Source organism: Lampetra fluviatilis, unplaced genomic scaffold (genome assembly GCF_964198595.1).
Source record: "Lampetra fluviatilis unplaced genomic scaffold, kcLamFluv1.1 SCAFFOLD_401, whole genome shotgun sequence".
Lineage (NCBI taxonomy): Eukaryota > Metazoa > Chordata > Hyperoartia > Petromyzontiformes > Petromyzontidae > Lampetra > Lampetra fluviatilis.
Genome location: NW_027620631.1, coordinates 99 through 72,187, shown reverse-complemented (window position 1 = coordinate 72,187; position 72,089 = coordinate 99). Strand labels below are relative to the sequence as shown.

The following is a 72,089-nucleotide window of genomic DNA, read 5'->3' as shown; positions in this document are numbered from 1 at the left end:
TGTGTGTGTACGTACCGCAGGGTGAGTGTGGGTGAGTGAGTGGGTGAGTGTGTGGGTGAGTGTGTGAGTGAGAGGGTGAGTGTGTGAGTGAGTGAGAGGGTGAGTGTGTGGGTGAGTGTGAGGGTGAGTGTGAGGGTGAGTGTGAGGGTGAGTGTGAGTGTGTGGGTGAGTGTGAGGATGAGTGTGTGGGTGAGTGTGAGGGTGAGTGTGAGGGTGAGTGTGTGGGTGAGTGTGTGGGTGAGTGTGAGGGTGAGTGTGTGGGTGAGTGTGAGGGTGAGTGAGTCAGTGAGTGTGAGGGTGAGTGTGAGGGTGAGTGTGTGGGTGAGGGTGAGTGTGTGGGTGAGTGAGTGTGTGGATGAGTGTGTGAGTGAGTGGGTGAGTGGGTGAGTGAGTGGGTGAATGTGTGAGTGTGTGGGTGAGTGTGTGAGTGAGAGGGTGAGTGTGTGGGTGAGTGTGAGGGTGAGTGTGAGTGTGAGGGTGAGTGTGAGGATGAGTGTGTGGGTGAGTGTGAGGGTGAGTGTGAGGGTGAGTGTGTGGGTGAGTGTGTGGGTGAGTGTGAGGGTGAGTGAGTGGGTGAGTGTGTGGGTGAGTGAGTGAGAGGGTGAGTGTGTGGGTGAGTGAGTCAGTGAGTGAGTGAGTGTGTGGGTGAGTGAGTGTGTGGGTGAGGGTGAGTGTGTGGGTGAGTGTGTGTGGGTGAGTGTGTGGGTGAGTGAGTGGGTGAGTGTGGGTGAGTGAGTGGGTGAGTGATAGGATGAGGGTGAGTGGGTGAGTGAGAGGGTGAGTGTGTGGGTGAGTGTGTGGGTGAGTGTGTGTGTGAGTGAGTGTGAGGGTGAGTGTGTGGGTGAGTGTGTGTGTGAGTGTGTGGGTGAGTGTGTGGGTGAGTGTGTGGCGGGGAGCGGTGGGTGTAGTGGTTAGCGCGCTCCGCTCCGAACCCGGCGACCCGAGTTCGATTCCCGCTCACGGCCAACACCAGTGACGATTTTATCTGAACCGGCCCTGGGCCTCCCCTAAGTCGACTCAGCCTCAAGTGAGTAGCTGGCATAGCGGTGAGTAGTTAACATCGCTAGCACTGGGGAGACAAAGGCGGCCGGGCGTGGTGCTGGCCACCCACCCCCTCGTGTTCCAGAGGTTTTGCTCGCAAACAGCACTTGCCCCTACAATCTGCTGAGGCTGCACGGGGGAGCTTTGTCTTTGCGGTTAGGATTTTTCTACCCATTCGCTGTAGCAGACAGAGAGATAATTTGGCATCTGTGCAGGACCGCCCAGGCCTGAGACCACAATTGGGGCTCCGCAAGCCTCTCCTCAGCGTGCCTAGCAAGGCGATGTTGAATCATCCTTGCCAGGACCTTTCCCGGCCTCACACTGAGGAGTGAGATGCCCCTGTAGTTGTTACAGTCTGTGCGGTCCCCCTTCTTAAAGAGGGGGACCACCAGGGCATCCTTCCAATCCTGCGGAACCCGTCCAGTGGTCCAGACTGTTGTTATGATGTCATGTAGGGCAGTCTGTGCACAAACGCCACCCTCCCTCAGCATTTCGCTTGGGAGATCATCTCTGCCCGGTGCCTTTCCTGGTCTCAGACTGGATCGCCTTCAGTACTTCCTCAGCTGATGGCACCTCAGCCAGCCACTCACAGGGGGTGACTTCTTCCTCCAATATCTGAGGCACCGCAGCCTCAGCGGGGTCATCGCCACTTCACAGGAATGGTCAGGGAACCTGTAGACCTGTTCCTGGGGGTCGGAGATGGGATCCCCGTTCTTTCCCTCATGCCGGTGATCGGTGTGGCGCTGCAGGTTACTTTTCGATGGAGTTAACCAACGATTTGTGACTGCCGAACTACTGAGGCAGATTCCATCTTTGGGGGTTCACGATGGCCGTGTCAGAGACACTGAGGGTCTGGGTTCAAGCCCTGGGTCTGGGTGTCTCTCTCTCTCAGGGGGTTCACGATGGCCGTGTCAGAGACACTGAGAGTCTGGGTTCGAGCCCTGGGTCTGGGTGTCTCTCTATCTTCTCTGCTGTTTCTGGTTGTGTTTTTCCAATAAAGATTATTTACTGATGTGATGAAGGCTTTGCGTGCCTCTCTCTAACCCATCCACGCACAAACACACAGGTCTGAACTAAACCCCGTTAATTTGATCAGGTAAGGCCCTGCTCAGATACTAATTAGTTATAGCAGAAGACAAAAACTCTGAACGCATAGAGACCCACAGACACCCACACTCATAAAGACCCACACTCATAGAGACCCACAGACACCCACACTCATAAAGACCCACACTCATAGAGACCCACAGAGACCCATACCCAGAGACCCACAGAGACCCACAGAGACCCATACTCATAGAGACCCACAGAGACCCACAGAGACTCACAGAGACCCACAGTGACCCACAGAGACACACAACGCGTGGTGATGGTGGTGGTAGTGATGGTGGTGATGGTGGTGATGGTGGTGGTGGTGATGGTGATGGTGGTGGTAGTGATGGTGATGGTGGTGATGGTGGTGATGGTGATGGTGGTGATGGTGATGGTGGTGATGGTGGTGATGGTGATGGTGGTGGTGGTGATGGTGGTGATGGTGGTGGTGATGGTGATGGTGGTGATGGTGGTGATGGTGGTGATGGTGATGGTGGTGGTGGTGATGGTGGTGGTGGTGGTGATGGTGGTGATGGTGGTGGTGGTGATGGTGGTGATGGTGGTGATGGTGGTGGTGGTGGTGGTGGTGGTGGTGATGGTGGTGATGGTGATGGTGGTGGTGATGGTGATGGTGGTGATGGTGGTGATGGTGATGGTGGTGATGGTGGTGATGGTGGTGATGGTGGTGATGGTGATGGTGGTGATGGTGGTGATGGTGGTGGTGGTAGTGATGGTGATGGTGGTGATGGTGGTGGTGATGGTGGTGATGGTGATGGTGGTGGTAGTGATGGTGATGGTGGTGATGGTGATGATGGTGATGATGGTGATGGTGGTGATGGTGATGGTGGTAATGGTGGTGATGGTGGTGATGGTGATGGTGGTGATGGTGATGGTGGTGATGGTGGTGATGGTGGTGGTGATGGTGACGTTGATTCTAAATGTGGAGGGGAAAACCGGAGGACCCGGAGACATTCACACAGTGACCACCACGGGGAAAGAGACAGAGAGAGACAGAGAGAGACAGAGAGAGACAGAGAGAGACAGAGAGAGACAGAGAGAGACAGAGAGAGACAGACAGAGACAGACAGAGAGAGACAGAGAGAGAGAGACGCAGACTCCACAAAGAGAGCAGCAGCAGCAGCAGCAGGCATCGTCATGGTCACGATGGAACCCACGAGCTCCTGTAGACCAGGCGAGGTAGTCAACATCTCCTAGCCACACACAGACAAAGCTCCCCCAGGTAGCCTCTAGCAGGGCTGTAGGGGCAAGTGCTGTTAGCGAGCGCCTATGAAGGCTACCGGCACTGTGGCACACACAGAGGGGGTGGGTGGCCAGCACCACGCCCGGCCGCCTTTGTCTCCCCACACCGCACTAGGTACTCATTTGAGGCTGAGTCGACCTAGGGGAGGCCCAGGACCGGTTCAGATAACCGTCACTGGTGGTTTTGGCCGTGAGCGGGAACGAACCCGGGTCGCCAGGTTCGTAGCGCAGCGTGGCGCTAATCACTACACACACAGAGACACACACACACACACAGTGACACACACACACAGTGACACACACACACAGTGACACACACACACAGTGACACACACACACAGAGACACACACACACAGAGACACACACACACAGTGACACACACACACAGTGACACACACACACAGAGACACACACACACAGAGACACACACACACAGTGACACACACACACAGTGACACACACACACACACAGAGACACACACACACAGAGACACACACACACAGTGACACACACACACACACAGAGACACACACACACAGTGACACACACACACAGTGACACACACACACACACAGTGACACACACACACAGAGACACACACACACACACAGTGACACACACACACAGTGACACACACACACAGTGACACACACACACAGTGACACACACACACAGAGACACACAGACACACACACATACAGTGACACACACACACAGTGACACACACACACACACAGAGACACACACACACACACAGTGACACACACACACAGTGACACACACACACAGTGACACACACACACAGAGACACACACACACAGAGACACACACACACAGTGACACACACACACAAAGACACACACACACAGAGACACACACACACAGTGACACACACACACAGTGACACACACACACAGTGACACACACACACAGAGACACACACACACAGTGACACACACACACAGTGACACACACACACAGTGACACACACACACAGAGACACACACACACACACAGTGACACACACACACAGAGACACACAGAGACACACACACACAGTGACACACACACACAGTGACACACACACACAGTGACACACACACACAGTGACACACACACACAGAGACACACACACACAGTGACACACACACACAGTGACACACACACACAGTGACACACACACACAGAGACACACACACACAGTGACACACACACACACAGACACACACACACAGTGACACACGCACACACAGTGACACGCACACAGACAACAACAACCGCCATTCGCCACTAAGTGGCGGTGACGTCACCACGACGCTTGTGCCAGGCCATGTGCACCTTGAGGCCACGTGAAGTGTCGAACGCCCGCTGGCAGGAGGTCACGGGGCAGACCCAGGTGCCACGGGTCGACTGACCGAGATGACTGGCTGATGCACCACCTGTGCCCCCTACTGTGCCAACTTGCTGTGCTTTAGCCACCCGGCGCTCCGCTCGTTGTTGTGAGCGTCGCTCCTCCGCCCTCCGTTGTTGTTGGAGGGCGACTGCCTCCAACTGCCCAGTAGCGTCCTTCACGAGCCTCCTCCACTGAGGCCGATCTTGACACCGCTGGTACCAGTCATCGGCAAGTCCACTCAGCTCCACGTCCTCCTGTACCACATCACTCCATCTCTTCTCTAGCCCGTGCCGCGCCCGTTTAGCCCCCTCGATCCGGCCGAACAAAAGCTGTTTAGGCATGCGGTGGCTGGGCATGCGGGCTACATGACCCAGCCAACGCAGCCTTGCCTGCCGGAGGAGCTCACTGATGGGACTTTGCCCAGATCTTTCAAGGACTTGTGAGCTCCTCACACAATCCAGCCTGGTTAAACCCAGGATGGATCGTAGGCAGGCCAGCCTAAATGTTTCCAACCGGCGAAGATGCTCCACTAGGGGGGTCCACGTTTCGCAAGCATAGAGAAGGGAGGGAATGACCGTGGCCGAGAAGACCTGAAGCTTCGTGCGGAGCGACAGACCAGGTAGCTTCCACACAGCGTTACGCAACCGATGAAAAGATATTGCCGCTCGACTGATTCGGAGTGAGACCTCTGCTGATAAACTGGAGCCGGTCATGAGCACACTGCCCAGGTATGGGAAACTCTCTACTCTCTCCACAACTGCCCCATCACCGATTGGGAGTTGTGGGGGCGGAGTGCCCGATGGTACAAAATACCCAGGCAGGTGCTTAGTTTTGGTGGGGCTGATGGTAAGGCCCCACCTCTTAGTGGCACGCTCCAGTCTCAGCAGCAGCGTCTCCAACTCCTCTTCTGAATGAGCAGCTATTACCAAATCATCGGCATACATAACGTGGTTGACCAATAGGGAGCCATCCCTTGATCGCACCCGGGCGTCGATCAGCCTCCCATTGTATCTGTACCAAATGGTAATTCCCCCGGTACAGCTATTGAAGGCTTCACGAACTACGCAGTCGAAATAGATGTTAAATAATGTGGGAGCCAGAGGACATCCCTGTCGCACCCCAAGGTGTACAGGGAAAGGCTCCGACTCCCGGCCACGTAGTTTTACCCGGGCCCGCTCACCATCATGAAGGTCCTTAATGATCGTGAGCAGAGGGTCAGGGACTCCGAAAGCACGAAGAACAACCCAGAGCCCAGTCCTACTGATGGTATCATAGGCCTTGACCAGGTCAATAAAGCAGAGATGTAGGTCTTTTTGGAATTCCCTACACCTCTGCTGTAGCAGACGGACAGAAAATATGGCATCTGTGCAGGACCGCCCTTTCCTGAAACCACATTGGGGCTCCGCAAGCCTCTCCTCAGCATGCCTAGCAAGGCGATGTTGAATAATCCTTGCCAGGACCTTACCCGGCACACTGAGGAGTGAGATGCCCCTGTAGTTGTTACAGTCGGTACGGTCCCCCTTCTTAAAGAGGGGGACCACCAGGGCATCCTTCCAGTCCTGCGGAACCCGTCCAGTGGTCCAGACTGTTGTTATGATGTCATATAGGGCAGTCTGTGCACAAACGCCACCCTCCCTCAGCATTTCGCCTGGGAGATCATCTCTGCCCGGTGCCTTCCCTGGTCTCAGACTCCGGATCGCCCTCAGTACTTCCTCAACAGCCGGTACCTCAGCCAGCCACTCACAGGGGGTGACCTCTTCCAATATTTGAGGCACCGCAGCCTCAGCAGGGTTATCCCCACTTTGTGCCATGATGTTTTCCTGGCTGAGAGATTTTCCCTCCCCCAGGACCTCACAGAAATGCTCAGCAAATCTGCAAACCTGTTCCTGGGGGTCGGAGATTGGATCACCGTTTTTTCCTCTAATGATGGTAATAGGTGTGGCGCTGCAGGTTACTTTTTTGATGGAGTTAAATAGTGATTTGTGATCGCGGGCCACTGAGGCAGACTCCATCTCCTCAGCAACCCGCGACCACCACCCATCCTTACAGCGCCTCACGGCTCTCCGAACCTCCGAGCGAAGACTGCGGTAAACCTCCTCATTCTCTGACGTGGGATGCTGTAGGCGATGAGAGTGGGCCTGTCGCTTTTTCTCAATTAACCTGAACACCTCCTCCGTCAGCCAGGGTTCCCGGGGAGGTCTGGACCGCGTACCCAAAGCAGCCATTGCAGCTGCATGAGTCACAGTCTTAAACCTCGCCCATTTACCCTCGACATCAGGTGGAGTGGGGGACGATGCCAACCCCAGCTGCAAGCGATGATGAAATTCTCGCTTGCAACTTTCATCAGCTAACTTAGACCAGGCCACTTTTGGTTGGAATGGGATCCTGGGTGTACACCCACCACCGGAGTGGAAGAATGGCAGGCGCATCTTACAGATGACTAGTCGATGGTCAGAGGGCAGATCAGCTCCACGGTAGGTCCTGGTGTCAAGGACATGGGCTCGCATCCGCTGGTCCGTCACTACGTAGTCCAGCAGATGTTCTTGCTTGGACCCGGCATGCATCCATGATGTTGTGTGGATGCGCCGATGCCGGAAGAGCGTGTTGGTAATTACAAGCCCATGGGCTGCACAAAAATCTAGCAGCCTCCTACCGTTATTATTGAGCTGATCTGGCCCATGCCTTCCAATCACTCCAGACCAGGTGCCAGTATCATGACCAACTCGGGCATTGAAGTCACCCAACAAGATGACTCTGTCCCGAGTGGCCACTTTAGCCAGCACCTGTGACAGGAGGTCATAGAAAGCGTCCGACTCATCGGCTTTGCCTGCATCCCTCCACAGATGTTCGTCTTCGGTGGGGGCATAAGTAACCACGACCACCACTCCTCGCCTCTGGTTGATGGGAAGGCGAGCCCAAAGTATCCTGGGGCTTACAGCTTCCCACACCTCACCGCCACGCTCCCACGCCCCCTTCATTCTTTTGTTCAGAAGAAGAGCCACACCCTGTTGTTTGGCAGTCTCCTGCCCCGAGTAGAGGACTGTCCACCCCTCATGGTGGCAGGAGCCAGAACCGGTCCACCGGACCTCCTGAATGCCACAGAGATCCAGGCGGTACCGGTCCAGCTCCCGACAGAGGAGTGGCAGCCTCTCCTCCGCAGTGAGCGTTCGAACATTCCACGTGGCCATCCGCAATGGTTTTTCGTTGTTTCTGGAGGAGCCCCGAGGGTTAAAATTCAATCTCCTGGCTCCGCCAAATGGGGTTTGGCCAGGAGACGTCATAAAAGCCTGACCCCCCGGGGCCTCCGGCACAAGCTTATTAATTACAGGTTTATGTTTACTTCGTAGTTTAGTGGTGGTTAATTGAAGGTGGAGGGGTTACCAGCCCCTCGCACCCGTCCAGAGCCCCCGTTTAGCCACTGTGGTGGTCACAGACGCCATGAGGGGAGAGGCCAATGGGCATTGGCCCTCCCCCCACAGCACTGCCCACGACAATGTTGCCCGTCCGGCACCGCGAGGAGGTAGGAGGTTGTTTTGCCGGACACACACAGACACACACAGTGACACATACACACAGTGACACACACACACACAGTGACACACACACACAGTGACACGCACACACAGTGACACACACACACACACAGAGACACACACACACGCAGTGACACACACACACAGAGACACACACACACACACAGTGACACACACACACAGAGACACACAGACACACACACATACAGTGACACACACACACAGTGACACACACACACACAGTCATTACGACATCAGACTTATCTCTGTACCAGGCAGCACTAGGCAATAAAAACATAAATGCCCCGGTTACAGCTCACGCCAAACACCGCACACACCACAAACAGCCCCATTCACAGTCCACATCCGCCAGCGATGAACCCTGCGCCCTGTGGGAGCCTCAGTCTGGCTCTGTGAGCCTCACTGATTAACACTGAACCCTGTGGGAGCCTCAGTGATCAACACTGAACCTTGTGGGAGCCTCAGTCTGGCTCTGTGAGTCTCACTGATTAACACTGAACCTTGTGGGAGCCTCAGTCTGGCTCTGTGAGCCTCACTGATTAACACTGAACCCTGTGGGAGCCTCAGTCTGGCTCTGTGAGCCTCACTGATTAACACTGAACCCTGTGGGAGCCTCAGTGATCAACACTGAACCTTGTGGGAGCCTCAGTCTGGCTCTGTGAGTCTCACTGATTAACACTGAACCTTGTGGGAGCCTTAGTCTGGCTCTGTGAGTCTCACTGATTAACACTGAACCCTGTGGGAGCCTCAGTCTGGCTCTGTGAGCCTCACTGATTAACACTGAACCCTGTGGGAGCCTCAGTCTGGCTCTGTGAGCCTCACTGATTAACACTGAACCCCGTGGGAGCCTCAGTCTGGCTCTGTGAGTCTCACTGATTAACACTGAACCCCGTGGGAGCCTCAGTCTGGCTCTGTGAGCCTCACTGATTAACACTGAACCCTGTGGGAGCCTCAGTCTGGCTCTGTGAGCCTCACTGATTAACACTGAACCCTGTGGGAGCCTCAGTCTGGCTCTGTGAGCCTCACTGATTAACACTGAACCCTGTGGGAGCCTCAGTCTGGCTCTGTGAGCCTCACTGATTAACACTGAACCCTGTGGGAGCCTCGGTCTGGCTCTGTGAGCCTCACTGTTGCCCTCTGCTGGGCAGTATGGATTAAATAGGCCACGGTTCGGGCAATGATCCTCTTTCATGGCCAACTGACACCCCACCCACCCACCCACTCACTCACCCATTCACTCACTCACTCACGCACCCACTCACCCACTCACCCACCCATCCACTCACTCACTCACCCACTCACCCACCCACTCACCCACCCAGTCACCCATTCACTTACTCACCCACTCACCCACCCACCCAATCACCCACCCACCCACTCACTCACTCACCCACTCACTCACTCACCCACTCACTCACTCACTCACCCACTCACCCACCCATCCACTCACCCACCCACTCACTCACCCACCAACTCACTCACCCACTCACTCACTCACCCACTCACTCACCCACTCACTCACCCACTCACCCACTCACCCACCCACCCACTCACTCACCCACTCACTCACCCACTCACTCACTCACCCACTCACCCTCTAACCCACCCTGTCACCCACTCACTCACCCACTCACCCACCCACTCACCCACCCACCCACCCACTCACTCACCCATTCACTCACTCACTCACTCACCCACTCACTCACCCACCCACTCACTCACCCACACAGTCACCCACTCACTCACTCACCCACTCACTCACTCACCCTCTCACCCACTCACCCACCCTCTCACTCACCCACCCACCCACTGCTAGACATCTGTGAACGCAAAGAGCTTCATAGATCATCGGATTTCACCTCGAAATGCTCCAGATTGTGTATCCACGATACGAAAACGCGCGCCTACTTAATATTCATGAGCCTAATTAGCATAATTTACCCGAACCTCTAAACCCCTCCTCCATAGCGCCCCTCCCCCTTTAATAAATTATGTTAATCGGGTCACGTGGGCGGCGTTGCTTTTGGCGGGAAAGAGAAAAAAAATTTCCGCGCCGGGATTTGTGAGGCCGCAATTGGCGGAGTTGAGATACACAATTTCGTTTGTGGAGGTAAAAGTTTCGTTTGCTGAGGTAAAAGTTTCGTTTTCTGAGGTAAAAGTTACGTTTGCTGAGGTAAAAGTTTAGTTTTCTGAGGTAAAAATTTCGTTTGCTGAGGAAAATGTTTCATTTTTTGAGGTAAAATATTTCCTTTTCTGAGGTAAAAGTTTTCTTTTCTGAGGTAATTTTTTCATTTTCTAGGGTAAAATTTTACTTTTCTGAGGTAAAATTTCCTTTCCTGAGGTAAAAGTTGCGTTTGCCGAGGCACATTTTCCTTTTCTGAGGTCAAAGTTTCTTTTTCGGATGTAAAATGTCCTATTCCCGAGGTAACATTTTCCTTTCGTGAGGTAGAAGTCGCGTTCGGCCGAGATAAAAACAAGAAACCAACCCGCTGCCAACACGGGCGAAGAAGACGAAGACGACGACGAGGAGTTTGTGTCGAGATTTAAAGAAGAAGAATTAGAGGAGTTTTGTGTCGAGATTTAAAGACGAGGAGGTGGTGGAGTTTGTGAAGATGAAGAAGGCGCAGAGCACGATGGCGATGTTCTTCGCGCCCGTGCGCACCAAGAGACGTGGCCCTCTCAGCCCTCAACACAACAACCACAACAACCATCACAACAACAACCACAACCAGGTACTGCTGAGTCCACAACCACCACCTCTAGGTCCGCTCAGCCCTCAACACAACAACCACAACAACCACCAACAGGTACTTCTGAGTCCACAACCACTACCTCTAGGTCCACTCAGCCTGAAACACAACAACAACAACCACCACCAACAGGTACTGCTGAGTCCACAACCACTACCTCTAGGTCCACTCAGCCTGAAACAACAACCACCACCTTTAGGTCCACTCAGCCCTCAACACAACAACCACCACAACAACCACAACCAGGTACTGCTGGGTCTACTACCACCTCTAGGTCCACTCAGCCCTCAACACAACAACCACCATAACAACCACAACAACAACCACAACAACCAGGTACTGCTGGGTCTACCTCTAGGTCCACTCAGCCTGAAACACAACAACTACTACTGCAGTACTTGCCTCACGCTGTGGTCAAGGCCGAGACCGGACCTCCCCTAGGTCGACTCCGCCTCAAATGAGTTGCCTGGTGGTGGTAGTGGTCACCCACCCCAGCACTTGCCCCTGCAGCCCTGCTAGAGGCTACCTGGGGGAGCTTTGCCTGTGTGTGGTGTGTGTAGTACATCGACACTGCTGCTGCTAACAGCACTTGCCCCTGCAGCCCTGCTAGAGGCTACCTGGGGGAGCTTTGTCTTTTGTATAAGACCTGGGTTAACGATATACAGTATATGTACTATACGATGTGTGTGTTAATCGGTACTGGGCCTCCCCTAGGTCGACTCAGCCTTGAAAGAGTACAGTACCTGGTGCTGTGTGTGTGAGCATTAACACCGGGGAGACAAAGGCGGCCGGGAGTGGTGTGTGTAATGGTCGTAACACTCACCAACTCACCAACTCACTCACTCACCAACTCACTCACTCACCCACCCACCCACTCACTCACTCACCCACCCACTCACTCACTCACTCACCCACCCACTCACCCACCCACTCACCCACCCACTCACTCACTCACCCACCCACCCACTCACCCACCCACTCACCCACCCACTCACCCACCCACTCACCAACTCACTCACCCACCCACCCACTCACTCACTCACCCACTCACCCACCCACCCACCCACTCACTCACTCACCCACCCACTCACCCACTCACCCACCCACTCACTCACCCACCCACTCACCCACCCACTCACTCACCCACCCACTCACCCACTCACCCACCCACTCACTCACCCACCCACTCACCCACTCACCCACCCACTCACTCACCCACCCACTCACCCACTCACCCACCCACTCACTCACTCACTCACCCACCCACTCACTCACTCACCCACCCACTCACCCACCCACCCACTCACCCACTCACTCACCCACTCACTCACCCACCCACTCACTCACCCACTCACCCACCCACCCACCCACCCACCCACTCACCCACCCACTCACCCACTCACCCACCCACTCACTCACCCACTCACCCACTCACCCACCCACTCACTCACTCACCCACTCACTCACTCACCCACCCACCCACTCACTCACCCACTCACTCACCCACCCACCCACTCACCCACCCACCCACTCACTCACTCACCCACCCACCCACTCACCCACCCACCCACCCACTCACTCACTCACCCACCCACCCACCCACTCACCCACCCACTCACTCACTCACTCACCCACTCACCCACCCACTCACTCACCCACCCACCCACTCACTCACCCACTCACCCACCCACTCACTCACTCACCCACCCACTCACCCACTCACCCACCCACTCACTCACCCACTCACTCACTCACCCACCCACTCACCCACCCACTCACCCACCCACTCACTCACCCACCCACTCACCCACTCACCCACCCACTCACTCACTCACTCACCCACCCACTCACTCACCCACTCACCCACCCACTCACCCACCCACTCACCCACTCACCCACCCACCCACTCACTCACCCACCCACTCACCCACTCACCCACTCACTCACTCACCCACTCACCCACCCACTCACTCACTCACTCACCCACCCACCCACTCACTCACCCACCCACCCACTCACCCACTCACCCACCCACTCACTCACCCACCCACTCACCCACTCACCCACCCACTCACTCACCCACCCACTCACCCACCCACTCACCCACCCACTCACTCACTCACTCACCCACTCACCCACCCACTCACTCACCCACTCACTCACTCACCCACCCACTCACCCACCCCCTCTCCCCCCTCCCGCACTCCCAAGGAGCCCCCCGCAAAATCTCCCCGGATCGACTGCAGCAGCGGCAGCTCCGCCCGGCAGGAGACGGAACGCGGCAGAGAGAATCTCTCCTCACCACCATCACCATCCTCACCACCACCACACTCACCACCACCATCCTCACCACCATCCTCACCACCATCCTCACCACCACCATCACCACCACCACCATCATCATCACCACCACCATCCTCACCACCATCCTCACCACCACCCTCACCACCACACTCACCACCACCCTCACCACCCTCACCACCACCGCTCTCCCCCGAGCAGCGAGCGAGGATGGACGCTTCTCTCCGTGCGGCCAAGCGGCGTCTCCTTCGGAGCAGCAGCAACGTGGGGGTCCGTGGGCCCCCCCCCGTGGGGGTCCTGGGGGCCCAGGGCGTGCAGGGGGTCCCCCCCCCCGTGGGGTCCCCCCCCCCCGTGGGGGTCCCCCCCCACGTGGGGGTCCCCCGGGGGGGGGCTCGGGGGGAGTGGGCGGTGGGACCCGGATGGGACGTGGTGCTGGCAGACGAGATGAGACGCGGATACTTCCAGAAGGTGGTGGTGGTGATGGTGGTGGTGGGGGTGGTGGTGGTGGTGGTGGTGGTGGGGGTGGTGGTGGTGGTGGTGGTGGTGGTGGTGTGGTGGTGGTGGTGGTGGTGGTGGTGGTGTGGTGTGGTGGTGGTGTGGTGGTGGTGATGGTGGTGGTGGTGTGGTGGTGGTGATGGTGATGGTGGTGGTGTGGTGGTGGTGTGGTGGTGGTGATGGTGGTGGTGGTGGTGGTGGTGATGGTGGTGGTGGTGGTGGTGGTGGTGATGGTGGTGGTGGTGGTGTGGTGGTGGTGTGATGGTGGTGGTGGTGGTGGTGGTGGTGATGGTGGTGTGGTGGTGGTGATGGTGGTGGTGTGGTGGTGGTGATGGTGGTGGTGGTGGTGTGGTGGTGGTGATGGTGGTGGTGATGGTGATGGTGGTGGTGGTGGTGATGGTGGTGGTGGTGTTGGTGGTGGTGTGGTGGTGGTGATGGTGGTGGTGGTGGGGGTGGTGGTGGTGGTGGTGTGGTGGTGGTGGTGGTGTGGTGGTGGTGGTGGTGGTGGGGGTGGTGGTGGTGGGGGTGTGGTGGTGGTGGTGGTGGTGGTGGTGGTGGTGATGGTGGTGTGGGGGTGGTGGTGGTGGTGTGGGGGTGGTGATGGTGGTGGTGATGGTGATGGTGGTGGTGGTGGTGATGGTGGTGGTGGTGGTGGTGGTGGTGATGGTGGTGTGGTGGTGGTGTGGTGGTGGTGATGGTGGTGTGGTGGTGGTGTGGTGGTGGTGATGGTGGTGGTGATGGTGATGGTGGTGGTGGTGGTGATGGTGGTGGTGGTGTTGGTGGTGGTGTGGTGGTGGTGATGGTGGTGGTGGTGGGGGTGGTGGTGGTGGTGGTGTGGTGGTGGTGGTGGTGGTGTGGTGGTGGTGGTGGTGGTGGGGGTGGTGGTGGTGGGGGTGGTGGTGGTGGTGGTGTGGTGGTGGTGGTGGTGGTGGTGGTGGTGGTGGTGGTGGGGGTGGTGGTGGTGGTGGTGTGGTGTGGTGGTGGTGGTGGTGGTGGTGATGGTGGTGATGGTGGTGGTGGTGGTGGTGGTGGTGGTGGTGGTGATGGTGGTGTGGGGGTGGTGGTGGTGGTGTGGGGGTGGTGGTGGTGGTGGTGATGGTGGTGGTGGTGTGGTGGTGGTGATGGTGGTGGTGGTGTGGTGGTGGTGATGGTGGTGGTGGTGTGGTGGTGGTGGTGTGGTGGTGATGGTGGTGGTGGTGGTGATGGTGGTGGTGGTGATGGTGGTGGTGGTGTGGGCGTGAGAGAGACACAGAGAGACACAGCGAGACACAGGGAGACAGAGAGACACAGAGAGACACAGGGAGACACTGGGAGACACTGGGAGACACAGACACAGAGACACTGGGAGACACAGGGAGACACAGGGAGACACAGGGAGACAGATTATCACGGTTGACTACGTAATGTGCGAAAGAAGTTCAACACACACGCTTACAACAGCAGCACTTGCCCCTACTGCACTGCGTGGGCTACACGGGGGACCTTTGTCTGTGTCGGCAGCTGAAGGAGTTTGTGGCGGAGGAGAGGAGGAGACACGTGGTGTACCCAGAGCCTGGTCACGTGTTCACCTGGACGCACCTCTGTGAACCTTCACAGGTGAGTGGGTGAGTGGGTGGGTGGGTGAGTGGGTGGGTGAGTGAGTCAGTGGGTGGGTGAGTGAGTGAGTGGGTGGGTGGGTGAGTGGGTGGGTGGGTGGGTGAGTGGGTGAGTGAGTGAGTGAGTGGGTGGGTGAGTGAGTGAGTGGGTGGGTGAGTGAGTGAGTGGGTGAGTGGGTGGGTGAGTGGGTGAGTGGGTGGGTGGGTGAGTGAGTGGGTGGGTGAGTGAGTGAGTGAGTGGGTGGGTGAGTGAGTGAGTGAGTGGGTGGGTGGGTGGGTGAGTGAGTGAGTGGGTGGGTGGGTGAGTGGGTGGGTGGGTGAGTGAGTGGGTGGGTGAGTGAGTGAGTGGGTGGGTGAGTGAGTGAGTGAGTGAGTGGGTGGGTGGGTGGGTGAGTGAGTGAGTGGGTGGGTGGGTGAGTGGGTGGGTGAGTGGGTGGGTGGGTGAGTGGGTGGGTGAGTGGGTGGGTGGGTGAGTGAGTGGGTGGGTGAGTGGGTAAGTGAGTGGGTGGGTGGGTGGGTGAGTGAGTGGGTGGGTGAGTGGGTGGGTGGGTGAGTGGGTGGGTGGGTGGGTGGGTGGGTGGGTGAGTTGGTGGGTGGGTGAGTGGGTGGGTGAGTGGGTGGGTGGGTGAGTGGGTGAGTGGGTGAGTGAGTGAGTGGGTGGGTGAGTGGGTGGGTGGGTGAGTGGGTGAGTGGGTGGGTGAGTGGGTGAGTGGGTGGGTGACTGGGTGAGTGGGTGGGTGGGTGAGTGAGTGAGTGAGTGGGTGGGTGAGTGGGTGGGTGGGTGGGTGAGTGAGTGAGTGAGTGGGTGGGTGGGTGGGTGGGTGAGTGGGTGAGTGGGTGGGTGACTGGGTGGGTGAGTGAGTGAGTGAGTGAGTGGGTGGGTGAGTGGGTGGGTGGGTGGGTGGGTGAGTGAGTGGGTGGGTGGGTGGGTGAGTGGGTGGGTGGGTGGGTGGGTGGGTGAGTGGGTGGGGGGGTGGGTGGGTGGGTGACTGGGTGGGTGACTGGGTGGGTGGGTGGGTGACTGGGTGAGTGGGTGGGTGGGTGAGTGGGTGGGTGAGTGGGTGAGTGGGTGGGTGAGTGGGTGGGTGGGTGAGTGGGTGGGTGGGTGACTGGGTGGGTGACTGGGTGGGTGGGTGACTGGGTGAGTGGGTGGGTGGGTGAGTGGGTGGGTGGGTGAGTGGGTGGGTGGGTGGGTGGGTGGGTGAGTGGGTGGGTGGGTGAGTGGGTGGGTGGGTGAGTGGGTGGGTGGGTGACTGGGTGGGTGGGTGGGTGAGTGGGTGGGTGGGTGAGGGGGTGGGTGGGTGGGTGGGTGGGTGGGTGGGTGAGTGGGTGGATGGGTGGGTGAGTGGGTGGGTGGGTGGGTGACTGGGTGGGTGGGTGACTGGGTGGGTGAGTGGGTGAGTGGGTGGGTGAGTGGGTGGGTGAGTGGGTGGGTGGGTGGGTGAGTGGGTGAGTGGGTGGGTGAGTGAGTGAGTGGGTGGGTGGGTGAGTGAGTGAGTGAGTGGGTGGGTGAGTGGGTGGGTGAGTGGGTGGGTGGGTGAGTGGGTGGGTGAGTGGGTGAGTGGGTGGGTGGGTGGGTGAGTGGGTGGGTGGGTGGATGAGTGAGTGGGTGGGTGGGTGGGTGGGTGGTTGAGTGGGTGGTTGAGTGAGTGAGTGGTTGAGTGGGTGGGTGGTTGAGTGGGTGGTTGAGTGAGTGAGTGGGTGGGTGAGTGAGTGGGTGGTTGAGTGAGTGAGTGGGTGGGTGGTTGAGTGAGTGGGTGGGTGGTTGAGTGAGTGGGTGGTTGAGTGGGTGGTTGAGTGAGTGAGTGGGTGGGTGGTTGAGTGAGGGGGTGGGTGGGTGGGTGGGTGGGTGAGTGGGTGGGTGGGTGAGTGGGTGGGTGGGTGGGTGACTGGGTGGGTGGGTGGGTGACTGGGTGGGTGGGTGACTGGGTGGGTGAGAGGGTGAGTGGGTGGGTGAGTGGGTGGGTGAGTGGGTGGGTGAGTGGGTGGGTGGGTGGGTGAGTGGGTGAGTGGGTGGGTGAGTGAGTGAGTGGGTGGGTGGGTGAGTGAGTGGGTGGGTGAGTGGGTGGGTGAGTGGGTGGGTGAGTGGGTGGGTGGGTGAGTGGGTGGGTGAGTGGGTGAGTGGGTGGGTGGGTGGGTGGGTGGGTGGGTGAGTGAGTGGGTGGGTGGGTGGGTGGTTGAGTGGGTGGTTGAGTGAGTGGGTGGGTGGGTGGGTGGTTGAGTGGGTGGTTGAGTGAGTGAGTGGTTGAGTGGGTGGGTGGTTGAGTGGGTGGTTGAGTGAGTGAGTGGGTGGGTGAGTGAGTGGGTGGTTGAGTGAGTGAGTGGGTGGGTGGTTGAGTGAGTGGGTGGGTGGTTGAGTGAGTGGGTGGTTGAGTGGGTGGTTGAGTGAGTGAGTGGGTGGGTGGTTGAGTGAGTGGGTGGTTGAGTGGCTGGTTGAGTGAGTGGTTGAGTGAGTGAGTGTGTGACCGAGCGAAGCGGAGACTCGCCCGTGACCCCTCACCCCTGACCCTGCCCCGTGACCCCTGCCGACCAGGTGAGGGTGGTGATCGTGGGCCAGGACCCGTACCACGGCCCGGGGCAGGCTCACGGACTCAGCTTCAGCGTCCCCCGCGGGGTGCCCCCCCCCCCGAGTCTCCGCAACATCTACCGCGAGGTGGCGAGGGGGGGGGGGCGGGGGGGGTGAGGGGGGCGGGGCTACACCCCCTTCCCGGCCCCCCCACGGAGACCTCACGGCCTGGGCACAGCAGGGTGAGTGTCACTGTGTGTGTGTGTCACTGTGTGTGTGTGTAACTGTGTGTGTGTGTGTCACTGTGTGTGTGTGTGTGCAACCTGCAGCGCCACACCTATTACCATCATTAGAGGAAAAAACGGTGATCCAATCTCCGACCCCCAGGAACAGGTTTGCAGATTTGCTGAGCATTTCTGTGAGGTCCTGGGGGAGGGAAAATCTCTCAGCCAGGAAAACATCATGGCACAAAGTGGGGATAACCCTGCTGAGGCTGCGGTGCCTCAAATATTGGAAGAGGTCACCCCCTGTGAGTGGCTGGCTGAGGTGCCAGCTGTTGAGGAAGTACTGAGGGCGATCCGGAGTCTGAGACCAGGGAAGGCACCGGGCAGAGATGATCTCCCAAGCGAAATGCTGAGGGAGGGTGGCGTTTGTGCACAGACTGCCCTATATGACATCATAACAACAGTCTGGACCACTGGACGGGTTCCGCAGGACTGGAAGGATGCCCTGGTGGTCCCCCTCTTTAAGAAGGGGGACCGTACCGACTGTAACAACTACAGGGGCATCTCACTCCTCAGTGTGCCGGGTAAGGTCCTGGCAAGGATTATTCAACATCGCCTTGCTAGGCACGCTGAGGAGAGGCTTGCGGAGCCCCAATGCGGTTTCAGGAAAGGGCGGTCCTGCACAGATGCCATATTTTCTGTCCGTCTGCTACAGCAGAGGTGTAGGGAATTCCAAAAAGACCTACATCTCTGCTTTATTGACCTGGTCAAGGCCTATGATACCATCAGTAGGACTGGGCTCTGGGTTGTTCTTCGTGCTTTCGGAGTCCCTGACCCTCTGCTCACGATCATTAAGGACCTTCATGATGGTGAGCAGGCCCGGGTAAAACTACGTGGCCGGGAGTCGGAGCCTTTCCCTGTACACCTTGGGGTGCGACAGGGATGTCCTCTGGCTCCCACATTATTTAACATCTATTTCGACTGCGTAGTTCGTGAAGCCTTCAATAGCTGTACCGGGGGAATTTCCATTTGGTACAGATATAATGGGAGGCTGATCGACGCCCGGGTGCGATCAAGGGATGGCTCCCTATTGGTCAACCACGTTATGTATGCCGATGATTTGGTAATAGCTGCTCATTCAGAAGAGGAGTTGGAGACGCTGCTGCTGAGACTGGAGCGTGCCACTAAGAGGTGGGGCCTTACCATCAGCCCCACCAAAACTAAGCACCTGCCTGGGTATTTTGTACCATCGGACACTCCACCCCCACAACTCCCAATTGGTGATGGGGCAGTTGTGGAGAGAGTGGAGAGTTTCCCATACCTGGGCAGTGTGGTTATGACCGGCTCCAGTTTATCAGCAGAGGTCTCACTCCGAATCAGTCGAGCGGCAATATCTTTTCATCGGTTGCGTAACGCTGTGTGGAAGCTACCTGGTCTGTCGCTCCGGACGAAGCTTCAGGTCTTTTCGGCCACGGTCATTCCCTCCCTTCTCTACGCTTGCGAAACGTGGACCCCCCTAGTGGAGCATCTTCGCCGGTTGGAAACATTCAGGCTGGCCTGCCTACGATCCATCCTGGGTTTAACCAGGCTGGATTGTGTGAGGAGCTCACAAGTCCTTGAAAGATCTGGGCAAAGTCCCATCAGTGAGCTCCTCTGGCAGGCAAGGCTGCGTTGGCTGGGTCATGTAGCCCACATGCCCAGCCACCGCATGCCTAAGCAGCTTTTGTTCGGCCGGATCGAGGGGGCTAAACGGGCGCGCACGGGCTAGAGAAGAGATGGAGTGATGTGGTACAGGAGGACGTGGAGCTGAGTGGACTTGCGGATGACTGGTACCAGCGGTGTCAAGATCGGCCTCAGTGGAGGAGGCTCGTGAAGGACGCTACTGGGCAGTTGGAGGCAGTCGCCCTCCAACAACAACGGAGGGCGGAGGAGCGACGCTCACAACAACGAGCGGAGCGCCGGGTGGCTAAAGCACAGCAAGTTGGCACAGTAGGGGGCACAGGTGGTGCATCAGTCAGTCATCTCGGTCATCTCGGTCAGTCGACCCGTGGCACCTGCTGGGTCTGTGTGTGTCACTGTGTGTGTGTCACTGTGTGTGTGTGTGTGTCACTGTGTGTGTGTGTGTCACTGTGTGTGTGTGTGTCACTGTGTGTGTGTGTGTCACTGTGTGTGTGTGTGTGTCACTGTGTGTGTGTGTGTCACTATGTGTGTGTGTCACTGTGTGTGTCACTGTGTGTCACTGTGTGTGTGTGTGTGTCACTGTGTGTGTGTGTGTCTGTGTGTGTGTCACTGTGTGTGTGTGTCACTGTGTGTGTCTGTGTGTGTGTGTCACTGTGTGTGTGTGTCACTGTGTGTGTCACTGTGTGTGTCACTGTGTGTGTGTGTCACTGTGTGTGTGTGTGTCTGTGTGTGTGTCACTGTGTGTCTGTGTGTGTGTCACTGTGTGTGTCTGTGTGTGTCACTGTGTGTGTGTGTCACTGTGTGTGTGTGTCACTGTGTGTGTGTGTGTGTCACTGTGTGTGTGTGTGTCACTGTGTGTGTCTCACTGTGTGTGTCACTGTGTGTGTGTGTCACTGTGTGTGTCTGTGTCACTGTGTGTGTGTCACTGTGTGTGTGTGTCACTGTGTATGTCACTGTGTGTGTGTGTGTCACTGTGTGTGTCACTGTGTGTGTGTGTCACTGTGTGTGTGTGTGTGTGTCACTGTGTGTGTGTGTGTGTGTCACTGTGTGTGTGTGTGTCACTGTGTGTGTGTGTCACTGTGTGTGTCACTGTGTGTGTGTGTGTCACTGTGTCTGTGTGTGTCACTGTGTCTGTGTGTGTCACTGTGTGTCACTGTGTGTAACTGTGTGTGTGTGTGTCACTGTGTGTGTGTGTGTCACTGTCTGTGTGTGTCACTGTGTGTGTGTGTCACTGTCTGTGTGTGTCACTGTGTGTGTGTGTCACTGTCTGTGTGTGTCACTGTGTGTGTGTGTGTCACTGTGTGTGTGTGTGTCACTGTGTGTGTGTGTCACTGTCTGTGTGTGTCACTGTGTGTGTGTGTCACTGTCTGTGTGTGTCACTGTGTGTGTGTGTGTCACTGTCTGTGTGTGTGTCACTGTCTGTGTGTGTCACTGTGTGTGTGTGTCACTGTCTGTGTGTGTCACTGTGTGTGTGTGTCACTGTCTGTGTGTGTCACTGTGTGTGTGTCACTGTGTGTGTGTGTGTCACTGTCTGTGTGTGTCAGTGTGTGTGTGTCACTGTGTGTGTGTGTGTCACTGTCTGTGTGTGTCACTGTGTGTGTGTCACTGTGTGTGTGTGTCACTGTGTGTGTGTGTCACTGTGTCTTGTGTGTGTGTGTCTGTGTGTGTATGTCACTGTGTGTGTGTGTGTCACTGTGTGTGTCACTGTGTGTGTGTGTCACTGTGTGTGTGTGTGTGTGTCACTGTGTGTGTGTGTGTGTGTCACTGTGTGTGTGTGTGTCACTGTGTGTGTGTGTCACTGTGTGTGTCACTGTGTGTGTGTGTGTCACTGTGTCTGTGTGTGTCACTGTGTCTGTGTGTGTCACTGTGTCTGTGTGTGTCACTGTGTGTCACTGTGTGTAACTGTGTGTGTGTCACTGTGTGGGTGTGTGTGTCACTGTGTCTGTGTGTGTCACTGTCTGTGTGTGTCACTGTGTGTGTGTGTCACTGTCTGTGTGTGTCACTGTGTGTGTGTGTGTCACTGTGTGTGTGTGTGTGTGTCACTGTGTGTGTGTGTGTCACTGTGTGTGTGTGTCACTGTGTGTGTCACTGTGTGTGTGTGTGTCACTGTGTCTGTGTGTGTCACTGTGTCTGTGTGTGTCACTGTGTGTCACTGTGTGTAACTGTGTGTGTGTGTGTCACTGTGTGTGTGTGTGTCACTGTCTGTGTGTGTCACTGTGTGTGTGTGTCACTGTCTGTGTGTGTCACTGTGTGTGTGTGTCACTGTCTGTGTGTGTCACTGTGTGTGTGTGTGTCACTGTCTGTGTGTGTGTCACTGTCTGTGTGTGTCACTGTGTGTGTGTGTCACTGTCTGTGTGTGTCACTGTGTGTGTGTGTCACTGTCTGTGTGTGTCACTGTGTGTGTGTCACTGTCTGTGTGTGTCACTGTGTGTGTGTGTGTCACTGTCTGTGTGTGTCAGTGTGTGTGTGTCACTGTGTGTGTGTGTGTGTGTCACTGTCTGTGTGTGTCACTGTGTGTGTGTCACTGTGTGTGTGTGTCACTGTGTGTGTGTGTCACTGTGTCTTGTGTGTGTGTGTCTGTGTGTGTATGTCACTGTGTGTGTGTGTGTCACTGTGTGTGTCACTGTGTGTGTGTGTCACTGTGTGTGTGTGTGTGTGTCACTGTGTGTGTGTGTGTGTGTCACTGTGTGTGTGTGTGTCACTGTGTGTGTGTGTCACTGTGTGTGTCACTGTGTGTGTGTGTGTCACTGTGTCTGTGTGTGTCACTGTGTCTGTGTGTGTCACTGTGTCTGTGTGTGTCACTGTGTGTCACTGTGTGTAACTGTGTGTGTGTCACTGTGTGGGTGTGTGTGTCACTGTGTCTGTGTGTGTCACTGTCTGTGTGTGTCACTGTGTGTGTGTGTCACTGTCTGTGTGTGTCACTGTGTGTGTGTGTGTCACTGTGTGTGTGTGTGTCACTGTGTGTGTGTGTCACTGTCTGTGTGTGTCACTGTGTGTGTGTGTCACTGTCTGTGTGTGTCACTGTGTGTGTGTGTCACTGTCTGTGTGTGTCACTGTGTGTGTGTGTGTCACTGTCTGTGTGTGTCACTGTGTGTGTGTGTGTCACTGTCTGTGTGTGTCACTGTCTGTGTGTGTCACTGTCTGTGTGTGTCACTGTGTGTGTGTGTCACTGTCTGTGTGTGTCACTGTGTGTGTGTGTCACTGTCTGTGTGTGTCACTGTGTGTGTGTGTGTCACTGTCTGTGTGTGTCACTGTGTGTGTGTGTCACTGTGTGTGTGTGTGTGTCACTGTCTGTGTGTGTCACTGTGTGTGTGTGTGTGTCACTGTCTGTGTGTGTCACTGTGTGTGTGTGTCACTGTGTGTGTGTGTCACTGTGTGTGTGTGTCACTGTGTGTGTGTGTGTGTGTCACTGTGTGTGTGTGTCACTGTGTGTGTGTGTCACTGTGTGTGTGTGTCACTGTCTGTGTGTGTCACTGTCTGTGTGTGTCACTGTGTGTGTGTGTGTGTCACTGTGTGTGTGTGTCACTGTGTGTGTGTGTGTGTCTGTGTGTGTGTCACTGTGTGTGTGTGTGTGTCACTGTGTGTGTGTGTGTCACTGTCTGTGTGTGTGTCACTGTGTGTGTGTGTCACTGTGTGTGTGTGTGTGTCACTGTGTGTCTGTGTGTGTCACTGTGTGTGTGTGTGTCACTGTCTGTGTGTGTCACTGTGTGTGTGTGTCACTGTGTGTGTGTGTGTCTGTGTGTGTCACTGTGTGTGTGTGTCACTGTGTGTGTGTGTGTCTGTGTGTGTGTGTCACTGTGTGTGTGTGTGTCACTGTGTGTGTGTGTGTCACTGTGTGTGTGTGTGTCTGTGTGTGTGTGTCACTGTCTGTGTGTGTCACTGTGTGTGTGTGTGTGTCACTGTGTGTGTGTGTCACTGTGTGTGTGTGTGTGTCACTGTGTGTGTGTGTGTGTCACTGTGTGTGTGTGTGTGTCACTGTCTGTGTGTGTCACTGTGTGTGTGTGTCACTGTGTGTGTGTGTCACTGTGTGTGTGTGTGTCACTGTCTGTGTGTGTCACTGTGTGTGTGTGTCACTGTGTGTGTGTGTGTCTGTGTGTGTCACTGTGTGTGTGTGTCACTGTGTGTGTGTGTCACTGTGTGTGTGTGTGTCTGTGTGTGTGTGTCACTGTGTGTGTGTGTGTCTGTGTGTGTGTGTCACTGTCTGTGTGTGTCACTGTGTGTGTGTGTGTGTCACTGTGTGTGTGTGTCACTGTGTGTGTGTGTGTCACTGTGTGTGTCACTGTGTGTGTGTGTGTGTCACTGTGTGTCTGTGTGTGTCACTGTGTGTGTGTGTCACTGTGTGTGTGTGTGTCTGTGTGTGTGTGTCTGTGTGTGTGTGTCACTGTGTGTGTGTGTGTCTGTGTGTGTGTGTCACTGTGTGTGTGTGTGTCTGTGTGTGTGTGTGTGTCTGTGTGTGTGTGTCACTGTGTGTGTGTGTGTCTGTGTGTGTGTGTCACTGTGTGTGTGTGTGTCTGTGTGTGTGTGTCACTGTGTGTGTGTGTGTCTGTGTGTGTGTGTCACTGTGTGTGTGTGTGTCTGTGTGTGTGTGTCACTGTGTGTGTGTGTGTCTGTGTGTGTGTGTCACTGTGTGTGTGTGTGTCTGTGTGTGTGTGTCACTGTGTGTGTGTGTGTCTGTGTGTGTGTGTCACTGTGTGTGTGTGTGTCTGTGTGTGTGTGTGTGGGGAGCGGTGGGTGTAGTGGTTAGCGCGCTGCACTACGAACTTGGCGACCTGGGTTCGATTCCCGCTCACGGCAAACACCAGTGACGATTATCTGAACCGGTCCTGGGCCTCCCCTAGGTCGACTCAGCCTCAAATGAGTACCTGGTGTAGCGGTGTGTAAACATCGCCGCTAGGGAGACAAAGGCGGTCGGGCGTGGTGCTGGCCACCCACCCCCTCGTGTGCCGTTCCGGCCTTCATAGGTGCTCGCTAACAGCACTTGCCCCTACAGTCTGTTAAGGCTATACGGGGGATCTTTGTCTTTGTCACTGTGTGTGTGTGTGTCACTGTGTGTGTGTGTGTCACTGTGTGTGTCACTGTGTGTGTGTGTGTGTGTGTCACTGTGTGTGTGTCACTGTGTGTCCGTGTGTGTGTCTGTGTGTGTCACTGTGTGTGTGTCACTGTGTCTGTGTGTGTCACTGTGTGTGTGTCTGTGTGTGTGTGTCACTGTGTGTGTGTGTGTCACTGTGTGTGTGTGTCACTGTGTGTGTGTCTGTGTGTCTATGTGTGTGTGTGTGTGTCACTGTGTGTGTGTCTGTGTGTCTATGTGTGTATCACTGTGTGTGTGTGTCACTGTGTGTGTCTGTGTGTGTCACTGTGTGTGTCACTGTGTGTCACTGTGTGTCACTGTGTGTGACTGTGTCACTGACTGTGTGTGTGTGACTGTGTGTCACTGACTGTGTGTGTGACTGTGTGTGTGTCACTGTGTGTCACTGTGTGTCACTGTGTGTCACTGTGTGTGTGTGACTGTGTGTGTATGACTGTGTGTAGGGGTGCTGCTACTCAACACCGTGCTCACGGTGCGAGCCGGCCTGGCAAACTCTCTGTGTGTGTGTCACTGTGTGTGACTGTGTGACTGTGTGTGTGTCACTGTGTGTGTGTGACTGTGTGTGTATGACTGTGTGTAGGGGTGCTGCTACTCAACACCGTGCTCACGGTGCGAGCCGGCCTGGCAAACTCTGTGTGTGTGTCACTGTGTGTGTGACTGTGTGTCACTGTGTGTGTGTGTGACTGTGTGTGTGTCACTGTGTGTGTGTGTCACTGTGTGTGACTGCGTGACTGTGTGTGTGTCACTGTGTGTGTGTGACTGTGTGTGTGTGACTGTGTGTAGGGGTGCTGCTACTCAACACCGTGCTCACGGTGCGAGCCGGCCTGGCAAACTCTCTGTGTGTGTGTCACTGTGTGTGACTGTGTGACTGTGTGTGTGTCACTGTGTGTGTGTGACTGTGTGTGTATGACTGTGTGTAGGGGTGCTGCTACTCAACACCGTGCTCACGGTGCGAGCCGGCCTGGCAAACTCTGTGTGTGTGTCACTGTGTGTGTGACTGTGTGTCACTGTGTGTGTGTGTGACTGTGTGTGTGTCACTGTGTGTGTGTGTCACTGTGTGTGACTGCGTGACTGTGTGTGTGTCACTGTGTGTGTGTGACTGTGTGTGTGTGACTGTGTGTAGGGGTGCTGCTACTCAACACCGTGCTCACGGTGCGAGCCGGCCTGGCAAACTCTCACCGCGGCCGCGGCTGGGAGCTCCTCACCGGGGCGGTGATCTCCTGGCTCAACCACCAGGCCAGCGGACTGGTGTTCCTGCTGTGGGGAGCTGAGGCTCAGAGGTGTGGGGCCTCCATCAGCCGCGTGAGGACCACTCACCACCACTCACCACTACTACACTCACTACACTCACCACTAGTACACTCACCACTAGTACACTCACCACACTCACCACTAGTACACTCACCACACTCACCACTAGTACACTCACCACACTCACCACTAGTACACTCACCACTAGTACACTCACCACACTCACCACTAGTACACTCACTACACTCACCACTAGTACACTCACCACACTCACCACTAGTACACGCACCACACTCACCACTAGTACACTCACCACTAGTACACTCACTACACTCACCACTAGTACACTCACTACACTCACCACTAGTACACTCACCACACTCACCACTAGTACACTCACCACCAGTACACTCACTACACTCACCACTAGTACACTCACCACACTCACCACTAGTACACTCACCACACTCACCACTAGTACACTCACCACACTCACCACTAGTACACTCACCACACTCACCACTAGCACACTCACTACACTCACCACTAGTACACTCACTACACTCACCACTAGCACACTCACCACACTCACCACTAGTACACTCACTACACTCACCACTAGTACACTCACTACACTCACCACTAGTACACTCACCACACTCACCACTAGCACACTCACCACACTCACCACTAGTACACTCACCACTAGTACACTCACCACACTCACCACTAGTACACTCACCACTAGTACACTCACCACACTCACCACTAGTACACTCACCACTAGTACACTCACCACACTCACCACTAGTACACTCACCACTAGTACACTCACCACACTCACCACTAGTACACTCACCACACTCACCACTAGTACACTCACTACACTCACCACTAGTACACTCACTACACTCACCACTAGTACACTCACCACACTCACCACTAGTACACTCACTACACTCACCACTAGTACACTCACCACACTCACCACTAGTACACTCACCACACTCACCACTAGTACACTCACCACACTCACCACTAGTACACTCATCACACTCACCACTAGTACACTCACTACACTCACCACTAGTACACTCACCACACTCACCACTAGTACACTCACTACACTCACCACTAGTACACTCACTACACTCACCACTAGTACACTCACCACACTCACCACTAGCACACTCACCACACTCACCACTAGTACACTCACCACACTCACCACTAGTACACTCACCACACTCACCACTAGTACACTCACCACACTCACCACTAGTACACTCACTACACTCACCACTAGCACACTCACCACACTCACCACTAGTACACTCACTACACTCACCACTAGTACACTCACTACACTCACCACTAGCACACTCACTACACTCACCACTAGTACACTCACCACACTCACCACACTCACCACTAGTACACTCACCACACTCACCACTAGTACACTCACTACACTCACCACTAGCACACTCACTACACTCACCACTAGTACACTCACCACACTCACCACTAGTACACTCACTACACTCACCACTAGTACACTCACCACACTCACCACTAGTACACTCACCACACTCACCACTAGTACACTCACTACACTCACCACTAGTACACTCACCACACTCACCACTAGTACACTCACCACTAGTACACTCACCACTAGTACACTCACCACACTCACCACTAGTACACTCACTACACTCACCACTAGCACACTCACCACACTCACCACTAGTACACTCACTACACTCACCACTAGTACACTCACCACACTCACCACTAGTACACTCACTACACTCACCACTAGTACACTCACCACACTCACCACTAGTACACTCACTACACTCACCACACTCACCACACTCACCACACTCACCACTAGTACACTCACTACACTCACCACTAGTACACTCACTACACTCACCACTAGTACACTCACCACACTCACCACTAGTACACTCACTACACTCACCACTAGTACACTCACCACACTCACCACTAGTACACTCACCACACTCACCACTAGTACACTCACTACACTCACCACTAGTACACTCACCACACTCACCACTAGTACACTCACCACACTCACCACTAGTACACTCACTACACTCACCACTAGTACACTCACCACACTCACCACTAGTACACTCACCACACTCACCACTAGTACACTCACCACACTCACCACTAGTACACTCACCACACTCACCACTAGTACACTCACTACACTCACCACTAGTACACTCACTACACTCACCACTACTCACCACCACTCACCACTAGTACACTCACTACACTCACCACTACTCACCACCACTCACCACACTCACCACTAGTACACTCACCACACTCACCACTAGTACACTCACCACACTCACCACTAGTACACTCACCACACTCACCACTAGTACACTCACCACACTCACCACTAGTACACTCACTACACTCACCACTAGTACACTCACCACACTCACCACTAGTACACTCACTACACTCACCACTACTCACCACCACTCACCACACTCACCACTAGTACACTCACCACACTCACCACTAGTACACTCACCACACTCACCACTAGTACACTCACCACACTCACCACTAGTACACTCACCACACTCACCACTAGTACACTCACCACACTCACCACTAGTACACTCACCACACTCACCACTAGTACACTCACCACTACACTCACCACTACACTGACCACTACACTCGCTACTCTCTGTCATGTCTGTGTGTGTCTCTGTGTGTGTCTGTGTGTGTCTCACTGTGTCTCTGTGTGTGTCTCTGTGTGTGTCACTGTGTCTCACTGTGTCTCTGTGTGTGTCTCTGTGTCTCTGTGTGTGTCTCTGTGTGTGTCTCTGTGTGTGTCTCACTGTGTCTCACTGTGTCTCTGTGTGTGTCTCTGTGTCTCTGTGTGTGTCTCTGTGTGTGTCTCACTGTGTCTCACTGTGTCTCTGTGTGTGTCTCTGTGTCTCTGTGTCTCTGTGTGTGTCTCTGTGTGTGTCTCACTGTGTCTCACTGTGTGTGTCTCACTGTGTGTGTCTCTGTGTGTGTGTATCTGTGTGTGTGTCTCTGTGTGTGTCTCTGTGTCTCTGTGTGTGTCTCTGTGTGTGTCTCACTGTGTCTCACTGTGTCTCTGTGTGTCTCACTGTGTGTGTCTCTGTGTGTCTCACTGTGTCTCACTGTGTCTCTGTGTGTGTCTCTGTGTGTGTGTCTCTGTGTGTGTCTCTGTGTGTGTGTCTCTGTGTGTGTGTCTCTGTGTGTGTGTCTCTGTGTGTGTCTCACTGTGTCTCTGTGTGTGTCTCTGTGTGTCTCACTGTGTCTCACTGTGTCTCTGTGTGTGTCTCTGTGTGTGTGTCTCTGTGTGTGTCTCTGTGTGTGTGTCTCTGTGTGTGTGTCTCTGTGTGTGTGTCTCTGTGTGTGTCTCACTGTGTCTCTGTGTGTGTCTCTGTGTGTCTCTGTGTGTGTCTCTGTGTGTCTCTGTGTGTGTCTCTGTGTGTGTCTCTGTGTGTCTCTGTGTGTGTCTCTGTGTCTCTGTGTGTCTCACTGTGTCTCTGTGTGTCTCTGTGTATCTCTGTGTGTGTCTCTGTGTGTCTCTGTGTGTGTCTCTGTGTCTCTGTGTGTCTCACTGTGTCTCTGTGTGTCTCTGTGTGTCTCTGTGTGTGTCTCTGTGTCTCTGTGTGTCTCACTGTGTCTCTGTGTGTCTCACTGTGTGTCTCACTGTGTGTGTCTCACTGTGTGTATCTCTGTGTGTGTCTCACTGTGTCTCACTGTGTCTCTGTGTGTGTCTGTGTGTGTCTCACTGTGTCTCTGTGTGTGTCTCTGTGTGTGTCACTGTGTCTCACTGTGTCTCACTGTGTCTGAGTGTGTCTCACTGTGTCTCTGTGTGTGTCTCTGTGTCTCTGTGTGTGTCTCTGTGTGTGTCTCACTGTGTCTCACTGTGTCTCTGTGTGTCTCACTGTGTGTGTCTCTGTGTGTCTCACTGTGTCTCACTGTGTCTCTGTGTGTCTCACTGTGTGTGTCTCTGTGTGTGTCTCTGTGTGTCTCTGTGTGTGTCTCTGTGTCTCTGTGTGTGTCTCACTGTGTCTCACTGTGTGTGTCTCACTGTGTGTGTCTCTGTGTGTGTCTCACTGTGTCTCACTGTGTGTGTCTCACTGTGTGTATCTCTGTGTGTCTCACTGTGTCTCACTGTGTCTCTGTGTGTCTCACTGTGTGTGTCTCACTGTGTGTGTCTCACTGTGTCTCACTGTGTGTGTCTCTGTGTGTGTCTCACTGTGTGTGTCTCACTGTGTCTCACTGTGTGTGTCTCTGTGTGTCTCACTGTGTGTGTATCTGTGTGTGTGTCTGTGTGTGTGTCTCACTGTGTCTCACTGTGTGTGTCTCTGTGTGTGTCTCACTGTGTGTGTCTCTGTGTGTGTCTCACTGTGTCTCACTGTGTGTGTCTCTGTGTGTGTCTCACTGTGTGTGTCTCTGTGTGTGTCTCACTGTGTGTGTCTCTGTGTGTGTCTCACTGTGTCTCACTGTGTGTGTGTCTGTGTGTGTGTCTGTGTGTGTGTCTGTGTGTGTGTCTGTGTCTCTGTGTGTCTGTGTGTGTGTCTGTGTGTGTCTGTGTGTGTCTGTGTGTGTGTCTCTGTGTGTGTCTCTGTGTCTCACTGTGTCTCTGTGTGTGTCTCTGTGTGTGTGTCTGTGTGTGTCTCTGTGTGTGTCTGTGTGTGTCTCACTGTGTCTCACTGTGTGTGTCTCTGTGTGTGTCTCACTGTGTCTCACTGTGTGTGTCTCTGTGTGTGTCTCTGTGTGTGCAGAGTAAGCACCACGTGCTCACAGCCCCGCACCCATCTCCTCTGTCTGCCCACCGCGGATTCCTGGGCTGTGGTCACTTCTCACGGACAAACTCCATCCTGCAGGCACAGGGGCTCGCTCCCATCGACTGGCTCCTTCACGCGTAGAGACCCTGACTCATTCATTCATAGACTCACTCACTCATTCATTCACTCATTCATAGAGACCCCAACTCATTCACTCCTAGACTCACTCACTCATAGAGACCCCAACTCATTCATTCACTCACTCATAGAGACCCCAACTCATTCACTCACTCATAGAGACCCCAACTCATTCACTCACTCATAGAGACCCTGACTCACTCACTCACTCATAGACTCACTCACTCACTCATAGAGACCCTGACTCACTCACTCAATCATTCATAGAGACCCACAGGGACCCCCACAGAGACCCCCACAGAGACCCCCACAGAGACCCCCACAGCGACCCCCACAGAGACCCCCACAGAGACCCCCACAGAGACCCCCACAGAGACCCCCACAGAGACCCCCACAGCAACCCCCACAGAGACCCCCACAGAGACCCCCACAGAGACCCCCACAGAGACCCCCACAGAGACCCCCACAGAGACACCCACAGAGACCCCCACAGAGACCCCCACAGAGACCCCCACAGAGACCCACACAGAGACCCCCACAGAGACCCCCACAGAGACCCCCACAGAAACCCCCACAGAGACCCCCACAGAGACCCCCAGAGAGACCCCCACAGAGACCCCCACAGAGACCCACACAGAGACCCACACAGAGACCCCCACAGAGACCCCCACAGAGACCCCCACAGAGACCCCCACAGAGACCCCCACAGAGACACAGAGACCCCCACAGAGACCCCCACAGAGACCCCCACAGAGACCCACAGAGACCCACAGAGACCCCCACAGAGACCCCCACAGAGACCCCCACAGGGACCCCCACAGAGACCCCCACAGAGACCCCCACAGAGACCCCCACAGAGACCCCCACAGAGACCCCCACAGAGACCCCCACAGAGACCCCAACAGAGACCCCCACAGAGACCCCCAGAGACCCCCAGAGACCCCCACAGAGACCCCCACAGAGACCCCCACAGAGACCCCCACAGAGACCCCCACAGAGACCCCCACAGAGACCCACAGAGACCCCCAGAGACCCCCACAGAGACCCCCACAGAGACCCACAGAGACCCCCACAGAGACCCCCACAGAGACCCCTACAGAGACCCCCACAGAGACCCCTACAGAGACCCACAGAGACCCCCACAGAGACCCCCACAGAGACCCCCACAGAGACCCCCACAGAGACCCCCACAGAGACCCCCACAGAGACCCCAACAGAGACCCCCAGAGACCCCCAGAGACCCCCACAGAGACCCCCACAGAGACCCCCACAGAGACCCCCACAGAGACCCCCACAGAGACCCCCAGAGACCCCCACAGAGACCCCCACAGAGACCCCACAGAGACCCCCACAGAGACCCCCACAGAGACCCACAGAGACCCCCACAGGGACCCCCACAGGGACCCACAGAGAGACCCCCACCCACTCATAGTGATGTTTAGGTGATGGTGATGATGGTGTTTGTAAGGATTGTGATGGTGATGATGGTGATGGTGTTTGGGTCATGGTGATGATGGTGATGGTGTTTGTAAGGATTGTGATGGTGATGATGGTGGTGATGTTTGTAAGGATTGTGATGGTGATGATGGTGATGGTGTTTGGGTCATGGTGATGATGGTGATGGTGTTTGTAAGGATTGTGATGGTGATGATGGTGGTGATGTTTGTAAGGATTGTGATGGTGATGATGGTGGTGATGTTTGTAAGGATTGTGATGGTGATGATGGTGGTGATGTTTGTAAGGATTGTGATGGTGATGATGGTGGTGATGTTTGTAAGGATTGTGATGGTGATGATGGTGATGGTGTTTGTAAGGATTGTGATGGTGATGATGGTGGTGATGTTTGTAAGGATTGTGATGGTGATGATGGTGGTGATGTTTGTTAGGATTGTGATGGTGATGATGGTGGTGATGTTTGTAAGGATTGTGATGGTGATGATGGTGGTGATGTTTGTAAGGATTGTGATGGTGATGATGGTGGTGATGTTTGTTAGAATTTTAAACTTCACATGACGCTGATGATGGTGGTGGTGTAGGTTGTGGTGACGGTGTAGATGGTGGTGGTGGTGACGGTGTAGATGGTGGTGGTGTAGATGGTGGTGGTTGTGTAGGTGGTGGTTGTGTAGGTGGTGTAGGTGGTGGTGGTGTAGATGGTGGTTGTTGTGTAGGTGGTGGTGGTGTAGGTTGTGGTGGTGGTGTAGGTGGTGGTGTAGGTGGTGGTGGTGTAGGTGGTGTAGGTGGTGGTGGTGTAGATGGTGGTGGTTGTGTAGGTGGTGGTTGTGTAGGTGGTGGTTGTGTAGATGGTGGTGGTGTAGGTGGTGGCGGTGTAGGTGGTGGTGGTGTAGGTGGTGGTGGTGGTGTAGGTGGTGGTTGTGTAGGTGGTGGTTGTGTAGATGGTGGTGGTGTAGGTGGTGTAGGTGGTGGCGGTGTAGGTGGTGGTGGTGTAGGTGGTGGTGGTGGTGTAGGTGGTGGTGGTGTAGGTTGTGGTGGTGTAGGTGGTGTTGTAAGTGGTGGTGGTTGTTGTTATTGTTACTCTGCATTAAAGTTTAAGAGTTTGATAATGGGAGCTTCTGCCTCACCTCACCACCACCTCACCACACCACCACCCCCACCTCACCCACCTCACCACCTCGCCCATCTCACCACCACCACCTCACCACCACCTCACCACACCACCACCCCACCACCACCTCACCACACCACCACCCCCACCTCACCACCACCACCTCACCACCACCACCTCACCACCACCACCTCACCACCACCTCACCACCACCTCACCACCACCTCACCTCACCACCACCTCACCACCTCACCTCACCACCACCTCACCCACCTCACCACCACCTCACCCACCTCACCACCTCGCCCATCTCACCACCACCACCTCACCACCACCTCACCCCCTCCTCACACAATCCAGCCTGCAGGTTAAACCCAGGATGGATCGTAGGCAGGCCAGCCTGAATGTTTCCAACCGGCGAAGATGCTCCACTAGGGGGGTCCACGTTTCGCAAGCGTAGAGAAGGGAGGGAATGACCGTGGCCGAGAAGACCTGAAGCTTCGTGCGGAGCGACAGACCAGGTAGCTTCCACACAGCGTTACGCAACCGATGAAAAGATATTGCCGCTCGACTGATTCGGAGTGAGACCTCTGCTGATAAACTGGAGCCGGTCACAAGCACACTGCCCAGGTATGGGAAACTCTCCACTCTCTCCACAACTGCCCCATCACCGATTGGGAGTTGTGGGGGTGGAGTGTACACACGCACATGTAGACATGTACACACAGGTACACGTACACAGACAGGTACATGTACACAGGCACACGGGTACACACACAGGTACACGGACATACAGGTACACGGACATGTACACACGCACAGGTACACGGACACACAGGTACACACGGGTACACGTACACACAGGCACACACGGGTACACACACAGGTACACGGACATGTACACACACAGGTACACACATGTACACACACAGGTACATGTACAAACATACACATGTACACACACACGGGTACACACGGCTATGGCGCCGGTGGTGTGGGCAAGGCTGAATGACAGATGGACGCTGAATCTCAACTCGCCACTTTTATTGAGGCATCAGCAGCTGTAGCAACAGCAGCTGCAGCAGCTGTAGCAACAGCTGTAGCAGCAACAGCAGCAGCTGTAGCAGCAACAGCTGTAGCAGCAGCAGCAACAGCTGTAGCAGCAGCAGCTGTAGCAGCAGCAGCAGCAACAGCAGCAGCAGCAGCAGCAACAGCAGCAGCTGTAGCAACAGCAGCAGCTGTAGCAGCAGCAACAGCAGTCAGGCAGCAGATAGAGAATGGGGGGCGGGGGTTGTTGGATGACGGAGCGATGGGGACGCTGGAGGTATCCGCTCTCCGAGAGGCCGGGCCGCACAGCTTCCCTCCCATTGGCTGGCTAGTTTGTCTTCGCTCCGATTGGATGTCCATCCGCTCGCCCCCGATTGGTGGAAGAACGTGGGGGGCGCCCTTGGCTCCGATTGGCCGGCCCGCAGGGAAGCTGGACTTGTGATTGGCCGATTCCGAGGCCTCGTTCTTTTCCCCCCGGCCTGCGATTGGCTGGCTCTCATCTCTCTTCCCATTGGTCAATCCGGTGGGCCCTGAAAGCTGACTGGCTGGATTCTGATTGGCTGCTTGGCTGTGGGTCCTCTTCTATCGGGGGGCTCCTGATTGGTCCGCTGGCGCGATGCCTGTGTCCTGGCTTCCGATTGGCTGAGGTCAAGCCCAGAGCAAGCTGCAGCACACAGGCAGAGATTAGAGCCACAGCGGAGATGTTGACCACCTCGCCTGGTCTGCAGGCCCCACGACCTCCTGTAGACCAGGCGAGGTAGTCAACATCTCCTAGTCACAGTGGTGACCTGTAGACCAGGCGAGGTAGTCAACATCTCCTAGTCACTGTGGTGACCTGTAGACCAGGCGAGGTAGTCAACATCTAGCCACAGTGGTGACCTCCTGTAGACCAGGCGAGGTAGTCAACATCTCCTAGCCACTGTGGTGACCTCCTGTAGACCAGGCGAGGTAGTGAACATCTCCTAGCCACTGTGGTGACCTCCTGTAGACCAGGCGAGGTAGTCAACATCTCCTAGTCACTGTGGTGACCTGTAGACCAGGCGAGGTAGTCAACATCTAGCCACAGTGGTGACCTCCTGTAGACCAGGCGAGGTAGTCAACATATCCTAGCCACAGTGGTGACCTCCTGTAGACCAGGCGAGGTAGTCAACATCTCCTAGCCACAGTGGTGACCTCCTGTAGACCAGGCGATGTAGTCAACATCTCCTAGCCACAGTGGTGACCTCCTGTAGACCAGGCGAGGTAGTCAACATCTCCTAGCCACTGTGGTGACCTCCTGTAGACCAGGCGAGGTAGTGAACATCTCCTAGCCACTGTGGTGACCTCCTGTAGACCAGGCGAGGTAGTCAACATCTCCTAGCCACAGTGGTGACCTCCTGTAGACCAGGCGAGGTAGTCAACATCTTCTAGCCACTGTGGTGACCTCCTGTAGACCAGGCGAGGTAGTCAACATCTCCTAGCCACAGTGGTGACCTCCTGTAGACCAGGCGAGGTAGTCAACATCTCCTAGCCACTGTGGTGACCTCCTGTATACCAGGCGAGGTAGTCAACATCTCCTAGCCACTGTGGTGACCTCCTGTAGACCAGGCGGGGTAGTGAACATCTAGCCACTGTGGTGACCTCCTGTAGACCAGGCGAGGTAGTCAACATCTCCTAGCCACTGTGGTGACCTCCTGTAGACCAGGCGAGGTAGTCAACATCTCCTATCCACAGTGGTGACCTCCTGTAGACCAGGCGAGGTAGTCAACATCTCCTAGCCACTGTGGTCACCTCCTGTAGACCAGGCGAGGTAGTCAACATCTCCTAGCCACAGTGGTGACCTGTAGACCAGGCGAGGTAGTCAACATCTCCTAGCCACAGTGGTGACCTGTAGACCAGGCGAGGTAGTCAACATCTCCTAGCCACTGTGGTGACCTCCTGTAGACCAGGCGAGGTAGTCAACATCTCCTAGCCACAGTGGTGACCTGTAGACCAGGCGAGGTAGTCAACATCTCCTAGCCACTGTGGTGACCTGTAGACCAGGTGAGGTAGTCAACATCTCCTAGCCACAGTGGTGACCTGTAGACCAGGCGAGGTAGTCAACATCTCCTAGCCACTGTGGTGACCTCCTGTAGACCAGGCGAGGTAGTCAACATCTCCTAGCCACTGTGGTGACCTCCTGTAGACCAGGCGAGGTAGTCAACATCTCCTAGCCACAGTGGTGACCTGTAGACCAGGCGAGGTAGTCAACATCTCCTAGCCACTGTGGTGACCTCCTGTAGACCAGGCGAGGTAGTCAACATCTCCTAGCCACTGTGGTGACCTCCTGTAGACCAGGCGAGGTAGTGAACATCTCCTAGCCACAGTGGTGACCTCCTGTAGACCAGGCGAGGTAGTGAACATCTCCTAGCCACTGTGGTGACCTCCTGTAGACCAGGCGAGGTAGTGAACATCTCCTAGCCACAGTGGTGACCTCCTGTAGACCAGGCGAGGTAGTGAACATCTCCTAGCCACAGTGGTGACCTCCTGTAGACCAGGCGAGGTAGTGAACATCTCCTAGCCACTGTGGGTGTCAGGGTCTAACCCACGACCTGTAGACCAGGCGAGGTAGTCAACATCTCCTAGCCACTGTGGTGACCTCCTGTAGACCAGGCGAGGTAGTCAACATCTCCTAGCCACTGTGGTGACCTCCTGTAGACCAGGCGAGGTAGTCAACATCTCCTAGCCACAGTGGTGACCTCCTGTAGACCAGGCGAGGTAGTCAACATCTCCTAGCCACTGTGGTGACCTCCTGTAGACCAGGCGAGGTAGTCAACATCTCCTAGCCACAGTGGTGACCTCCTGTAGACCAGGCGAGGTAGTCAACATCTCCTAGCCACTGTGGTGACCTCCTGTAGACCAGGCGAGGTAGTCAACATCTCCTAGCCACAGTGGTGACCTCCTGTAGACCAGGCGAGGTAGTCAACATCTCCTAGCCACTGTGGTGACCTCCTGTAGACCAGGCGAGGTAGTCAACATCTCCTAGCCACAGTGGTGACCTCCTGTAGACCAGGCGAGGTAGTCAACATCTCCTAGCCACTGTGTGTTGTGAGTAATGTGTTCAATCCACGCCTGAACGATTTCGGTAACCCAAAACTGGTAACCCAAAACCGGTAACCCAAAACCGAAAACCGTCTCACCTCATGAGGGTTGGTTCCGGCATTCCTGGGTCAGCCCCCTTCTTGAAGCCTGGAAACCACACGGGGAGACGCACACGGTGAGACACACACAGTGAGACACAGAGACACACAGTGAGACACACACAGTGAGACACACACAGTGAGACACAGAGACACACAGTGAGACACACACAGTGAGACACACAGTGAGACACAGAGACACACAGTGAGACACACAGTGAGACACACACAGTGAGACACAGAGACATACAGTGAGACACAGACACACAGTGAGACACACACAGTGACACACAGAGACACAGTGAGACACAGATACACACAGTGAGACACACACAGTGACACACAGAGACACACAGTGAGACACAGAGACACACAGTGAGACACACACAGTGACACACAGAGACACACAGTGAGACACAGAGACACACAGTGAGACACAGAGACACACACAGTGAGACACAGAGACACACAGTGAGACACACAGTGAGACACAGAGACACACAGTGAGACACAGACACACAGTGAGACACACACAGTGACACACAGAGACACAGTGAGACACAGATACACACAGTGAGACACACACAGTGACACACAGAGACACACAGTGAGACACAGAGACACACAGTGAGACACACACAGTGACACACAGAGACACACAGTGAGACACAGAGACACACAGTGAGACACAGAGACACACACAGTGAGACACAGAGACACACAGTGAGACACACAGTGAGACACAGAGACACACAGTGAGACACAGACACACAGTGAGACACACAGTGAGACACAGTGAGACACACAGACACACACAGTGAGACACAGAGACACACACAGTGAGACACACACAGTGAGACACAGACACGGGGAGACACAGTGAGACACACAGTGAGACACAGAGACACACACAGTGAGAGACAGACACAGTGAGACACACAGTGACACAGACACGGGGAGACACACAGTGAGACACAGACACGGGGAGACACACAGTGAGACAGACACGGTGAGACACACAGTGAGACACACGGTTAGATACACAGTGAGACAGACACGGTGAGACACAGACAGTGAGACAATCAGAGACAGAGAGACACACACGGTGAGACACAGACAGTGAGACACACACAGTGAGACACAGACAGTGAGACCCAGAGAGAGTGAGACACAGTGAGACAGACACGGTGAGACACACAGTGAGACACACACAGTGACACAGACACGGGGAGACACAGTGAGAGACAGACACAGTGAGACACACACAGTGACACAGACACGGGGAGACACACAGTGAGACACACACAGTGACACAGACACAGTGAGACACAGAGACACGGGGAGACACACACAGTGAGACAGTGAGACACACACAGTGAGACACACACAGTGAGACACAGTGAGACACCGACACAGTGAGACACAGACACAGTGAGACACAGACACAGTGAGACACAGACAGTGAGACCCAGAGAGAGTGAGACAGACAGAGACACAGACAGAGACACAGTGAGACACAGTGAGAGAGACAGACACAGGGTGTGTGTGTGTAGGGTGTGTGTATGTATGTGTGTGTATGTAGGTGTGTGTGGTGTGTATGTTTGTAGGTGTATGTAGGGTGTGTGTGTATGTATGTAGGGTTTGTGTGTATGTAGGGTGTGTGTGTGTAGGGTGTATGTATGTGTGTAGGGTGTGTGTATGTAGGGTGTGTGTATGTGTGTGTATGTAGGGTGTGTGTATGTGTGTGTATGTAGGGTGTGTGTGTATGTATGTAGGGTTTGTGTGTATGTAGTGGGGTGTATGTGTAGGGTGTGTGTATGTGTGTAGGGTGTGTGTATGTAGGGTGTGTGTATGTGTGTGTATGTAGGGTGTGTGTGTGTAGGGTGTATGTATGTGTGTGTATGTAGGTGTGTGTGTAGGTGGTGTATGTATGTAGGTGTAGGTATATGTATGTAGGGTGTGTGTAGGTGGTGTGTGTATGTATGTAGGTGTGTATGTAGTGGTGTGTGTGTATGTAGGTGTATGTATGTGTGTGTGTAGGTGTGTATGTATGTAGGTGTGGTGGTGTGTGTGTATGTATGTGTGTGTGTAGGGTGTGTGTGTAGGTGTGTGTGTATGTAGGCGTGGTGGTGTGTGTGTATGTAGGTGGTGTGTGTGTATGTAGGTGTGTGTGTAGGGTGTGTGTGTAGGTGTGTGTGTAGGTGTGTGTGTATGTAGGTGGTGTGTGTGTATGTAGGTGTGTGTGTAGGGTGTGTGTGTAGGTGTGTGTGTAGGTGTGGTGGTGTGTGTAGGGTGTGTGTGTAGGTGTGTGTGTATGTAGGTGTGGTGGTGTGTGTATGTGTGTGTGTAGGGTGTGTGTGTAGGTGGTGTGTATGTAGGTGTGGTGGTGTGTGTATGTGTGTGTGTAGGTGTGTGTGTAGGTGTGGTGGTGTGTGTATGTGTGTGTGTAGGGTGTGTGTGTAGGTGGTGTGTATGTAGGTGTGGTGGTGTGTGTATGTGTGTGTGTAGGGTGTGTGTGTAGGTGTGTGTGTAGGTGTGTGTGTGTAGGTGTGTGTGTGTGTAGGTGTGGTGGTGTGTGTAGGGTGTGTGTGTAGGTGTGTGTGTGTGTGTAGGTGTGGTGGTGTGTGTAGGTGTGTGTGTAGGTGTGTGTGTGTGTAGGTGTGGTGGTGTGTGTAGGGTGTGTGTGTAGGTGTGTGTGTGTGTAGGTGTGGTGGTGTGTGTAGGTGTGTGTGTAGGTGTGGTGGTGTGTGTAGGGTGTGTGTGTAGGTGTGTGTGTGTGTAGGTGTGGTGGTGTGTGTAGGTGTGGTGGTGTGTGTAGGTGTGTGTGTGTGTAGGTGTGGTGGTGTGTGTAGGGTGTGTGTGTAGGTGTGTGTGTGTGTAGGTGTGGTGGTGTGTGTAGGTGTGTGTGTGTGTAGGGTGTGTGTGTAGGGTGTGTGTGTGTAGGGTGTGTGTGTAGGGTGTGGTGGTGTGTGTAGGGTGTGTGTGTAGGTGTGTGTGTGTGTAGGTGTGGTGGTGTGTGTAGGTGTGTGTGTAGGTGTGTGTGTGTGTAGGTGTGGTGGTGTGTGTAGGTGTGGTGGTGTGTGTAGGTGTGTGTGTGTGTAGGTGTGGTGGTGTGTGTAGGTGTGTGTGTAGGTGTGTGTGTGTGTAGTGGTGTGTGTAGGGTGTGTGTGTAGGTGTGTGTGTGTGTAGGTGTGGTGGTGTGTGTAGGTGTGTGTGTGTGTAGGGTGTGTGTGTAGGGTGTGTGTGTAGGGTGTGGTGGTGTGTGTAGGGTGTGTGTGTAGGTGTGTGTGTGTGTAGGTGTGGTGGTGTGTGTAGGTGTGTGTGTAGGTGTGTGTGTGTGTAGGTGTGGTGGTGTGTGTAGGGTGTGTGTGTAGGTGTGTGTGTGTAGGTGTGGTGGTGTGTGTAGGGTGTGTGTGTAGGTGTGTGTGTAGGTGTGTGTGTGTAGGTGTGGTGGTGTGTGTAGGTGTGTGTGTGTGTAGGGTGTGTGTGTAGGTGTGTGTATGTGTGTGTGTAGGGTGTGTGTGTAGGGTGTGTGTGTAGGTGGTGTGTGTGTAGGTGTGGTGGTGTGTGTAGGGTGTGGGCACTGACCCAGGTAGAGGACCGTGGGGATGAATCCCCACCTGATGGCGAGCTGCGTCACGCGGAACACGCGAGACAACCTGCGCCTCGACTCCTTGCTCAGAGACATCGCGCTCGGTGGGTGTCTCTGTGTCTCCGTGTCTCTGTGTCTATCTCTGTGTCTCTATCTGTGTGTGTGTCTGTGTGTGTCTCTCTGTGTGTATCTGTGTCTGTGTGTGTCTCTCGGTGCGTCTCTGTGTGTGTGTGTCTCTCTCTGTGTGTCTCTGTGTGTGTCTCTGTGTGTCCTTCTCTCTCCGTGTCTCTGTCTCTCTCTGTGTGTCTCTGTCTCTCTGTCTGTGTCGGTCTGTCTGTGTGTGTGTCTCTGTGTGTCCTTCTCTCTGTGGGTGCAGATGGCGGCCTTGAGACGGAGGAACACGTGGTGGATGAGGAAGTGACGTCACGGGGAGGGAAGTAGACGTCATCTTGGTAAGGGCAGGCAGTGTCGCTAGACGCCATCTTGCCGAGGGTAGGCAATGTCACTGTGGACGCCATCTTGGTAAGTGCAGGCAGTGTCACTAGACGCCATCTTGGTAAGTGCAGGCAGTGTCACAAGACGCCATCTTGGTAAGTGCAGGCAGTGTCACTAGACGCCATCTTGGTAAGTGCAGGCAGTGTCACTAGACGCCATCTTGGTAAGTGCAGGCAGTGTCACTGTGGACGCCATCTTGGTAAGTGCAGGCAGTGTCACTAGACGCCATCTTGGTAAGTGCAGGCAGTGTCAATAGACGCCATCTTGGTAAGTGCAGGCAATGTCACTCTGCACGCCATCTTGGTAAGTGCAGGCAGTGTCACTAGACGCCATCTTGGTAAGTGCAGGAAGTGTCACTAGACGCCATCTTGGTAAGTGCAGGCAGTGTCACTGTGGACGCCATCTTGGTAAGTGCAGGCAGTGTCACTAGACGCCATCTTGGTAAGTGCAGGCAGTGTTACTAGACGCCATCTTGGTAAGTGCAGGCAGTGTCACTGTGGACGCCATCTTGGTAAGTGCAGGCAGTGTCACTGTGGACGCCATCTTGGTAAGTGCAGGCAGTGTCACTAGACGCCATCTTGGTAAGTGCAGGCAGTGTCACAAGACGCCATCTTGGTAAGTGCAGGAAGTGTCACTAGACGCCATCTTGGTAAGTGCAGGCAGTGTCACTAGACGCCATCTTGGTAAGTGGAGGCAGTGTCACTAGACGCCATCTTGGTAAGTGCAAGGCAGTGTCACTAGACGCCATCTTGGTAAGTGCAGGCAGTGTTACTAGACGCCATCTTGGTAAGTGCAGGCAGTGTCACTGTGGACGCCATCTTGGTAAGTGCAGGCAGTGTCACTGTGGACGCCATCTTGGTAAGTGCAGGCAGTGTCACTAGACGCCATCTTGGTAAGTGCAGGCAGTGTCACAAGACGCCATCTTGGTAAGTGCAGGCAGTGTCACTAGACGCCATCTTGGTAAGTGCAGGCAGTGTCACTAGACGCCATCTTGGTAAGTGCAGGCAGTGTCACTGTGGACGCCATCTTGGTAAGTGCAGGCAGTGTCACTAGACGCCATCTTGGTAAGTGGAGGCAGTGTCACTAGACGCCATCTTGGTAAGTGCAAGGCAGTGTCACTAGACGCCATCTTGGTAAGTGCAGGCAGTGTTACTAGACGCCATCTTGGTAAGTGCAGGCAGTGTCACTGTGGACGCCATCTTGGTAAGTGCAGGCAGTGTCACTGTGGACGCCATCTTGGTAAGTGCAGGCAGTGTCACTAGACGCCATCTTGGTAAGTGCAGGCAGTGTCACAAGACGCCATCTTGGTAAGTGCAGGCAGTGTCACTAGACGCCATCTTGGTAAGTGCAGGCAGTGTCACTAGACGCCATCTTGGTAAGTGCAGGCAGTGTCACTGTGGACGCCATCTTGGTAAGTGCAGGCAGTGTCACTAGACGCCATCTTGGTAAGTGCAGGCAGTGTCAATAGACGCCATCTTGGTAAGTGCAGGCAATGTCACTCTGCACGCCATCTTGGTAAGTGCAGGCAGTGTCACTAGACGCCATCTTGGTAAGTGCAGGAAGTGTCACTAGACGCCATCTTGGTAAGTGCAGGCAGTGTCACTGTGGACGCCATCTTGGTAAGTGCAGGCAGTGTCACTAGACGCCATCTTGGTAAGTGCAGGCAGTGTCACTAGACGCCATCTTGGTAAGTGGAGGCAGTGTCACTAGACGCCATCTTGGTAAGTGCAAGGCAGTGTCACTAGACGCCATCTTGGTAAGTGCAGGCAGTGTTACTAGACGCCATCTTGGTAAGTGCAGGCAGTGTCACTGTGGACGCCATCTTGGTAAGTGCAGGCAGTGTCACTGTGGACGCCATCTTGGTAAGTGCAGGCAGTGTCACTAGACGCCATCTTGGTAAGTGCAGGCAGTGTCACTAGACGCCATCTTGGTAAGTGCAGGCAGTGTCACTAGACGCCATCTTGGTAAGTGCAGGCAGTGTCACTAGACGCCATCTTGGTAAGTGCAGGCAGTGTCACTAGACGCCATTTTGGTAAGTACAGGCAGTGTCATTAGACGCCATCTTGGTAAGTACAGGCAGTGTCACTAGACGCCATCTTGGTAAGTGCAGGCAGTGTCACTGTGGACGCCATCTTGGTAAGTGCAGGCAGTGTCACTAGACGCCATCTTGGTAAGTGCAGGCAGTGTCACTAGACGCCATCTTGGTAAGTGCAGGCAGTGTCACTAGACGCCATCTTGGTAAGTGCAGGAAGTGTCACTAGACGCCATCTTGGTAAGTGCAGGCAGTGTCACTGTGGACGCCATCTTGGTAAGTGCAGGCAGTGTCACTAGACGCCATCTTGGTAAGTGCAGGCAGTGTCACTAGACGCCATCTTGGTAAGTGGAGGCAGTGTCACTAGACGCCATCTTGGTAAGTGCAAGGCAGTGTCACTAGACGCCATCTTGGTAAGTGCAGGCAGTGTTACTAGACGCCATCTTGGTAAGTGCAGGCAGTGTCACTGTGGACGCCATCTTGGTAAGTGCAGGCAGTGTCACTGTGGACGCCATCTTGGTAAGTGCAGGCAGTGTCACTAGACGCCATCTTGGTAAGTGCAGGCAGTGTCACAAGACGCCATCTTGGTAAGTGCAGGCAGTGTCACTAGACGCCATCTTGGTAAGTGCAGGCAGTGTCACTAGACGCCATCTTGGTAAGTGCAGGCAGTGTCACTGTGGACGCCATCTTGGTAAGTGCAGGCAGTGTCACTAGACGCCATCTTGGTAAGTGCAGGCAGTGTCAATAGACGCCATCTTGGTAAGTGCAGGCAATGTCACTCTGCACGCCATCTTGGTAAGTGCAGGCAGTGTCACTAGACGCCATCTTGGTAAGTGCAGGAAGTGTCACTAGACGCCATCTTGGTAAGTGCAGGCAGTGTCACTGTGGACGCCATCTTGGTAAGTGCAGGCAGTGTCACTAGACGCCATCTTGGTAAGTGCAGGCAGTGTCACAAGACGCCATCTTGGTAAGTGCAGGCAGTGTCACTAGACGCCATCTTGGTAAGTGCAGGCAGTGTCACTAGACGCCATCTTGGTAAGTGCAGGCAGTGTCACTGTGGACGCCATCTTGGTAAGTGCAGGCAGTGTCACTAGACGCCATCTTGGTAAGTGCAGGCAGTGTCAATAGACGCCATCTTGGTAAGTGCAGGCAATGTCACTCTGCACGCCATCTTGGTAAGTGCAGGCAGTGTCACTAGACGCCATCTTGGTAAGTGCAGGAAGTGTCACTAGACGCCATCTTGGTAAGTGCAGGCAGTGTCACTGTGGACGCCATCTTGGTAAGTGCAGGCAGTGTCACTAGACGCCATCTTGGTAAGTGCAGGCAGTGTCACTAGACGCCATCTTGGTAAGTGGAGGCAGTGTCACTAGACGCCATCTTGGTAAGTGCAAGGCAGTGTCACTAGACGCCATCTTGGTAAGTGCAGGCAGTGTTACTAGACGCCATCTTGGTAAGTGCAGGCAGTGTCACTGTGGACGCCATCTTGGTAAGTGCAGGCAGTGTCACTGTGGACGCCATCTTGGTAAGTGCAGGCAGTGTCACTAGACGCCATCTTGGTAAGTGCAGGCAGTGTCACTAGACGCCATCTTGGTAAGTGCAGGCAGTGTCACTAGACGCCATCTTGGTAAGTGCAGGCAGTGTCACTAGACGCCATCTTGGTAAGTGCAGGCAGTGTCACTAGACGCCATTTTGGTAAGTACAGGCAGCGTCACTAGGCGCCATCTTGGTAAGTGCAGGCGTGTCACTAGGCGCCATCTTGGTAAGTGCATGCGTGTCACTAGACGCCATCTTGGTAAGTGCAGGCAGTGTCATTAGACGCCATCTTGGTAAGTACAGGCAGTGTCACTAGACGCCATCTTGGTAAGTGCAGGCAGTGTCACTGTGGACGCCATCTTGGTAAGTGCAGGCAGTGTCACTGTGGACGCCATCTTGGTAAGTGCAGGCAGTGTCACTAGACGCCATCTTGGTAAGTGCAGGCAGTGTCACTAGACGCCATCTTGGTAAGTGCAGGCAGTGTCACTAGACGCCATCTTGGTAAGTGCAGGCAGTGTCACTAGACGCCATCTTGGTAAGTGCAGGCAGTGTCACTAGACGCCATTTTGGTAAGTACAGGCAGCGTCACTAGGCGCCATCTTGGTAAGTGCAGGCGTGTCACTAGGCGCCATCTTGGTAAGTGCATGCGTGTCACTAGACGCCATCTTGGTAAGTGCAGGCAGTGTCATTAGACGCCATCTTGGTAAGTACAGGCAGTGTCACTAGACGCCATCTTGGTAAGTGCAGGCAGTGTCACTGTGGACGCCATCTTGGTAAGTGCAGGCAGTGTCACTGTGGACGCCATCTTGGTAAGTGCAGGCAGTGTCACTAGACGCCATCTTGGTAAGTGCAGGCAGTGTCACTAGACGCCATCTTGGTAAGTGCAGGCAGTGTCACTAGACGCCATCTTGGTAAGTGCATGCGTGTCACTAGACGCCATCTTGGTAAGTGCAGGCAGTGTCATTAGACGCCATCTTGGTAAGTACAGGCAGTGTCACTAGACGCCATCTTGGTAAGTGCAGGCAGTGTCACTGTGGACGCCATCTTGGTAAGTGCAGGCAGTGTCACTGTGGACGCCATCTTGGTAAGTGCAGGCAGTGTCACTAGACGCCATCTTGGTAAGTGCAGGCAGTGTCACTAGACGCCATCTTGGTAAGTGCAGGCAGTGTCACTAGACGCCATCTTGGTAAGTGCAGGAAGTGTCACTAGACGCCATCTTGGTAAGTGCAGGCAGTGTCACTAGACGCCATCTTGGTAAGTGCAGGCAGTGTCACTAGACGCCATCTTGGTAAGTGGAGGCAGTGTCACTAGACGCCATCTTGGTAAGTGCAAGGCAGTGTCACTAGACGCCATCTTGGTAAGTGCAGGCAGTGTTACTAGACGCCATCTTGGTAAGTGCAGGCAGTGTCACTGTGGACGCCATCTTGGTAAGTGCAGGCAGTGTCACTGTGGACGCCATCTTGGTAAGTGCAGGCAGTGTCACTAGACGCCATCTTGGTAAGTGCAGGCAGTGTCACAAGACGCCATCTTGGTAAGTGCAGGCAGTGTCACTAGACGCCATCTTGGTAAGTGCAGGCAGTGTCACTAGACGCCATCTTGGTAAGTGCAGGCAGTGTCACTGTGGACGCCATCTTGGTAAGTGCAGGCAGTGTCACTAGACGCCATCTTGGTAAGTGCAGGCAGTGTCAATAGACGCCATCTTGGTAAGTGCAGGCAATGTCACTCTGCACGCCATCTTGGTAAGTGCAGGCAGTGTCACTAGACGCCATCTTGGTAAGTGCAGGAAGTGTCACTAGACGCCATCTTGGTAAGTGCAGGCAGTGTCACTGTGGACGCCATCTTGGTAAGTGCAGGCAGTGTCACTAGACGCCATCTTGGTAAGTGCAGGCAGTGTCACAAGACGCCATCTTGGTAAGTGCAGGCAGTGTCACTAGACGCCATCTTGGTAAGTGCAGGCAGTGTCACTAGACGCCATCTTGGTAAGTGCAGGCAGTGTCACTGTGGACGCCATCTTGGTAAGTGCAGGCAGTGTCACTAGACGCCATCTTGGTAAGTGCAGGCAGTGTCAATAGACGCCATCTTGGTAAGTGCAGGCAATGTCACTCTGCACGCCATCTTGGTAAGTGCAGGCAGTGTCACTAGACGCCATCTTGGTAAGTGCAGGAAGTGTCACTAGACGCCATCTTGGTAAGTGCAGGCAGTGTCACTGTGGACGCCATCTTGGTAAGTGCAGGCAGTGTCACTAGACGCCATCTTGGTAAGTGCAGGCAGTGTCACTAGACGCCATCTTGGTAAGTGGAGGCAGTGTCACTAGACGCCATCTTGGTAAGTGCAAGGCAGTGTCACTAGACGCCATCTTGGTAAGTGCAGGCAGTGTTACTAGACGCCATCTTGGTAAGTGCAGGCAGTGTCACTGTGGACGCCATCTTGGTAAGTGCAGGCAGTGTCACTGTGGACGCCATCTTGGTAAGTGCAGGCAGTGTCACTAGACGCCATCTTGGTAAGTGCAGGCAGTGTCACTAGACGCCATCTTGGTAAGTGCAGGCAGTGTCACTAGACGCCATCTTGGTAAGTGCAGGCAGTGTCACTAGACGCCATCTTGGTAAGTGCAGGCAGTGTCACTAGACGCCATTTTGGTAAGTACAGGCAGCGTCACTAGGCGCCATCTTGGTAAGTGCAGGCGTGTCACTAGACGCCATCTTGGTAAGTGCAGGCGTGTCACTAGACGCCATCTTGGTAAGTGCAGGCAGTGTCATTAGACGCCATCTTGGTAAGTGCAGGCAGTGTCACTAGACGCCATCTTGGTAAGTGCAGGCAGTGTCACTGTGGACGCCATCTTGGTAAGTGCAGGCAGTGTCACTGTGGACGCCATCTTGGTAAGTGCAGGCAGTGTCTCTGGACGCCATCTTGGTAAGTACAGGCAGTGTCACTAGACGCCATCTTGGTAAGTGCAGGCAGTGTCACTGGACGCCATCTTGGTAAGTGCAGGCAGTGTCACTAGACGCCATCTTGGTAAGTGCAGGCAGTGTCACTAGACGCCATCTTGGTAAGTGCAGGCAGTGTCACTAGACGCCATCTTGGTAAGTGCAGGCAGTGTCACTAGACGCCATCATGGTAAGTGCAGGCAGTGTCACTAGACGCCATCTTGGTAAGTGCAGGCAGTGTCACTAGACGCCATCATGGTAAGTGCAGGCAGTGTCACTAGACGCCATCTTGGTAAGTGCAGGCAGTGTCACTAGACGCCATCTTGGTAAGTGCAGGCAGTGTCACTAGACGCCATCTTGGTAAGTGCAGGCAGTGTCACTAGACGCCATCTTGGTAAGTGCAGGCAGTGTCACTAGACGCCATCATGGTAAGTGCAGGCAGTGTCACTGTGGACGCCATCTTGGTAATTGCAGGCAGTGTCACTAGACGCCATCTTGGTAAGTGCAGGCAGTGTCACTGTGGACGCCATCTTGGTAAGTGCAGGCAGTGTCACTAGACGCCATCTTGGTAAGTGCAGGCAGTGTCACTAGACGCCATCTTGGTAAGTGCAGGCAGTGTCACTAGACGCCATCTTGGTAAGTGCAGGCAGTGTCACTAGACGCCATCATGGTAAGTGCAGGCAGTGTCACTAGACGCCATCTTGGTAAGTGCAGGCAGTGTCACTAGACGCCATCATGGTAAGTGCAGGCAGTGTCACTAGACGCCATCTTGGTAAGTGCAGGCAGTGTCACTAGACGCCATCTTGGTAAGTGCAGGCAGTGTCACTAGACGCCATCTTGGTAAGTGCAGGCAGTGTCACTAGACGCCATCATGGTAAGTGCAGGCAGTGTCACTGTGGACGCCATCTTGGTAATTGCAGGCAGTGTCACTAGACGCCATCTTGGTAAGTGCAGGCAGTGTCACTGTGGACGCCATCTTGGTAAGTGCAGGCAGTGTCACTAGACGCCATCTTGTGAGGGCAGCCAGTGTTACTGTGGACGCCATCTTGTTGAGGGCAGTGTCACTGATGCAGGGTAAACGGCATTTGGTAAGGCTAGGTAATGTAACTGTAGACGCCATCTTGGCAAGGGTAGACAATGTAACTGTGGACGCCATTTTGGTAAGGGTAAGCAGTGGCGATGTAGACGTCATCTTGGTAAGGGGAGGTAATGCAACTGTGGGTGCCATCTTGGTAAAGGAAAGTAATGTCAATGTGCGCGCCATCTTGGTAAGTAATGTTAGTGTGGACGTCATCTTGACAAGGGAAATGTTAGTGTGGACGCCATCTTGGTAAGGGTATGTAATGTCGCTGTGCACACGATGTTGTTAGGAGGCAGTGTCGCTGTGATGCAGGCGTGACGCCATCTTGGTAGGGGCATGGTTCCGATTCCATCGTTAAAAGGCACGAGACGGGGCAAGGTGAATGCGAATTCTTTACAAGTTTTATTTGTCACCGCCCGTGCAGCACCAAAACCATCACCAAAACATCACCAAAGCCATCACCAAACCATCACCAAACCCTGATGAACGTCCACCTGCCAGTAGTAGTAGCAGTGGGGTGAGTGACTGCTGCTGCTGCCGCTGCTTTTGCTGCTGCTACTGCTGCTGTTGCTGCGTTCTGGCCTAGGGGCACCCCCAGCGGCAGCTGGCAGTTCGTAGTCGGGGAGATGAGAGACGGATTTTGATGTCCAAAGTGGAATCTCGGAATGTGGGACTCCGTCTCTCGCTGCTGCTGCTGCATTGGCAGTCGTGACACAGGCACAGATAGCACTCACTCAGTCAGTCACTCAGTCAGTCACTCGCTCAGTCAGTCACTCGCTCACTCAGTCAGCCACTCGCTCACTCAGTCACTCACTCACTCAGTCACTCAGCCAGTCACTCACTCAGTCACTCAGTCAGTCACTCGCTCACTCAGTCAGTCACTCACTCAGTCACTCAGTCAGTCACTCACTCAGTCACTCAGTCAGTCACTCACTCAGTCACTCACTCAGTCACTCACTCAGTCACTCAGTCACTCGCTCACTCACTCAGTCACTCGCTCACTCACTCAGTCAGTCACTCGCTCACTCACTCAGTCAGTCACTCAGTCACTCGCTCACTCACTCAGTCACTCAGTAACTCAGTCACTCACTCAGTCACTCAGTCACTCAGTAACTCAGTCACTCACTCAGTCACTCAGTAACTCAGTCACTCACTCACTCAGTCAGTCACTCAGTCACTCACTCAGTCACTTGCTCAGACAGCCGCTCTCTCGCTCGCTCACCGACTCGCTCACTCACTCTCTCGCTCGCTCACTAACTCGCTAGCTGGATCGCTCGCTAACTGACTCGCTAGCTGGCTAGCTCGCTCACTCGTTCACCAACTCACTTGCTCGCTCACCAACTCACTCACTCACTCGCTCACTAACTCACTCACTCACCAACTCACTCGCTCACCAACTGACTCGCTTGCTCACTAACTCACCAACTCACTCGCTCACCAACTCGCTCGCTCACCCACTCACTCACTCAGTCACTCACTCACTCACCCACCCACCCCACCCACCCCCCTCATGTCCAACTGGGGTCGTATCCCGTCCACCCGTGTGGCGGCGGCGCCAGGTAGACCCTGCGGCCCTCGTGCATCACGGACACGACGCCCCGGTAGGCCCCACGCGGCACGCCGGCCTTCAGGTCGTCCATGAGGCCCAGCGCCCTGGCCGCCGCCTTGAACTCCTCGGCGGAGCGGTAGGTCACGCGGCCCGGCCTCGGCGGGCCTCCTCCACCTCCTCCAGCGGCCCCCACGGAGGAGGCCAGCCGTCCCGTCTCCAGCACTCGTGCCAGCGTCTCGTCGCGCGAGCCGTTGTAGACGTCGCCCAGGAAGCTCCGCGCGTAGCTCTCGGCGGGCACCAGCGCACGCACCGCCCGGGCGCCGGCCCCGCCGGGCGCCGAAAAATCCACGGCGGCCGCGTCGGCGTTGAGCCGCATGTGCCGCAGGTGGCGCTCGAAGAACTGGCCCCGGCTGACGCCGCTGCGTCCGAACGTGACGGCGCGCGGCACCTCGGGCCGCACGCACTGCCGCCCCCGCCGGCGCTCCCCGTCCCTCATCCAGTCGTCCCAGAATGCCGCGGGCCAGCGGGGCGGCGCCAGCTCCCGCCACAGCTCGGCCAGCAGCAGCCAGCCGAGGCCCGGGAAGAAGTCGGTGCGGTGCAGGAGGTGCGGGCGGGCTGCGTCCACCAGCGGGGGCTTGCCGTTGTCGTTCCACGCCGAGGCGCACCACAGCGTGGGGTCGGCACGCAGGAGCGGCAGCGCCGCCGCGAAGTACGAGAAGAAGTCGGAGGCGACGTCCAGGTCGTCCTCCACCACCACGGCCGCCCCGTGGCCGCGCACGTCAAACACCTGGCCTAGCGCCCACGCGTAGTGCCGTGCGATGCGGTAGTAGCCCTGGAACTTGCGGTGGGCCGGAGGGCAGGGGACGTCGCTCAGGTCGGGCTGGCGGAGGTGGGTCACCTGGGTGGGGGGGGTTGGGGGGTGGGTGGGTGGGTGGGTGAGTGACTGACTGAGTGACTGAGTGAGTGATTGGGTGACTGAGTGAGTGAGTGAGTGACTGACTGAGCGACTGAGTGAGTGACTGAGTGAGTGAGTGAGTGACTGAGTGAATGACTGACTGAGTGACTGAGTGAGTGACTGAGTGAGTGAGTGACTGACTGAGTGACTGAGTGACTGACTGACTGAGTGGGTGACTGAGTGAGTGAGTGACTGAGTGAGTGACTGACTGAGTGAGTGACTGAGTGAGTGACTGAGTGAGTGACTGAGTGACTGACTGACTGAGTGACTGAGTGACTGACTGAGTGACTGAGTGACTGACTGAGTGACTGACTGACTGAGTGGGCGACTGAGTGAGTGACTGAGTGGGTGAGTGACTGACTGAGTGACTGAGTGACTGAGTGAGTGACTGACTGAGTGACTGACTGAGTGGGTGACTCACCTGGTCTCCGTAGTGGATGACTCGCGCTGTCTCTGCGTGGCCACAGTCTTGGCTCACCACGATGAGTGACTGAGTGACTGAGTGAGTGACTGACTGAGTGACTGAGTGACTGAGTGAGTGACGGAGTGAGTGACTGAGTGACTGAGTGAGTGACGGAGTGAGTGACTGAGTGAGTGAGTGACTGAGCGAGTGAGTGACTGAGTGACTGACTGACTGACTCACCTGGTCTCCGTAGCTCTGGATGACTCGTGCGGTCTCTGCGTGGCCACAGTCCTGGCTCACCACGATGGGGAAGCGGGCGGCTGAGGGACGGAATCGGAGCAGCCGGTCCAAACATCGACTCACCGTGGGCCTGGTGAGAGGGGGCCAGAGACACGGAGAGTCTGGGTTCAAGCCCTGGGTCAGGGTTCAAGCCCTGGGTCAGGGTTCAAGCCCTGGGTCAGGGTTCAATCCCTGGGTCTGGGTTCAAGCCCTGGGTCAGGGTTCAACCCCTGGGTCAGGGTTCAATCCCTGGGTCTGGGTTCAAGCCCTGGGTCAGGGTTCAAGCCCTGGGTCAGGGTTCAAGCCCTGGGTCAGGGTTCAAGCCCTGGGTCTGGGTTCAATCCCTGGGTCTGGGTTCAATCCTTGAGTCTGGGTTCAACCCCTGAGTCTGGGTTCAACCCCTGGGTCAGGGTTCAATTCCTGGGTCTGGGTTCAATCCCTGAGTCTGGGTTCAACCCCTGAGTCTGGGTTCAACCCCTGGGTCAGGGTTCAATCCCTGGGTCTGGGTTCAATCCCTGGGTCAGGGTTCAACCCCTGGGTCAGGGTTCAACCCCTGGGTCAGGGTTCAACCCCTGGGTCTGGGTTCAATCCCTGGGTCTGGGTTCAACCCCTGGGTCAGGGTTCAATCCCTGGGTCTGGGTTCAAGCCCTGGGTCTGGGTGTCTCTCTCTCTCTCAGGGGGTCACAGGGTCAGGGTTCACTCCCTGTGTGTGTCTCTCCCCCCCCGTCACCTGTCACAGGCTCTGTGTGTGTCTGTGTGTGTGTGTCTGTGTGTCTCTCCCCCCCCGTCACCTGTCACAGGCTCTGTGTGTGTCTGTGTGTGTCTGTGTGTGTCTGTGTGTCTCTCTCCCCCCGTCACCTGTCACAGGCTCTGTGTGTGTCTGTGTCTGTGTGTGTCTGTGTGTGTCTCTCCCCCCGTCACCTGTCACAGGCGATCACCAGGATGGGGATGACCGAGTCGTTGTTGTGAGTTTCTTCCCGAGCGAGGCCGGGGCCCAGCGGGGCCCTGCGGAGCCTCTGGATCTCCTGGAGCAGCGACTTCTGCTCCTCAAGCTGCACCTCCACCTCGCGCACCAGGCCACTCACCTGCACACAGGCACAGGCAAAGGTGGCCCGTGTAGCCGTGACGGCAGGTAGGGGCAAGTGCAGTGAGTAGCGAGTGGCTACACACACACACAGGCAAAGGTGTCCCGTGTAGCCTTAACATAGAGTAGGGGCAAGTGCAGTGAGTAGCAGTGGCTATGTACACACAGACACACACACAGACACACACACACACAGTGACACACACACACACGGTGACACACAGACACACACACAGACACACACACAGACACACACACACACACAGACACACACACACAGACACACACAGTGACACACACACAGACACACACACAGTGACACACACAGACACACACACACACAGACACACACACACACAGACACACACACACACAGACACACACACACACACACACAGACACACACAGACACACAGACACACACACAGAGACACACACACAGACACACACACACACAGACAGACACACACACACACACACGCAGACACACACAGACACACAGACACACACACAGACACACACACACAGAAACACACACAGAAACACACACAGACACACACACACACAGACACACACACAAAGACAAAGGCGCCCCGTGTAGGCTCCCCGCCCCTTGCCGACCTGCGCCGTGAGCTGTGCTGGCGGGGAGTTACACACACAGACACACACACAGACACAGACACACACACACAGACACACACACAGACACACACACAGACACACACAGACACACAGACACACACACAAAGACAAAGGCGCCCCGTGTAGGCCCCCTGCCGACCTGCGCCGTGAGCTGTGCTGGCGGGGAGCTCTTGCCCAGCAGGAAGAGCAGAAGCAGCAGGTTCCAGAGCAGGAACAGCGCCACCCCCCACAGGGTCAACCTCGCCGCCCCCATCACCCCCACCCACCCACACACACCCCCTGGTGGTGGTGGTGGTGGTGGGGGTGGTGGTGGTGGTGGTGGTGGAGGTGGTGGTGGTGGCGGTGGTGGTGGCGGTGGTGGAGGTGGTGGTGGAGGTGGTGGTTGTGGTGGGGGTGGTGGAGGTGGTGGAGGTGGTGGAGGTGGTGGTGGTGGTGGTGGTGGTGGTGGCGGTGGTGGTGGTGCTGTGCGGTGAGGACGGTGAGCTGCTCAGAGGCAGCGGTGGACGCAGGGAGACAGCCTCTGTGGGGAAGGGGGGGAGAGAGTGTGAGAAAACTACCCTGTACACCACCCCTCACACACACACAGACATACACACAGAGACACACACACAGACACACACACAGACAAACACACAGAGACACAGACACACACACAGACATACAACAACCGCCATTCGCCACTAAGTAGCGGTGACGTCACCACGACGCTTGTGCCAGGCCATGTGCACCTTGAGGCTACCACGTGAAGTGTCGAACGCCCGCTGGCAGGAGGTCACGGGGCAGACCCAGCAGGTGCCACGGGTCGACTGACCGAGATGACCGAGATGACTGGCTGATGCACCACCTGTGCCCCCTACTGTGCCAACTTGCTGTGCTTTAGCCACCCGGCACTCCGCTCGTTGTTGTGAGCGTCGCTCCTCCGCCCTCCGTTGTTGTTGGAGGGCGACTGCCTCCAACTGCCCAGTAGCGTCCTTCACGAGCCTCCTCCACAGAGGCCGATCTTGACACCGCTGGTACCAGTCATCGGCAAGTCCACTCAGCTCCACGTCCTCCTGTACCAAGTCACTCCATCTCTTCTCTAGCCCGTGCCGCGCCCGTTTAGCCCCCTCGATCCGGCCGAACAAAAGCTGTTTAGGCATGCGGTGGCTGGGCATGCGGGCTACGTGACCCAGCCAACGATGGGACATTTCGAGGATTCGTGAGCTCCTCACACAATCCAGCCTGGTTAAACCCAGGATGGATCGTAGGCAGGCCAGCCTAAATGTTTCCAACCGGCGAAGATGCTCCATTAGGGGGGTCCACGTTTCGCAAGCGTAGAGAAGGGAGGGAATGACCGTGGCCGAGAAGACCTGAAGCTTCGTGCGGAGCGACAGACCAGGTAGCTTCCACACAGCGTTACGCAACCGATGAAAAGATATTGCCGCTCGACTGATTCGGAGCGAGACCTCTGCTGTTAAACTGGAGCCGGTCATTAGCACACTGCCCAGGTATGGGAAACTCTCCACTCTCTCCACTACTGCCCCATCACTGATTGGGAGTTGTGGGGGTGGAGTGTCCGATGGTACAATATACCCAGGCAGGTGCTTAGTTTTGGTAGAAATTCCTCTGGTACAGCCATCAAAGGCTTCACGAACTACGTGGTCAAAGATGATGTTAAATAATGTGGGAGCCAGAGGACATCCCTGTCGCACCCCAAGGTGTATAGGGAATGGCTCTGACTCCCGGCCACGTAGTTTTACCCGGGCCCGCTCGCCAATCTGCAAACCTGTTCCTGGGGGTCGGAGATTGGATCACCGTTTTTTCCTCTAATGATGGTAATAGGTGTGGCACTGCAGGTTACTTTTTTGATGGAGTTAAATCGTGATTTGTGATCGCGGGCCACTGAGGCAGACTCCATCACCTCAGCAACCCGCGACCACCACCCATCCTTGCGGCGCCTCACGGCTCTCCGAACCTCCGAGCGAAGGCTGCGGTAAGCCTCCTCATTCTCCAACGTGGGATGCTGTAGCCGATGAGAGTGGGCCTGTCGCTTTTTCTCAACCATCCTGAACACCTCCTCTGTCAGCCAGGGTCTCTGGGGAGGTCTGGACCAAGTGCCCAAAGCAGCCATTGCAGCTGCATGAGCCACAGTCCTGAAACTCGCCCATTTTACCGTCGACATCAGGAGGAGTGGGGGACGATGCCAACCCCAGCCGCAAGCGATGATGACATTCTCGCTTGCAACTTTCATCAGCCGGCCAAGACCAGGTCACTGTTTGTTTGAACTCGCACACAAAGACAAAGATCCCCCGTGTAGCCTGTAACAGGCTGTAGGGGCAAGTGCTGTTAGCGAGTAGCACCTATGAAGGCCGGCACTGTGGCACACGAGGGGGTGGGTGGCCAGCATCGCGCCCGGCCGCCTTTGTCTCCCCAGTGGCGATGTTTACTACACACCGCTACACCAGGTACTCATTTGACACTCACTCACACAAACTCACTCACTCACCCACTCACTCACCCACCAACCCACTCACCCACTCACCCACTCACCCACCCACTCACCCACTCACTCACCCACCCACCCACCCACTCACTCACCCACCCACCCACTCACCCACTCACCCACCCACTCACCCCACCCATCCACTCACCCACCCACCCACCCACTCACCCACTCACTCACCCACTCACTCACCCACACACTCACCCACTCACCAACTCACCCACCCACCCACTCACTCACCCACCCACCCTCCCACTCACCCACTCACCCACACACTCACCCACTCACCAACTCACCCACCCACCCACTCACCCACTCACCAACTCACCCACCCACCCACTCACTCACCCACCCACCCACCCACTCACCCACTCACCCACACACACCCACACACTCACCCACTCACTCACCCACTCACTCACCCACACACTCACCCACTCACCAACTCACCCACCCACCCACTCACTCACCCACCCACCCTCCCACTCACCCACTCACCCCACACACTCACCCACTCACCAACTCACCCACCCACCCACTCACCCACTCACCAACTCACCCACCCACCCACTCACCCACACACACCCACACACTCACCCACTCACTCACCAACTCACTCACCCACACACTCACCCACTCACCAACTCACCCACCCACCCACTCACTCACCCACCCACCCACCCACTCACCCACTCACCCACACACACCCACACACTCACCCACTCACTCACCCACTCACCCACTCACACACTCACCCACTCACTCACTCACTCACCCACTCACTCACCCACTCACCCACCCACCAACTCACTCACTCACCCACCTACTCACCAACTCACCCACTCACCCACTCACTCACCCACTCACCAACTCACCCACCCACCCACTCACTCACCCACCCACCATCCCACTCACCCACTCACCCACTCACCAACTCACCCACTCACTCACCCACTCACCAACTCACCCACCCACCCACTCACTCACCCACTCACCCACCTACTCACCAACTCACTCACTCACTCACCCACCCACCCACTCACTCACCCACCCACTCACCAACCTACTCACCAACTCACTCACTCACTCACCCACCCACCCACTCACTCACCCACCCACTCACCAACCTACTCACCAACTCACTCACCCACTCACCCACCCACTCACTCACTCACCCACTCACCCCACCCACCCACCCACCCACCCACTCACTCACTCACCCACTCACTCACTCACCCACCCACTCACTCACCCACTCACCCACTCACCCACCCACCCACTCACCCACCTACTCACCAACTCACTCACTCACTCACCCACCCACTCACTCACCCACCCACTCACCCACCTACTGACCAACTCACTCACCCACTCACTCACTCACTCACCCACTCACTCACTCACCCACTCACTCACTCACCCACTCACTCACCCACTCACTCACTCACCCACTCACTCACTCACCCACTCACCCACTCACTCACCCACTCACTCACCCACTCACTCACCCACTCACCCACCCATCCACTCACTCACTCACTCACCCACCCACTCACCCACCTACTCACCAACTCACTCACCCACTCACCCACTCACTCACTCACCCACCCACTCACTCACTCACCCACCCACCCACTCACCCACACACACTCACCCACACACCCACACTTACTCACCCACACACACTCACCCACACACTCACCCACCCACCCACTCACTCACCCACCCACCCACTCACCCACCCACTCACCCACCCACCCACCCACTCACCCACCCACTCACCCACCCACTCACTCACTCACCCACCCACTCACTCACTCACCCACCCACTCACTCACCCACCCACTCACCCACCCACCCACTCACCCACCCACTCACCCACCCACTCACTCACTCACCCACCCACTCACTCACTCACCCACCCACTCACTCACCCACCCACTCACCCACCCACCCACTCACCCACCCACTCACCCACCCACTCACGGTTTTCACCAAACACGTCACGTGACAAACAGGAAGTGCCACCTCATCAACTCCACCCCCTCCCTCCCACACAGACAAAGCTCCCCCAGGTAGCCTCTAGCAGGGCTGTAGGGGCAAGTGCTGTGACACAGACAAAGCTCCCCCAGGTAGCCTCTAGCAGGGCTGTAGGGGCAAGTGCTGTGACACAGACAAAGCTCCCCCAGGTAGCCTCTAGCAGGGCTGTAGTGGCAAGTGCTGTGACACAGACAAAGCTCCCCCAGGTAGCCTCTAGCAGGGCTGTAGGGGCAAGTGCTGTGACACGGACAAAGCTCCCCCAGGTAGCCTCTAGCAGGGCTGTAGGGGCAAGTGCTGTGACACAGACAAAGCTCCCCCAGGTAGCCTCTAGCAGGGCTGTAGTGGCAAGTGCTGTGACACAGACAAAGCTCCCCCAGGTAGCCTCTAGCAGGGCTGTAGGGGCAAGTGCTGTGACACACACAAAGCTCCCCCAGGTAGCCTCTAGCAGGGCTGTAGTGGCAAGTGCTGTGACACAGACAAAGCTCTCCCAGGTAGCCTCTAGCAGGGCTATAGTGGCAAGTGCTGTGACACAGACAAAGCTCTCCCAGGTAGCCTCTAGCAGGGCTGTAGGGGCAAGTGCTGTGACACAGACAAAGCTCCCCCAGGTAGCCTCTAGCAGGGCTGCAGGGGCAAGTGCTGAAACACAAAGCTCCCCCAGGTAGCCTCTAGCAGGGCTGTAGGGGCAAGTGCTGTGACGCAGACAAAGCTGCCCCAGGTAGCCTCTAGCAGGGCTGCAGGGGCAAGTGCTGAAACACAAAGCTCCCCCAGGTAGCCTCTAGCAAGGCTGTAGGGGCAAGTGCTGTTAGTAGCGAGCACCTATGAAGGCTACCGGCACTGTGGCACACACACAGAGGGGGGGTGGGTGGCCAGCACCACGCCCGGCCGCCTTTGTCTCCCCAGTGGCGATGTTTACACACCGCACCAGGTACTCATTTAAGGCTGAGTCGACCTAGGGGAGGCCCAGGACCGGTCCACTCTCAGTGAAATAGGGAGACTGGTACAGTGCACACTGTACGTCGCACTGTACCGCGCTGGCCTGGACAGTGCGGTACAGTGGAGTACGTGGCATACAGTGGAGCGGTACACCGCACTGTACATCACACTGTGTGTGTGTGTCTGTGTGTGTGTGTGAGTGTGTGTGTCTGTGAGTGTGTGTGTGTGTCTGTGTGTGTGTCTGTGTGTCTATGTGTGTGTCTGTGTGAGTGTGTCTGAGTGTGTGTGTGTGAGTGTGTGTGTCTGTGTGTACACTGTGTGTGTGTGTCTGTGTGTACACTGTGTGACTGTGTGTCTGTGTGTGTGTACACTGTGTGTGTGACTGTGAGTGTGTACACTGAGTGTGTGTGTGTATGTGTGTCTGTGTGAGTGTGTGTACACTGTGTGTATGGTGAGTGTGTGTACACTGAGTGGTGTGTGAGTGTGTGTGAGTGTGTGTACACTGTGTGTACAATGTGTGTATGGTGAGTGTGTGTACACTGAGTGTATGGTGAGTGTGTGTACACTGAGTGGTGTGTGAGTGTGTGTACACTGTGTGTGTGTGGACACTGTGTGTATGGTGAGTGTGTGTACACTGTGTGTGTGACTTTGAGTGTGTACACTGAGTGTGTGTGTGTCTGTGAGAGTGTATGTGACTGTGTGTGTACACTGTGTGTGTGTGTACACTGTGTGTATGGTGAGTGTGTGTACACTGTGTGTGTGTACACTGAGTGGTTTGTGTGTGTGTGTACACTGTGTGTGTGACTGTGAGTGTGTACACTGAGTGTGTGTGTGTCTGTGTATGTGTGTCTGTGTGAGTGTGTGTACACTGTGTGTATGGTGTGTGTGTGTACACTGTGTGTATGGTGTGAGTGTGTGTACACTGTGTGTGTGTGTACACTGAGTGTGTGAGTGTGTGTACACTGTGTGAGTGTGTACACACGGAGTGGTGTGTGAGTGTGTGTGTACACTGAGTGTGTGTGTACACTGTGTGAGTGAGTGTACACTGTGTGAGTGTGTACACACGGAGTGGTGTGAGTGTGTGTGTACACTGTGTGAGTGTGTGTACACTGTGTGAGTGTGTGTACACTGAGTGGTGTGTGAGTGAGTGTACACTGTGTGAGTGAGTGTACACTGTGTGAGTGTGTACACTGTGTGTGTGTGTACACTGTGTGAGTGTGTACACACGGAGTGGTGTGAGTGTGTGTGTACACTGTGTGAGTGTGTGTACACTGTGTGAGTGTGTGTACACTGAGTGGTGTGAGTGTGTGTGTACACTGTGTGAGTGTGTACACACTGAGTGGTGTGTGAGTGTGTACACTGTGTGAGTGTGTACACTGTGTGAGTGTGTACACACGGAGTGGTGTGTGAGTGTGTGTACACACGGAGTGGTGTGTGAGTGTGTGTACACACGGAGTGGTGTGTGAGTGTGTGTACACACGGAGTGGTGTGTGAGTGTGTGTACACACGGAGTGGTGTGTGAGTGTGTACACACGGAGTGGTGTGTGAGTGTGTGTGTACACTGTGTGAGTGTGTACACACGGAGTGGTGTGTGTGTGTGTGTACACACGGAGTGGTGTGTGAGTGTGTACACACGGAGTGGTGTGTGAGTGTGTGTGTACACTGTGTGAGTGTGTACACACGGAGTGGTGTGTGAGTGTGTGTACACTGTGTGAGTGAGTGTACACTGTGTGAGTGTGTGTACACTGTGTGAGTGTGTACACACGGAGTGGTGTGTGAGTGTGTACACACGGAGTGGTGTGTGAGTGTGTACACACAGAGTGGTGTGTGAGAGTCACCTGACTGACGGCTTCTCTCCCCCAAACTCCCTTCCGCTCCTCGTCTCCTGGCTGGAGCACCGCGTTTTATTCCCCTGTACACAGCGTACGACGGTAGACGTCTTCCTAATCCGGTAGACGTCTTCCTAATCCGGTAGACATCTTCCAAGTCCGGTAGACAGCTTCCGAGTGAGGTGTACATCTTCTGAATCCGGTAGACATCTTCTGAATCCGGTAGACATCTTCTGAATCCGGTAGACATCTTCAGAGTGAGGTGGCCATCTTCCGAGTGAGGTGCACGTCTTCTGAATCCGGTAGACATCTTCTGAATCCGGAAGACATCTTCTGAATCCGGAAGACATCTTCCAAGTCCGGTAGCCATCTTCCGAGTGAGGTAGCCATCTTCCGAGTGATGTGCACGTCTTCTGAATCCGGTAGACTTCTTCTGAATCCGGTAGACTTCTTCTGAATCCGGAAGACATCTTCTGAATCCGGAAGACATCTTCCGAGTGAGGTAGCCATCTTCCGAGTGATGTGCACGTCTTCTGAATCCGGTAGACTTCTTCTGAATCCGGAAGACATCTTCTGAATCCGGAAGACATCTTCCGAGTGAGGTGTACATCTTCTGAATCCGGTAGACATCTTCTGAATCCGGTAGACGTCTTCTGAATCCGGTAGGGACATTCTGGATGCAGGTAATTCATTTGAGGCTGAGTCGACCTAGGGGAGGCCAAGGACCGGTTCCGATAATCGCTGTCACTGACGATGTTGGCCGTGAACTCGGGAATCGAACTCGGGTTGCCACGGGGTCGACTGACCGAGATGACCGAGATGAGTGGCTGATGCACCACCTGTGCCCCCTACTGCGCCAACTCGCTGCGCTTTAGCCACCCGTGTACACACACACGTGTACACACACACACACGTGTACACTCACACGTGTACACACACACGTGTACACACACACACACACGTGTACACACACACGTGTACACACTCACACACGTGTACACACACACACACACACGTGTACACACACACGTGTACACACACACGTGTACACACACACACACACGTGTACACACACACGTGTACACACACACGTGTACACACACACACACACGTGTACACACACACGTGTACACACGTGTACACACGTGTACACACGTGTACACACACACGTGTACACACACACGTGTACACACACACACACGTGTACACACACACACACACGTGTACACACACACGTGTACACACACACACACGTGTACACACACACACACACGTGTACACACACACACACGTGTACACACACACACACACGTGTACACACACACACACGTGTACACACACACACGTGTACACACACACACACGTGTACACACACACGTGTACACACACACGTGTACACACACACACACGTGTACACACACACGTGTACACACACACACGTGTACACACACACGTGTACACACACACACACGTGTACACACACACGTGTACACACACACGTGTACACACACACACACGTGTACACACACACGTGTACACACACACGTGTACACACACACACACGTGTACACACACACACACGTGTACACACACACGTGTACACACACACGTGTACACACACACACACGTGTACACACACACGTGTACACACACACGTGTACACACACACGTGTACACACACACACACACGTGTACACACACACATGTACACACACACACACGTGTACACACACACACGTGTACACACTCACACACACGTGTACTCACACACACGTGTACACACACACACGTGTACACACACACACGTGTACACACACACACGTGTACACACAGACACACTGACGCGCATTCCGTGTTTTTCTGTCCATTTATTAGCCACCGATTTAGAAAAAAAGACAAACGAGTCGACTCAAAAGACGCCGCGGACGGAACACCGAGAAAATCATCATCGCCATCATCATTGCCATCACCATCATCATCGCCATCATCATCGCCATCATCATCATCATTGCCATCATAATCGCCATCATCATCATCATCATCGCCATCATCATCATCATCGCCATCATCATTGCCATCATCATCATTGCCATCATCATCGCCATCATCATCATCATCGCCATCATCATCATTGCCATCATCATCATCATCGCCATCATCATCATCGCCATCATCATCGCCATCATCATCATTGCCATCATCATCATCGCCATCATCATCATTGCCATCATCATCATCATTGCCATCATCATCATCGCCATCATCATCATCATCGCCATCATCATTGCCATCATCATCATTGCCATCATCATCATCATCGCCATCATCATCATCATTGCCATCATCATCGCCATCATCATCATCATTGCCATCATCATCATTGCCATCATAATCGCCATCATCATCATCATCGCCATCATCATCATCATCGCCATCATCATCATTGCCATCATCATCGCCATCATCATCATTGCCATCATCATCGCCATCATCATCATCGCCATCATCATCATTGCCATCATAATCGCCATCATCATCATTGCCATCATCATCATTACCATCATCATCATCATCGCCATCACCATCATCGCCATCATCATCATTACAATCATCATTGCCATGATCATCATCATCATTGCCATCATCACCATCATCATCATTGCCATCATCATCATCACCATCATCACCATCATCATCACCATCATCATCATTACCATCATCATCATCACCATCATCGCCATCATCATTGCCATCATCATCGCCATCATCACCATCATTGCCATCATCATCATCGTCACCATCGTCACCATCATCACCACCATCATCATCATCGCCATCATCACCATCATTGCCATCATCATCACCATCATCATTACCATTGCCATCATCACCATCATCGCTATCATCATCATTATCATCGCCATCATCATTATCATCATCATCGCCATCATCGCCATTGCCATCGCCATCATCACTACCATCATCATCATCGCCATCACCATCATCACCATCATCATCGCCACCATCATCATCATCATTACCACCATCATCATCGCCATCACCATCATCATCACCACCATCATCATCACCATCATCATCACCATCATCACCATCATCATCGCCACCATCATCATCACCACCATCATCATCACCATCATCATCGCCACCATCATCATCATCACCACCATCATCATCGCCATCACCATCATCACCATCATCATCACCATCATCACCATCATCATCACCATCATCACCATCATCATCGCTCGTTGCCCGTCACCGCAGGAAGGGCAGAGAGAGAGTTGCCCACTCCGAGACTCAAACTCCACCCGTCGATTAAATCAACAACAACAACAACAATCCTCAACAACAACAACAACAATCCTCAACAACAACAACAACAATCCTCAACGACAACAGCAGCAGCAGCAGCGGCAACAGCAGCAGCAGCGATCAAATAAATAATTAACAATTAAAAAAACCGACGGTTCGTCGTGAAGTCATCAGAGGAATCACACGCACGGAGAGAGGTGGAGGAGAGGGGTGGAGGTGGAGATGGAGGTGGAGGAGGTGGAGGTGGAGATAGAGGAGGAGATGGAGGAGATGGAGGAGGAGGTGGAGGAGGAGGTGGTGGAGGTGGAGGAGGTGGAGGAGGAGGAGATAGAGGAGATGGAGGAGATGGTGGAGGAGGAGATGGAGGAGGTGGAGGAGATGGAGGAGGAGGAGATGGAGGAGGAGGTGGAGGAGGAGGTGGTGGAGGTGGAGGAGGTGGAGGAGGAGGAGATGGAGGAGGAGGTGGAGGAGGAGGTGGTGGAGGAGATGGAGGAGGAGGTGGTGGAGGAGATGGAGGAGGTGGAGGAGGAGAGGGGTGGAGGTGGAGATGGAGGTGGAGGAGATGAAGGAGGTGGAGGAGGTGGAGATGGAGGAGGTGGAGGAGGAGGTGGAGGAGGTGGAGATGGAGGAGAGGGGTGGAGGTGGAGATGGAGGAGATGGAGGAGATGGAGGAGGTGGAGATGGAGGAGGTGGAGGAGGTGGAGGAGATGGAGGAGGTGGAGGAGATGGAGGAGATGGAGGAGGTGGAGGAAATGGAGGAGGTGGAGGAGATGGAGGAGATGGAGGAGGTGGAGGAGATGGAGGAGATGGAGGAGGTGGAGGAGATGGAGGAGATGGAGGAGGAGATGGAGGAGATGGAGGAGATGGAGGAGGAGATGGAGGAGGAGAGAGACGCTCCATCTAACGAGTTAAAACAAATGGTTCGGCTTGAGTGAGTGTGAATGTTAAATAGGCCGCTACACCACCACACACACACACCACCACCACCACCACAACTCCACCACCACCACCGCCACAACTCCACCACCACCACCACCACAACTCCACCACCACCACCACACAAACGGAATGTGAGAATTCAACTCCACAAAGGGGCTGATATGATGGGCGCGTTGCAAGTCCACGGATGAGAATCGGCACAAACGAGAGATCGATAACATATCTATCCCTCAGCCCTCTCTCTCTCTGCCCTCTCTACAGCCCACTTCACAGGTACATCAAAAGAATGATTAAGTAAGTAAGTAATGAATAATTAGGAAATTTTACGAAATCCTGAACCGGTAACCTCGAAATCGAGAATCTCCGCACCGCTCACGGATCAGTTCCAAAATCGCGGACGATCCAACAACAGAGGCGACCACGTCCACAGCCTGATCACCCTCCTCTCTGTGTCTGTCTGTGTCTCTGTGTCTGTCTGTGTGTGTGTCTCTGTGTCTGTCTGTGTGTGTCTCTGTGTCTGTCTGTGTCTCTGTGTGTGTGTCTGTGTCTCTGTGTGTCTGTCTGTGTGTCTGTCTGTGTGTCTCTGTGTCTCTGGGTGTCTGTGTGTGTGTCTCTGTGTGTGTCTCTGTATCTGTGTGTCTCTGTGTGTGTCTCTGTGTGTCTCTCTGTGTGTGTGTCTTTGTGTGTGTGTGTCTCTGTGTGTCTGTGTCTCTCTGTGTCTCTGTGTGTGTCTGTGTCTCTGTCTGTGTGTGTCTCTGTGTGTGTGTGTGTCTCTGTGTGTGTGTCTCTCTGTGTCTCTGTGTGTGTGTCTCTGTGTGTCTGTGTGTGTGTCTCTGTGTGTCTGTGTGTGTCTGTATCTGTGTGTGTCTGTATCTGTGTGTCTGTGTGTGTCTGTGTGTGTACAAATGCACGCGTGAAAAGTTTATTTAAACCTGAACACAGCCACACAAACTCACATCAACTACCACCCTACAAAATATATACACACACACACGTCACTCCGTGTGTCTGTCTGTGTGCGTTTGTCTGTGTGTGTGTGTGTCTGTGTGTGTCTGTGTGTGTGTGTCTGTGTGTGTCTGTGTGTGTCTGTGTGTGTGTCTGTGTGTGTCTGTGTGTGTGTGACTGTGTGTGTGTATGTGTGTGTCTGTGTGTGTCTGTGTGTGTGTGTCTGTCTGTGTGTGTGTGTGTGTCTGTGTGTCTGTGTGTGTGTGTGTGTCTGTGTGTGTGTGGTGCTTGTGATTATAATCATGGACGCCATCAAGTGAGTCACAAACCCAGTCTCGCTCCGGAGACGATCATCATCATGAACAATCGATCATCATCATGAACAATCGATCATCATCATGATTAATTAATCGATCATCTTCATGAACATCAAGAATGACATCGCCAGCGCCTCAGTCACCGTGAACACGCACGAGACGAAATAACCCTGTCAAGAGCTGCTGCAGCATCACTCACCTCACCACTCACCACTCACTCACTCACTCACCACTCACTCACTCACCACTCACTCACTCACTCACCACTCACTCACTCACTCACCACTCACTCACTCACCACTCACCACTCACTCACTCACCACTCACTCACTCACCACTCACTCACTCACCACTCACTCACCACTCACCACTCACTCACTCACCACTCACTCACTCACCACTCACTCACTCACCACTCACTCACTCACCACTCACTCACTCACCACTCACTCACCACTCAATCACTCACTCACCACTCACTCACTCACCACTCACTCACTCACTCACCACTCACTCACTCACCACTCACTCACTCACCACTCACTCACTCACCACTCACTCACTCACCACTCACTCACCACTCAATCACTCACTCACCACTCACTCGCTCACCACTCACTCACTCACCACTCACTCACTCACCACTCACTCACCACTCACTCACCACTCACTCACCACTCACTCACTCACTCACCACTCACTCACTCACCACTCACTCACTCACCACTCACTCACCACTCACCACTCACTCACTCACCACTCACTCACTCACTCACCACTCACTCACTCACCACTCACTCACTCACCACTCACTCACTCACTCACCACTCACTCACTCACTCACCACTCACTCACTCACCATTCATCACTCACATCACTCACCACTCACATCACTCACCACTCACATCACTCACCACTCACCAACTCACCACTCACTCACTCACCACTCACTCACCACTCACTCACTCACCACTCACTCACCACTCAATCACTCACTCACCACTCACTCACTCACCACTCACTCACTCACATCACTCACCACTCACTCACCCACCCACTCACTCACTCACCACTCACTCACACACTCACTCACTCACCACTCACTCTCTCACCTCACTCACTCACTCACTCACACTCACTCACTCACCACTCACTCACTCTCTCACCTCACCACTCACCCACTCACCACTCACTCACACTCACTCACCACTCACTCACTCACCTCACCACTCACTCACCACTCACTCACCACTCACTCACTCACCTCACCACTCACTCACTCACTCACTCACTCACTCACTCACCACTCACTCACTCACCACTCATATCACTCACCACTCACTCACCACTCACTCACTCACCACTCACTCACTCACTCACCACTCACTCACTCACTCACCACTCACTCACTCACCACTCACCACTCACTCACCACTCACTCACTCACTCACCACTCACTCACTCACTCACCACTCACTCACTCACCTCACCACTCACTCACTCACACTCACTCACTCACCACTCACTCACTCACTCACCACTCACTCACCACTCACTCACTCACTCACCACTCACTCACTCACCACTCACTCACTCACACTCACTCACACACTCCACTCACTCACTCACACTCACTCACCACTCACTCACTCACCACTCACTCACCACTCACTCACTCACTCACCACTCACTCACTCACTCACCACTCACTCACTCACCATTCACCACTCACATCACTCACCACTCACATCACTCACCACTCACATCACTCACCACTCACCACTCACCACTCACTCACTCACCACTCACTCACTCACCACTCACTCACATCACTCACTCACCACTCACATCACTCACTCACCACTCACTCAATCACCACTCACTCACTCACATCACTCACCACTCACTCACCCACTCACTCACATTACTCACCACTCACTCACCCACCCACTCACTCACTCACCACTCACTCACACACTCACTCACTCACCACTCACTCACTCACTCTCTCACCTCACCACCACTCACTCACTCACTCACCACTCACCCACTCACCACTCACTCACCACTCACTCACCACTCACTCACTCACTCACCACTCACTCACCACTCACTCACCACTCACTCACTCACTCACCTCACCACTCACTCACTCACTCACCACTCACTCACCACTCACTCACTCACCACTCATATCACTCACCACTCACTCACCACTCACATCACTCACCACTCACTCACCAATCACATCACTTACCACTAACCTCACCATTCACTCGCCACTCACTCACTCACTCACCACTCACTCACCACTCACTCTCTCACTCACCTCACTCACCACCCACCCACCACCCCACCCATCCACTCACTTACTAACTCACCCACCCACCCACCACCCCACCCACCCATCCACTCACTTACTAACTCACCCACCCACCCACACCACCACCACCCCACCCACCCATCCACTCACTTACTAACTCACCCACCCACCCACACCACCCCACCCACCCATCCACTCACTTACTAACTCACCCACCCACCCACCACCCCACCCACCCATCCACTCACTTACTAACTCACCCACCCACCACCCCACCCAACACACACTCACCCACCCACTCACCCACCCACCTACTCACCACCCCACCCACCACCCACCCACTCACCCACCCACCTACTCACCACCCCACCCACCACACCACCACCATCACCACCACCACCATCACCACCACCATCACCACCACCATCCAGCAGCAGACGGTGGTGATGGTGGTGGTGATGGTGATGGTGGTGATGGTAGTGCTGGTGGTGACGGTGGTGGTGGTGGTGGTGGTGGTGACGGTGGTGGTGGTAGTGATGTCACCCCCCACCTCCCCCCTCACTCGCTCTTAGCAGGAGCTGTTGGTCGGCCGTGAGTGGTGGTGGTGGTGGTGAGGTTGAGGGTGGTGAGGGTGAGGGTGGTGAGGGTGAGGGTGGTGAGGGTGAGGGTGGTGAGGGTGGTGGTGGTGGTGGTGGTGCCCGCCGGAACCCGGCACGACCGCTCCTCCTCTGCCGCCCACCGCCACCACCGCTGCTGCTCCTCCGGTGGTGGTGGTGGTTGTTGCGGTGGTGGCGGTGGTGGCGGTGGTGGCGGTGGTGGCGGTGGTGGTGGTGGCGCCCGGCAAGCCGCTCCAGAGCTGCTGGGCACGATCCTTGATGTCCGAGGGTGTCCCACCTCCACCGCCCCGCCCACCACCAACAACAACACCAACAACAACACCACCACCAACACCACCACCACCAACAACACCCACCACCAACACCTCCACCACCAACACCACCAGCACCACCAGCAATGTCCTGCGGGAATCGGGGGAGAGGGGGAGAAGGGGGGGTTGGTGATGGTGGTGCTGGTGCTGGTGGTGGTGTTGTTGGTGGTGGTGGTGTTGTGGTGGTGGTGGGTGGTGGTGGGGAGCGCCAAACCACGTGGCGGTGCCACTCACTCACCCACCCACCCACCCACTCACTCACCCACTCACCCACTCACCCACTCACCCACTCACTCACCCACCCACCCCACCCACTCACCCACTCACCCACCCACCCACTCACCCACTCACTCACCCACTCACCCACTCACCCACCCACTCACCCACTCACTCACTCACTCACTCACCCACTCACCCACCCACTCACCCACTCACTCACCCACTCACCCACTCACCCACTCACTCACTCACCCACCCACTCACTCACTCACCCTCCCACTCACCCACTCACCCACCCACCCACTCACCCCACCCCACTCACCCACCCACCCACCCACCCACTCACCCACCCACCCACTCACCCACCCACCCACTCACTCACTCACCCACCCACCCACCAACTCACTCACTCACTCACCCACCCACCCACCCACCCACTCACCCACTCACCCACCAACCCACTCACCCACTCACCCACCACCCACCACCCACTCCCCACTCACCCACTCACCCACCCACCCACCCACCCACTCACCCACCACCCACCCACCCACTCACCCACCACCCACCCACCCACTCACCCACCACCCACCCACCCACTCACCCACCACCCACCCACCCACTCACCCACTCACCCACCTACCCACCCACCCACTCACCCACCACCCACCCACCCACTCACCCACCCACCCACTCACCCACCACCCACCCACCCACTCACCCACCACCCACCCACCCACTCACCCACCACCCACCCACCCACCCACTCACCCACCACCCACCCACCCACTCACTCACCCACCACCCACCCACCCACTCACCCACCACCCACCCACCCACTCACCCACCTACCCACCCACCCACTCACCCACTCACCCACTCACCCACCTACCCACCCACCCACTCACCCACCACCCACCCACCCACTCACCCACCCACCCACCCACTCACCCACCACCCACCCACCCACTCACCCACCACCCACCCACCCACTCACCCACCACCCACCCACCCACCCACTCACCCACCACCCACCCACCCACCCACTCACTCACCCACCACCCACCCACCCACTCACCCACCACCCACCCACCCACTCACCCACCTACCCACCCACCCCACTCACCCACTCACCCACCTACCCACTCACCCACCTACCCACTCACCCACACCTACCCACTCACCCACCCCACCCACTCACTCACCCACCACCCACCCACCCACTCACCCACTCACCCACTCACCCACCTACCCACCACCC

The 72,089-nt window shown here is 55.1% G+C and overlaps 3 protein-coding genes across 4 annotated transcripts; 1 reads left to right on the top strand and 2 right to left on the bottom strand.

Annotated features, from left to right (window-relative positions):
* Positions 1–13,516: 13,516 nt before the first annotated feature.
* Positions 13,517–31,510, top strand: UNG (uracil DNA glycosylase). Its single transcript, XM_078884735.1, has 6 exons — positions 13,517–13,861; positions 15,389–15,484; positions 18,017–18,136; positions 18,168–18,231; positions 26,103–26,281; positions 31,063–31,510. The coding sequence occupies exons 1-6, from the start codon at positions 13,604–13,606 to the stop codon at positions 31,204–31,206; spliced, it is 861 nt and encodes a 286-aa protein (XP_078740861.1). The 5' UTR covers positions 13,517–13,603; the 3' UTR covers positions 31,207–31,510.
* Positions 31,511–34,793: 3,283 nt separating this feature from the next.
* Positions 34,794–41,968, bottom strand: TOMM7 (translocase of outer mitochondrial membrane 7). Its single transcript, XM_078884736.1, has 3 exons — positions 41,560–41,968; positions 37,972–38,020; positions 34,794–35,477 (listed from the first exon to the last, which is right to left on the bottom strand). The coding sequence occupies exons 1-3, from the start codon at positions 41,657–41,659 to the stop codon at positions 35,462–35,464; spliced, it is 165 nt and encodes a 54-aa protein (XP_078740862.1). The 5' UTR covers positions 41,660–41,968; the 3' UTR covers positions 34,794–35,461.
* A 9,168-nt stretch (positions 41,969–51,136) lies between these two features.
* On the bottom strand, positions 51,137–54,808 carry MGAT1 (alpha-1,3-mannosyl-glycoprotein 2-beta-N-acetylglucosaminyltransferase). Of its 2 annotated transcripts, none has more exons than XM_078884737.1 (4): positions 54,680–54,808; positions 53,736–53,899; positions 52,764–52,905; positions 51,137–52,075 (listed from the first exon to the last, which is right to left on the bottom strand). In XM_078884737.1, exons 1-4 carry the CDS (start codon positions 54,791–54,793, stop codon positions 51,137–51,139), a joined length of 1,359 nt encoding a protein of 452 aa, XP_078740863.1. In that variant the 5' UTR covers positions 54,794–54,808. The 2 variants fall into 2 exon arrangements, with proteins under 2 accessions (XP_078740863.1, XP_078740864.1); XM_078884738.1 differs by having other exon boundaries at positions 52,776–52,905.
* Positions 54,809–72,089: the final 17,281 nt, after the last annotated feature.

Bases quoted from the DNA above. Each gene is read 5' to 3' on its own strand.
- UNG (XM_078884735.1), top strand. From the start codon at position 13,604: ATGGACGCTTCTCTCCGTGCGGCCAAGCGGCGTCTCCTTCGGAGCAGC. The intron at 13,862-15,388 runs GTGGTGGTGGTG...CTGTGTCGGCAG, and splicing joins GACGCGGATACTTCCAGAAG to CTGAAGGAGTTTGTGGCGGA. The intron at 15,485-18,016 runs GTGAGTGGGTGA...CCTGCCGACCAG, and splicing joins ACCTCTGTGAACCTTCACAG to GTGAGGGTGGTGATCGTGGG.
- TOMM7 (XM_078884736.1), bottom strand. From the start codon at position 41,659: ATGTCTCTGAGCAAGGAGTCGAGGCGCAGGTTGTCTCGCGTGTTCCGC. The intron at 38,021-41,559 runs GTCAGTGCCCAC...TGTGGTTTCCAG, and splicing joins CCCCACGGTCCTCTACCTGG to GCTTCAAGAAGGGGGCTGAC.
- MGAT1 (XM_078884737.1), bottom strand. From the start codon at position 54,793: ATGGGGGCGGCGAGGTTGACCCTGTGGGGGGTGGCGCTGTTCCTGCTC. The intron at 52,906-53,735 runs GTGACGGGGGGA...CCCTCTCACCAG, and splicing joins CTGGTGATCGCCTGTGACAG to GCCCACGGTGAGTCGATGTT. The intron at 52,076-52,763 runs GTCAGTCACTCA...CCCCCCACCCAG, and splicing joins GAGACCAGGTGAGTCAGTCA to GTGACCCACCTCCGCCAGCC.